The 72,089-nt window shown below is 39.6% G+C and overlaps 4 protein-coding genes and 1 non-coding gene across 5 annotated transcripts; 2 read left to right on the top strand and 3 right to left on the bottom strand.

Annotated features, from left to right (window-relative positions):
- Window positions 1–2,149: 2,149 nt before the first annotated feature.
- On the bottom strand, window positions 2,150–2,256 carry LOC141597936 (small nucleolar RNA R71). The gene has a single exon (XR_012523144.1). It is a non-coding gene; the product is annotated as a small nucleolar RNA R71 (small nucleolar RNA).
- An 18,582-nt stretch (window positions 2,257–20,838) lies between these two features.
- LOC141594090 (putative serine/threonine-protein kinase PBL7) lies at window positions 20,839–23,013 on the top strand. The gene is made up of 5 exons (XM_074414287.1): window positions 20,839–21,134; window positions 21,353–21,549; window positions 21,620–21,809; window positions 21,904–22,286; window positions 22,574–23,013. Exons 1-5 carry the CDS (start codon window positions 20,921–20,923, stop codon window positions 22,757–22,759), a joined length of 1,170 nt encoding a protein of 389 aa, XP_074270388.1. The 5' UTR covers window positions 20,839–20,920; the 3' UTR covers window positions 22,760–23,013.
- Window positions 23,014–40,502: 17,489 nt separating this feature from the next.
- On the top strand, window positions 40,503–42,408 carry LOC141594626 (putative serine/threonine-protein kinase PBL7). The gene is made up of 5 exons (XM_074414631.1): window positions 40,503–40,716; window positions 40,946–41,142; window positions 41,220–41,385; window positions 41,503–41,885; window positions 42,223–42,408. Exons 1-5 carry the CDS (start codon window positions 40,503–40,505, stop codon window positions 42,406–42,408), a joined length of 1,146 nt encoding a protein of 381 aa, XP_074270732.1.
- A 181-nt stretch (window positions 42,409–42,589) lies between these two features.
- On the bottom strand, window positions 42,590–43,992 carry LOC141594625 (uncharacterized). The gene is made up of 3 exons (XM_074414630.1): window positions 43,780–43,992; window positions 43,032–43,671; window positions 42,590–42,654 (listed from the first exon to the last, which is right to left on the bottom strand). The coding sequence occupies exons 1-3, from the start codon at window positions 43,990–43,992 to the stop codon at window positions 42,590–42,592; spliced, it is 918 nt and encodes a 305-aa protein (XP_074270731.1).
- A 57-nt stretch (window positions 43,993–44,049) lies between these two features.
- LOC141594624 (uncharacterized) lies at window positions 44,050–65,021 on the bottom strand. Its single transcript, XM_074414629.1, has 9 exons — window positions 64,632–65,021; window positions 48,541–48,630; window positions 47,924–47,976; window positions 47,625–47,803; window positions 47,409–47,489; window positions 46,528–46,707; window positions 45,989–46,126; window positions 44,674–45,891; window positions 44,050–44,537 (listed from the first exon to the last, which is right to left on the bottom strand). The coding sequence occupies exons 1-9, from the start codon at window positions 65,019–65,021 to the stop codon at window positions 44,050–44,052; spliced, it is 2,817 nt and encodes a 938-aa protein (XP_074270730.1).
- Window positions 65,022–72,089: the final 7,068 nt, after the last annotated feature.

Genomic DNA, 72,089 nt, shown 5'->3' with positions numbered 1-72,089 from the left:
CTTCAGACTCACACAACTTCTCATACATGTTGTTAAGGTCATCCCAATTACTAGTGTCATCACCTACATCTTCAAAAGCAATCGACTCATCATCATTCTCTTCATTATCTATAGACCCAACATTCAACTCTCTACTTCCAACTCTTCCAACTCAAAAAACTCGGCAAACTCAGGATCATCAGTTAGCCTTTCGTGTACCTCAACATCATCTTTTTCAGAGTTATTCTCTTCCTCTAATGATTCCCCATGAAAAATCCAACGTGTATAGGATCGACTAAATCTCCACTTTTCTAGGTGTATTTTAACGTCCGGAAAAGCCATATAGCTAATATTACCACATCTTTCACAAGGACATGTAATACTAGAAGAACCTTTCAAATTGTTCGAAACGAATTCATAAAATTCAGCTAAACCATCCTTATAGTTGCGGTCACTCATATTTGCATCAATCATCCAAGTTCGAGTCATTATTTTACATTCGTAATAATAGGCAACTAATTCAGAAAATACAATAATAGGCAAACAAATAAACGAAATTCAGGAAAGCAATTAAGCTAAATTATCAACAAATTAGATAATAACCCAAAAAATCCTATATCTATAAGCGTTGCTAAGAAACATATATATACCTGATTGATAAACACGATGAGGGAGAGAAGACGGTGACAACAGTGATGGAGATGAAGACAGAGAGACGATCAGGGAGGAATGGAGGATGATATAGTAGCAGTATTAGCTTGTGTTTGTGTTTTGTAGCGTATAGCAGAATAAAGCAATCTGTTGTTCTTAAAATTTTCATAACAGTAATAACAACGGTTATTGAGTCTACAACCGTTGTTAAAAAGTATTAACAACGGTTCTAATATAACCGTTGTGATTACTTTTCACTAATTTTGCGCCAAATTATTAACAACTGTTAAAATGTATTACAGATTCAACCGTTGTTATTAGTTTTTATATTAACAACGGTTTTTCAAGTATGACACGTTGTTAAAACCAATAACAACGGTTAACAACACAGAACCGTTGTAATTAAGTTTGGTAAAATTCGCGGCATCAATTCTACAACGTGTTTTGATGATTTTCGTGAATAAGCGTTGCTAAAGGGCCGTTGTAGTTGCCTGTATTTGTAGTAGTGAATGATGAAAGATTCCTTGTAGTTTACCTTGTCTATGGAATCGCTTTGTAAATTAAAGAGGCCGCTTCCCCCGTGCAAATTGAAAGTGCAAGAAAGTCTTACTTAGGTCCTGTTCTTTTGGACTGAAACTTATCTGATCTGAAATGAACTGAACTTATAGGATCTGAACTGAACTGAACTGAACTTATAGGATCTGAACTGAACTTATTGGATCTGAACAGAACCGAACTTATAGGATCTGAACTAAACTGAACTTATAGGATCTGAACTGAACTTATATATAGGATCTGAATTGAACTCAACTGAACTTATAGAATCTGAACTGAACTTAAATTAAGTGAGGTAAAGGATCTGAACTGAACTTATAGGATTTGAATCGAATCAATCGAACCGAACTTATAGGATCTCGAATCAACTTATAAGATCTCGAATCGAATCGAACTTATAGGATCTCGAATCGAATCGAACTTATAGGATCTCGAATCGAATCGAACCGAACTTATAGGATCTGAAATGAACTTATATTAAGTGAATTTAAGTCCAAAAGAACAGGGCCTTAGACGATCTTCAAGCTTTTGAAGAGGAGGAAGTTTCTAGTTCATCATCTCCACCACCACCACCACCATCTCCAATAAAAAAGATGGTGAAACTTTCTGATCATTCCAAGCCCACAACGGCTATGCTTCCGGCGGGTATCACTACTACCCAAATTACCGCTCCTGAGTTCGAGATCAAACCGGCTTTTATTAGCCTTGTGGAGAGGAAACAATTTGGGGGAAGTCCTTTGGAGGATCCTAACTTGCATGTTCAAAATTTTTGTGACTATTGCTCTATGATTCGACAAACGGGAGTCACTCAAGCCAAATTAGGGAAATACTTTTCCATTTCTCTTTGAAAGACAAGGCAAAACTATGGATCAATAGCCTTGATCGCACTACCATTGAAATCACCAATTGGGAAACTTTGGCTCTTGCTTTCTATCAAAAGTTTTTTCCACCGGAGAAAATTCAAACCTTGAGGAGCCAAATCACGGGATTCCGTCAACAAGCACGAGAGAGCTTGTATGAAGCTTGGGAAAGGTACAAGGAACTGCAAAGGCAATGCCCACATCATGAGTTTGGTGCTTTATTCCTAGCTATAACATTCTACAATGGATGTTGTACCGAGTCCCGAAGAATTCTTGATTCCGCCAATAATGGGCGGTTTGATCAAATTGACACCGATATTGCTCATGTCACGATTGAATCCATGGCGATTCATGATGCCCAATATGTCAATTCACGGAGTACACCAATCAAAGGTAAAGAGGAAGCTTCTGACACTACATTTTGAAAGCTCAAATGTTATTGCTCTAACAAACGTTGGAGGCTCAAAATGCGGTTTCCTATCTTCAACAACTCAATGATGTGTCCTCTACAAGCCAAATTGTTGTTTGCAAAGGTTGCGGAGGTGCGGGTCATTACACCGTTCGTTGCCAAGCTACTATTGAGGAGGTAAATGCTTTTCAAAGTTTTAGAGAAAGTTCCTTTCCATCAGGTACATTTTCAAATACTTACAACCCGAACACAAAATTTCACCCGAACTTGTCTTACAAAAGCAACAGTGTGCTTAACCCTCAACCACAACAAACTTTTGAGCCTCAACCTCAACAACAAAAAAATACCTATGTTCCACCACAACAAAGGTACAATTACCCACCGGGCTATCAAAGTCAAAACCAACAACAAAGGCCACCTCAACAAAATTTCCAACCAAACCAAGGTCCACGACCCCAAAATATCCAACAAAACAACCAAGGGGAGAGTAAACTTGAGGCCTTGGTAATGCAAATGGCTAAGACCCAAACAGAATTGTTGGCTCAAATGCAAAAGAGTGATCAAGCTCACAATTGAAACTTACAACTTTTATTTTGTATAGTTCATAGAAACATAACCATTTTTACTTTTTTGATATGATAAATTGAATTTCTCGTGAGATTTTGATAGAGGGGTTTAATTTAGGGGTGTAAACGAGCCGATCTGAGCTCGAGCTCGGGTGGGCTCGGGCTCGGCTCGAATTTTTTAGCTCGAGCTCGGACTCGGCTCAAAGCTCATCGAGCTTAAAAAATTGAAGCTCGAGCTCGGCTCGGAAAAAGCTCGAGATCGGCTCGAGTTCGAATCGAGCTCGTTTTGTCTTTATATTATTTTCACTTTCTAACTTTTTTTAATCTAACTAAATATAAATATTTTTAAATAATAAATAAGATTATAAAATTCTAAAAATTATTATAATATAATATAATTATACATGACTAAATAACATATAATTTATAATAAAATTAATATTACAAATATAAATATTGTACAAAAAAAACTATAAACGAGCCTAAACGAGCTTCCGAGCCGAGCCTTGCTGAGCTCGGGCTCGGCTCGTATTTAGCCAAGCTCGGCTCGAGTTTGAGCTCGAGCTCGTTTTGACCGAGCTCGAGCCGAGCTTTGACCGAGCCGATTCCGAGGGCTTGTCGAGCCGGCTCGGATCATTTACAGCCCTAGTTTAATTGTTGGAATATGTGTCCTCCGACAATAATGCGATCACAACTGTCGATCATGATGATCACATGTTTAAGTCTCATTTTAAAGAATACAATTGGGAAGTAATATTTTTTGTCACAATCGGTCCACACATATCGGTAATGATTGGCTGACTAGAGTTTGACATTACTGTCGTGCGACGGTGGTGATCAGTTGATCCCCTTAGGTCATACCTAAATGATAACACTCTTAATTGATTATTTAATTAATCGTATGACGATACGGGTTAATTAAATTACTTAAAATTGACGGGCGATTTTGGAAGTAATATTTACGTATCTCATTATAATTTGATTAAATAAGATACGGTCTAAGTGATCGAATTATTTTATTACTTAGATGAAATTATTGTTTAAAGAAACAATTGCATATGAATGAATTATTTATTATAAATACAAGATGTTGTGATTTATAATTGGTAAATTATTTTGGTACAAGTAATTATGAATTACTAAGTCGATTTTGTACATGACGTATTTTTATTAATGCATTGATTTTTAATATGTTAAAAATGCATAACAATTTTACATGACTTGTGACATGTGACAAATTGACAAAGATAAAATGGAATCCATTTTTTCTTAAATGGACCGAAATATGGGGTGATTTAGGATAAATATTGTGTTGATTAATTAAGTGGAAAACATAATCATTTTGCCTAAACCTAGCCATGCATACCTAGTTAATCTTGTGAAGAACACCTTGCTCATGCATTGGCCATCACCACCCCTCCCCCTACCCGGTTTTGTCATAGAGAAAAACCATGGATTTTTCTCTATAATTTACCTTATACACTACTTCAAAGATAGTGTATTATTCATTCATTCTAACATCAAAAAAAAAAATATAGATTTTTAGAGAGATAAAATTACTTCCTCTTTTCTCTTCCTCTTAACCGAAAATTAAGAGAGCAAAATAAATATTTTGGGTCAATTTTATTTAAATTAATATTGTTCTAGTATTGATAATATTAATTTTATTAAGAGGTTATCTTGGGTATTATTCCTTGGGAGGGATTCTATACTTGAATCCTTTGTTCATCCATTTTAGGAAGCTCAAGAACAAGTGAGTAGGAGAACTCATTTGTGCCCATTTATCCGATTTCTCATTGTAAGAATGACGATTTCTTCTTTATCCTTATTATTGTTTGCATGCATAAGATCAATATTTAATTTTATGACTATATTAATTCATCACATATATGAATATATATAGGTATGAGATATAGATTTCCAACAAGCGGTATCATGAGCCTTAGGTTGTTTGCATGCAAATCGGTTATAGTTTTTCCGAGTTATACGATTAACATATAAAACTTATAAATTTGTGTTTATTATGATATATCACGAAATCTATTATGCATGTTAAAGTTTCTGATCCTAAAATGTATTTAGGATATTTTGGTTAATTTATGTATTTTTATTGTTCATTTTATATAATAATGGCATTAAAAATGTGATTTTATGATAAAAATGTCATTTTCGGACTAAAATTAGCTAAACTTCGGTTTTTCCAGTGGTTTTTGGATATGTTTTCACATATATTATATTTATATTACCTGTAAATTTTCATAATTTTATGAGTTCTTATGCTCGAAATATGGATTTTTCATGATAAAATCGATTTTAAATGATAAAATAGGTTAATATGATAAATATTTCGAATCTGGTCATAGAAATTTAGTATGTTGTCACATGCAATTTTACAAGATGTTTGTAAAATAATAGGCTATAATGAAGTCTTTATGCATGCTTTATGAATTTTTGATGAAAAATAGCATAAATAATGACTTTAATTAGTATAAATTGCTAAAACATACTTCATGACTAAGGAAAAACATCACATGTTGCATTTTATTACCTATTTCAGGTCTAAAATTGAAAAGTTGATAAATATAATTTTTCTCATGTTTTTATGATTATTATTGATAAATCCGATAAACCGCAACATTGTTTTTCCCGATAAATTTTGAAATTTTTAACCTAAGTTTTTTGAACATTATGAGTGTCATGGTATTTTTCCAGAATGTTCATGAGTTTAAATTTCAAATTTTGAATTTATTTGAAATTTTTGTGATTTATTTGAAGTTTATGGCATTTTTGGTAATTTTGAGTCCATTTAATGAACAATATTAAGAAATATAAGTTAATTATTGTCATATGTTAGTGGAGACTAATTTTGAGTCCTAAGTTGGTTAGGGTAATTAACTTGTGCATAAATATGATTTTATGTAATTTATTGTGATTTTAAAAGGGTTGAATCACGCAAATTCGTAAAAACCGTTTAATATACGATATTGGCTCCTTAAAGGCGATTTAGCATAAAATTGGGCATGTTCATACATATTATAATGCTGCATTTTATTTATGATTGTCATAATTTTATTTTATGTAATTTTTGAATTATGTAATTTTTACTTAGTATGACCTTAGTTTTTAATTGGTATTGCCCGAAATGTATGGGAATATCGATTCGGTTGTAATTTTTGTGATCTCGTATCACCGTTTTGTAATTTAATAGATTTATTTTATTTTAATTACATATGTATAATAGGAAATTATGTAATTTTTTTTATTCCGGAGATCCTTGAAGACGATGCCACTTAAGAAGGCGATCCATTAAAGACGGTGTTACCTCGAGATGCGTGCCAAAACCAAAGTTCAAGGGACCAATGGAGTTGGTTTCCGAATATGTAATAGTTATTTATATTTTCTATTTTAGGAAGGCCATACCAGGATTTAATTTATGCTTTGCATTTTATTTATATGTCGCATGCATCGCTAAATCGCCATAACTAAAACATGCATTTTCATTTAATCGAGTATTTCGGCCGTGTCAATTACAATTATCGTAGTTCACCGCTTTAGTTCACTTAAAACGTGATAGATAATAAATTGACATGACCTCTCGCTAAAACAAACAATTGAGACATAGCCTTACCAAATAGTAGAAACCATGAAAACCTATTTCGCGAGGGAGTGCACTCGGCCACCCCGGGGTACAAACCTTGTTATGTAGGGGAAGTGGGTGATAAATGTCTATCCACCGAATTCATGTTGATGAGGGTTTCATCGGTTATCCCGTGCCCAAGTTAATGTGAATTTGGATCAATGGACACATTTATTTGAAATTTGGATTGACCTCAACGGAAGTATTCGTGACCGTAGTCGCATGTGTTCCGGGCTATAGATAAATATTAGAGTAATTTTATCGACCGAGAATTCTAAAAGTAGAATCGATTAAAGAGTTAGTCCACCGATTTATATTGATAAGGGTTTCATCGGCTACCCCTTGCCCAAGTTAATATGAATTTGGATCTCAGAATCATTTATCAAGTTGGGTAGAGGTCACTAGATAAATGCAATAAAACTTGTTTAAATTAAATTTTTACGAGTATTATTATTTTGAAAACGACATATGTTTTATTCCTTCTATTTTGTTTTTGTAGACCGCTTTTATTTCTCATAACAAATGGCAACTCCAAACACCAACGCCACACCTCTCGCTAATGCTTCATGGCTCCGATCCTTTATGGATCGTTGTAAACTTGAAAAGAATGGGTCAAATTTCTCCGATTGGGATGCCCAACTCAAATTAGCCGCCCAAGGTGACGACAAGCTTCGTTACCTCACCGAGGCCTCTCCACCCGAACCTAATGCTAGGTCGACCGCCACCACTAGGGAAGCATATGAGGCTTACCACAAGGAGTCCGCCGCAATGAAAAATGTGTTGATTTTTGCGATGGAGGCGGATCTCCAAAGGAGAGCCTTTAAAATGGGCACCGCTAATGAAATCTATTCCAAGCTTGTGACAATGTTTTCACAAACTCCGAGGATCATCCAATATGAGGCGGCCTCGGCATTCTTTGATCTCGACTTTAAGGAGGGCCAAAAGTTTAGCCCTCACGATGGAGCTAGTCGAGACTTTGAAGATTCAAAAAGTTGAAATCCCCAAAGAACTCATTGTATAGATATGATTCTACACTCCTTATCCAAAGTCAAGGCATTTGTTCAATTCCGGGTGAATTTTAACATGCAAGACAAGGACGTGTCTCTTGAAGAGTTGCACAAGTTACTTGTGCAAGCCGAAAGAGACATGAGATTAAATGTTAACCCACCTAAGGATGTCCTTAACATAAGCACCAAAAGCAAGGGGAAGTTCAAAAGAATGGGAAGAAGGGTAAGAAGCAAGCTCCCACTTTCACCAAGGCTAAGACTTTTGAAGCTAGCACTTCCAAGACCAAGAAGGGTCCTCTTGACAAATGTCATTATTGTAATGGTGTTGGACATTGGAAAAGGAATTGTTCCAAGTATCTTGGTGACATTAAAGCTGGAAAGATCACTCCAGTAGGTAAATGACTATCCTTTCTTTTATGTTTCTAATTCAACTATGGTATTGTGATACAAAGTTGTGATAATGTATCCCCTTTTTATTGTAAATAGGGCCTCTACCAAGCAAGGACAAGGGAAAGGAAAAACAAGCTTGATAAATCATCAAGGAGCTAGAAGTAGCTTCCATGAAGCTTGGTTTTTATTGTCTTATTTTAATTTATGTTTCGGATTTTTAGAACTATTTTGATTTCCGTGTTCGACATGGAAATGGTTGATCCTTTCTAAACAATCGTTGTATTTTGGATTATGGTGGCTTGGTTTGCAACCCAAGTCACCCGTTTTATCGTATTTTCCTTGTTCTAAAAATTCGTCTTTATATGCTTGCTCATAGAAACATATGATCATCCACTTAAAGTGATCTAATAGACAACTATAATGATGAGATTCATTATATGTCCACAAGGTTAAGGCTTGTGTATGATCAATTATGAAAAGTGATGATTGAGTTGATGAACTCTCTTAATAAAAGAATGTCAATCACCAAGTACACTTATCAAATCTAAAACAAGTAGTCAACCTATGTGATGGTCCTCCTTATACTTCAATCATTATTTGTGTCTTATAAGCTATCTTTGAATCTCTAGCGTATTTATTCTAAAGATAGAGTGGGAGAAAAATGAAGACACAAAGAAGAACACAATGCAAATTTGTGTACTTGAGTAAATGAGATCTACGAAAGATAGAATGATTGGTATACTAATCTAGGGAGTATACTTAAATAGATGAGATCTATGGTCTCGAATAGATGAGATCTACATATGACAAAAGAGACCAAGTGAAGTAATCGAAAAAACATGTTCTTAAGATAACTACATGAGGACACCAAAAGAAAGTTTTGGAAGAAAATGACTAATGAAAAGTGTCAACAAAAGATTTGGCTAGTTTATGAACAACATATGACCAAGAGTTTTCAATATTGATATTTACTTAAGAGCCTAAATGAAACTAAGTTGCATCCTTGAAAATAAATGAGATTTATGACTAAAAGCTGCAAAGAAAGATATGCCGATATCTACAAGAGCTAAGTTAACTGTTAAACACGCTAGTGTCATTACTTAACCTCATTTTGGAAATGAAATGGTTAAACCTCCTTCCGAAAAAGGGTATTTTGAGAAGGACATGTATTAAATGGAATTCACATTTAAATAATGACATTGCTATGCATCATTATAAAATGAATGAGTTAGAGATTAAAAATCTCTTTCCAAAAGTTTAAGACTGAAACCATTTCAAAATAGGTATTTTGAAAAGATATGCTGGGAACATATATGTTTTAATCTTAATAACTTGGCAAAGCAAATCGTATTTCAATTCTTGAAATGTTTCGATTGAGTAGACAATTGCGAAACATGTGGAATTTAGTGGGAGCTGGAAATTATCATGTGAAGACATGGAATTTAGTGGGAGCAATCATCTTGTAAAAAATTTATAACTCATTACTCATTGAGAATGACGAGCTAATACTATCTTTCACAAAGAAGTATTTGAGTTTTCAATTCTGGATGAAAATGGACAATGATGAATCCAATCACATCATGAGATGTTGGATAAGTATTGAGATATACACATCGAATCAACGAGAAACGTAGGTTATTCATGTCAATGAAAATGGAATTGCCATTACCAGTCATGGTCGTTCATTGAACCTAAGAATGTTTGAACACATGATTATTAGTTACTAATGTTTCCGCCATTAGAATAATCATGCACATGTCCAATAATGAGTCATATGCATAAGAGCATGATGACTCATTGGCAAGCCATAGAAGAATCGTCATGAATTCTCAAGGAGAACTAATGAGCGATTCTAGTGATGGACAGAACACTCTGTTATGTGACAAGAGGTTGCACATATTGAAGTTCGAACGCACGTAAGGATTTATGAAAATCCTAAGCTTTTCAAGCTAAAAGGAGAAATAAGAAGCTTTGAAAAATACTTAGTTGATGTAAGAAGTTACTCAAAACTAATATTGTCTAATATGCTAGGACTTATAAGAAGTGCTAGGCTAATCATCTTGACAATTGTTGCAAGACCCTACAAAACATACACCTAGTGCATTGTGAGTTGGTAGAACACTTGACCAGTGCAAGTTATATCATCCACCACAAATTCGTTGGTTATGTGATAAACAACAAGAGAGTTCTTTCAAGATAAAGAGCCCAAACCAAGGTTGGGAACCTATATGTGTACTTGGTAAAGTTCATGCTATGAAAGATAACATGAATATAAAGGAAAATGCAATAAAAGAAGTTTGAACACATGAACACTTGGTATGTTAAACTTCTATTGCAATCGACTAGTGTTTACACACTTGCGATATACATCACAAGGTTGTAATATGGTATTGACTACCCAGATGTGATGTCGACATTTGTCGTTTGAGTTATTATTAACTCACCTTATACTTTGTTACATCCAAACGGGTTGTAGAGACAATTGAACCCCGTTAAAGTGAACACGGATTAGCATTGTATTCGCCCATAGTTACTTACATGAGGTGACGTCTCGAAGTGACTAGAGTGTGATGCGATTGATGGCAAGTTCAAGTGTCATGGAGTCATGTGTGATGACTAGTCGATCACATAGGCAGACTGTTAGGAACACCTTGTCGGGCCTTATGACCGCTTATAGAGTTCTGGCAAATTTATATAGCCTGGTCGTGGCGAGACCTACTATAGTATTCTAATGAGTCGATTCTTTTGACTAAAGACTGTTCGCCTAAGATGGCATAGTTTCAGATTAACTTTGATTTGTGTTACTACGACCTTCGTAAATGGGGTCAAATGGGCATATTTTGGGTTATGATGGCTGTGGCTAGTCGAAGGGAATGAGCGCAATAAGAATTGGCCACCCCTAGTCAGGGTTATAACAATATCTCAGGGCCACTCGAGGAGTAATGAACTGAAAATGCGTGGCCACGCTCGGAATGTATCCATGGTGGATAATTCCGGTCAATCAGTTATTCTCCAGATCGAGGAAACCACTCTCGATATGATCACTTGCAAGTACGACCCGAAAGACACCTTGCATTGAGTGGGAGATAGTAATAGGACAAGAGAATTGGTGACGCACACTTGTCGAGGACAAGTGGGAGATTGTTGGAATATGTGTCCTCCGACAATAATGCGATCACAACTGTCGATCATGATGATCACATGTTTAAGTCTCATTTTAAAGAATACAATTGGGAAGTAATATATTACCGTCACAACTGGTCCACACATATCGGTATTGATTGGTTGACTAGAGTTTGACATTACTGTCGTGCGACGGTGGTGATCAGTTGATCCCCTTAGGTCATACCTAAAGGGTAACACTCTTAATTGATTATTTAATTAATCGTATGACGATACGGGTTAATTAAATTACTTAAAATTGACGGACGATTTTGGAAGTAATATTTACGTATCTCATTATAATTTGATTAAATAAGATACGGTCTAAGTGATCGAATTGTTTTATTACTTAGATGGAATTATTGTTTAAAGAAACAATTGCATATGAATGAATTATTTATTATAAATACAAGATATTGTGATTTATAATTGGTAAATTATTTTGGTACAAGTAATTATGAATTACTAAGTCGATTTTGTACATGACGTATTTTTATTAATGCGTTGATTTTTAATATGTTAAAAATGCATAACAATTTTACATGACTTGTGACATGTGACAAATTGACAAAGATAAAATAGAATCCATTTTTTCTTAAATGGACCGAAATATGGGGTGATTTAGGATAAATATTGTGTTGATTAATTAAGTGGAAAACATAATCATTTTGCCTAAACCTAGCCATGCATACCTAGTTAATCTTGTGAAGAACACCTTGCTCATGCATTGGCCATCACCACCCCTCCCCCTACCCGGTTTTGTCATAGAGAAAAACCATGGGTTTTTCTCTATAATTTACCTTATACACTACTTCAAAGATAGTGTATTATTCATTCATTCTAACATCAAAAAAAAAAAAATATTTTTAGAGAGATAAAATTACTTCCTCTTTTCTCTTCCTCTTAACCGAAAATTAAGAGAGCAAAATAAATATTTTGGGTCAATTTTATTTAAATTAATATTGTTCTAGTATTGATAATATTAATTTTATTAAGAGGTTATCTTGGGTATTATTCCTTGGAAGGGATTCTATACTTGAATCCTTTGTTCATCCATTTTAGGAAGCTCAAGAACAAGTGAGTAGGAGAACTCATTTGTGCCCATTTATCCGATTTCTCATTGTAAGAATGACGATTTCTTCTTTATCCTTATTATTGTTTGCATGCATAAGATCAATATTTAATTTTATGACTATATTATGTAAGTTAATGCCTAGTCACTCCAATTGAAACTTAAAAGTTATGGGGGTTAATATCACAATTGCACAAGTTATGGGGATTAATTTAGGACAAAAGATGTGATTAATTAGAAAAAGCTGTAAACGATTGTAACTTTGTACTTAGATTTCCGATTAGAGCGAATTTTTTGTGAATCTTTCGTCAAACTAATTAACTGAAAAATAGTGGAAAATGATCACATCAAGTGTATTTTACGAACATATCCAAAGACATAGGGTCGTGAATGAGCTGGCCCTGCTTGACAAGTCTTCAGGATTGGCTTGGTCAAAGTTGTGGCCGAGATCAATTAAAATGAAGTTAGCCCAAACTAAGCTGAACTAGAGCATACTAAGGCTTGGGTGGGAAACTTGTCATTTTTTAAAATTACTTCAATTTTTATAGGTATTTTTTTTACTAAAAAAGAGATTCTCAAATAAAGTTCGACCTCAGATTCAATCTCATATAAATCGTACGAGCTTATCCCGAGTTTTGATTGGGCTTGACTTGGCTCGGTTACATATCTATATCTAGACCTGGCAAAACAGGTCAACGGGTCGGGTTCGTGTCAGGCCAATTCGGGTCGGGTCGGGTCGGGTTTGTCACATTATCAGGTTAGGTCCTTTCGGGTCAAGCGGGACGGGTTGTTTCGGGCCGGGTCATTTTCGGTTAATAATTAAGATAAAAAAAAGGCATTTCAATTCTTTTGGGTCAATTAAAATTATGTTTTGTCGGGTCATTTTCGGGTTGGGCGGTTTCAGATCGGGTCATTTCAAATCAGTTATGGGTCCATAAAAATTTTCGGGTTTGACTCGGGTTGGGTTGATTTTGTCAGGTCTAACTGCATCCTTAGAGACACGGGATAATTAAAATAGGGGAGATATAAATTCAAAAGTAACAAAACCAAATAAACACACTCGTAACCACACTCAAAACCCTAATTCATTAAAATTTCTATCATAATCTGAAGATGGAGTATCTGAATATCATCAATTTCTGCTCTTCGTCAACATCAATTTGGTTGCGCATAACTTTCGTAATCATGTTTCTTTACTGTTATGTTCGTTTATCGAAATTTATTTGGGGTTTGCGATTTAAAATTGTTCATCAGACTTCAAATTCATCCAAAACCAGAAGAAGACCTAATCGCAAGAAGAATCGAGCTCGTAAGAAGCATATTCCTGCTAATTTTCATTTAATTTAACTTAATTTTCATTTAATTTAACTTAATTTAAAGATTTATCTGTCGCCACTGACTCGCACTCCCAACCGGATGTATCTGTTGCCAACGACTCGCACTCCCAACCGGAGGAAGACATGAATACTGAGGATGATTTATGTGTTGAGCCGCTTGTCAAATTTCCTCTTCAATCTTTGGCTGATGCAACAAAAGAATTTGACTTAGATTTGCGCATAAGTTTGGATGGTTTGGGGAGTGTTTTCAAAGGGAAGCTGAAGAATACTGAGGAGGTAACTTCCTCCAGAATTCTACAGGTTGATTTAGGCGTATCAGGTCTAGCGAGTATAATTTTATCTTTGAAGTGCAGGTGTTCATCATTAGACGACTTAATGAGGTATCATTACTGACTCCCGAAGAATTTGAGGACGAAGTTTCGCTCCTTAGTCAAGCAAACCATCAGAATCTTACAAAGTTGATTGGATATTCGATTAAATTTAAGAAAAGATTTTTGGTTTATGACTATGTGCATGGAGGTACATTAGAAAGCCATTTGTATGGTGAGTAATTATTTTTATGTTTATTTATATTCATATTCATATGTATACCAGTGTTTTAGTCCAATAGTAATTTGTATGTATCTTGTATAAATTTGCAGGCAATCCCAAATGCCTTGATTGGGAAACAAGAATGAAAATTGTCGTTGGTGTAGCTAAAGCTTTAAGATATTTGCATAACGAGATGGAGACGCCAATCCTCCACTGTTACATCCATCCATCTAATATTTGGCTTGATGAAAACTGCAATCCTAAGCTATCGGCATATGGGGTAGTTAGGTTGTATTATCCTGCTAAAAGAAACAAGTTTTCTTCGTTTATGATAGGTTCATATTACTATACGATACATGATCATAAGTTGACTAGGAAGGTAACCATTGAGGCGGATATCTATGGTTTTGGTATATTTTTGTTAGAGATAATCACCGGAAGAAAAGGGTGCATCATTAGAGAAGATGGTGTGGCAGAATACTTGATTGATTGGGTAAAGAACTTCTGGCTCTTAACTTGTTTTCCGATTGGTACTTTTGTTTTTTACATGTTACATTGTTTTTGCCCACATTGTAATATGGAATATTATTTCTGTTATGAGTGTTATGAGTACGGCTGTATGAGATTGTGGAGTAAGTCTTGTAAAGTTGTGCCTTATATTACAAGTTACAACTGTGAAACTCGAACGTTACATTTATTTTTAAATATTGTACACAGGTACAACCATATCTCAAGGACAAACAGAAGTTGCCTGAGATGGTTGATTCAAGGCTTGGAGGAAACTTTAAAGAGGAAGAATTGTACGAAGTGTGTAACATTGCTGAGATGTGCCTTAAGAAGCAGCCCTCTGACAGACCTCCCATGGCTGATTTGGTCTCAAGAACGAGTCGCCTTGTTGAATGAGAATATGATCTTGATGGATGACAATGGAAGATGCTAAATTGATGATATGTTTAACCCAAATATTGAAGGATTCCCAAGTAGTTTATCTTAGATATTGATGATTTCGTGTGAACTTCTAGTAAGTAAGTAGTTTATCTTTGTTATTGATAATTTCGTGTAAACTTGTAATGATGAAAGATTCTTGTAGTTTACTTTGGCTATGGAATGATTTTGTAAGTTCTGGGTGCTCATAATTTCCCGTATTTTGATAATAATTTATATGGATAATTTATGTTTAAATAATTATATAATGGTATTTTTAATAATAGTTGCAAATAAGACGTTAATTGAATAATAGTGTAAGTAAGCAAGTCGGGAATTGGGCTTGGCTAGTAATAAGGCCTTGGGCCGTGTGAATAAGATAAGTGGGCCGATTATATTTGGCCTAGTATTAGCATGGTAGGGAATTGTTTCGGAATTTAATAATAAAATTAATGAGGAGAATAATAATAAGTAAAGGTAATAATAATTATAATATTAATAATCCTAAATAATATTAGTGTTATAATAAAATTAGTAAAGGATATATATATAGTAATAGTAATTCGAATTATGGGAAGGCTAATATAATACTTCCTTCAATCCAATGCAAACTACCCATTCAATTTTTAAATTCAACCTTTTTAAATATTGACATCGATTATATTTAGTCAAAATTTTAAAATTTATACATAAAATTTACATATTTACGTTTGTTATAAAAACAGGTTTCGGAAAATTATAATTTCGACACAAAAAACTAATATATAAATGAAGAAAAACGTGGTCAAAGTGTCGTCTCGTAGACCGTGAAAAATCAAATGGGTAGTTTGGATTGGATTGGAGAAAGTATGTAATAATAATAATAAAAATAATATAATTTGTAATGATAATAATAATAATAGGTAATTCCTATAATAATTAGAATAAGGTAATAGTAATAATTTCCTAAATGGGCTCATATACTCTCTAAGTTTAGACTATAAATACCATGATATCTGAAAAATAAATCACAAAGAAAGAAGAAGGAGATTTAAGACCATGTACAACAACAAAAAGATCTATGCCTAAACATGATATTTTTACGCTCATCACCATACAACAAAAAAAGGTATTAATCTATTAATGACTTTTTGTAACTCTCATCCAAATGTGATGAGTTTGACAATGAGAATTGTAAGTGTTGGTAAGTATTTTTTTTTATTTTTTTTATGTGATCTTGTTGTTGAGTGGAGGTAAAGACCCATTTAAAACTAATTGTTGTTATGTAAAGTTTTTGCAAAAAAAATCATCTTATGATAAGATGAGATGGATGAGTTGAGGACCCACAAAAAACAATAAAAAGTTTTTGTTGTTGTGGATTCCCTAAGAGACGAAAGGAGCAATTAGATAAAAGGTAAAGATCGTCGTAATTTATGTTATATCGTCTTAATTATTTAAGTTAATGTTTATACACCGTATGGACCACCGTGGACAGTGTCGATGACCTTAGTAGTTGCCCTTGACCGCCGTGACTCTAGTAAGACCAACCTCTTGACCACTGTTGACCACCGTGGGTGGCGGTTTGGGCGTCTAAAATGGGGATACCGTGAGCAAGAAAGACGGGGTTTGTACCGTGTGTGGTTGTCGACGTGACCTGGGGCTTGGGTGGTTGGTTAGGTCGGCGGTAGGCGGTCCTACTGGTGGTGTTGGGTGGTGAGTCGTGGTGGTTGGTACGATGGCTGTTGTAGGGAGGTGGTTGTTTGGGTGTTTGTGTGTTAGAAGGTTAGTGTGTCGTTTCTGGGTGGTGGTGGGCTACCGTGAGGGTTGTGGCCAGTGGTGGGACCACCGTGGGTCAAGGGAGACCACGGTGGTGGACATTGGTGGTCGTCGGGTGGTGTAAGGAGGAGAGTGTGTGTATGGGTGGTTTGTGTCGGGTTTTGTGGGACTGTTTAGAGCGGTTCTTTGAGGGTGGCTGGTGGCGGTAAGGCTGGTGGTTGGGGGATGGTTGGGTGCGTCGTGGTCCAGGCAAGAGGTAGCGGGGTTGGATGTTAGCCGTGGTGGCTTGTGGTGACGGGATGGAGGGTGTTTGTGGGTGATGGTTGAACACAGTGTAAACCGTGTATGGGAAGAGTGTGGTTGGGTGTTTTGTGACGGGTTTCCTTTTGGGTTTCTCGGGTTTGTATTTGAGTCGGGTTTTTAATATCGTAAACCTTTAATAATAATAATAAATGATTAACTTGAATAATGAATATAATTTATGAATAATAATGGAAGGTAATAATTAGTAATTGATGGAAAATTATAATATTTTTGTTAGGGGACGATTTGTGAAGAAAATATAGTCGGGTTCGGATTGCTTTAATTATTTGGATCGCTTGAGCTGCTTAATTGGAATTGCTTGCCAGGTAGGGATAAATCCTACTCAACTCTTGTTCGTTAATGTTTGGTATAATGGATGATTTATATTAAATCCTACTCAACTCTTCTAATTTTAATACAATTACCTAACAAAATATTTTGGAATTAATTTTTTTTACAAATAAAAAAAAGTTGAAAAATCTGTACTATAAAAACAATAAATTGTTTGATCTTCGTAAAGTATTTTAAATTTTTTACTTTTATCTTTTTATTAATTTTTTAAAACTTTTATTTTGTATATTTCATAAAAAAACATAACCATTTTTACTTTTTTTTATATGATAAATTGAATTTCTCGTGAGATTTTGATAGATGGGTTTAATTTCAAATATTATGTAAGTTAATACCTAATCACTCCAATTGAAACTTGTTGTGGGGGTTAATATCACAACGGTATTGCTCTTTCACATACGGTTTTTACTTTTTCACATACATTTTTCTCATAATATTTCCAAACACTACCCTCATAATATCTCTCTCTTTCTCCTAAAACCTAATTAAATATCAGTCAAATTCTTCAAATTATAGATCAATACTTTATCGAACAAGTAATTACTTCGATTTATCAAAAATTTACATTAATTTGTTATGTATTACACGAAATTGCATTTTGCGTGAAAAATGAATTTAGCGAAGCTGTATTGCGGCAATACACAAAGTTGAATTTGTCGAAGCTGTAGTCAGGCAATACATGAAGTGGCATTGTACAATGTACATTAGCCAATTTTATATTTTGTGTTCAATCAAATTGTCATTCAATTGCATAAAGCGCAATTTCAACTAGTCATCATTACTTGCAAATTTGGAACCTATGGGAGTCAAATGAGAACCATGTAATTTCAGATGCTGAGTGTTGCTTCTTCTGGGCTTATATTCTTAAGAATTGCAGATTCCCCTACATTTGTTTGGTTGTCAAACAACAATATGTTCTATTTTGTCAACCCTCGAAAATTGTCATCTATTTATGATGCTTTAGGAGTGAGAAAATTATCCAAGTCTGTAAAATGCAGTATTACATTTCAGAACTCTCCGGATCAAGCTGTAGTCAGGCAATTACATGAAGTTGCATAGTAATTAGTCAATTTTATATTCAATCAGATTGTCATTCAATTGTATTTTAATTTTTTTTCCAACTAATTAATGAATTATTTCGTTCACGGGAGATTAGCGATTGATTGGGGCTCACGTAGAGAAGGCAGTGGGTCGTGCTGGGCCGGCACGCGTGCCGGCCCACCGTGTCACGCCCCAAAAATGGCCCGGCCCAGGCACGGTAATTGGGCCCACCGTGCCGTGCCGTGCTTGGCCCACACTTCCCAAACCCAGCCGCGGCCCGCCCATGGCACGGTTATTTTCGTGCTGGGCCGTGCCTGGCCCATGGGCTGGCCGTGCCTTGTTCATGGGCCGGCCCATCGTGTTATTCCCCTTTATTTTATTTTTTATTTTATTTTAAAAAAAAAAATTATTTTTATAATAATTGTATGATTTTTAGTACATTTTGTTTATTACTTCCTCCATTCCACTCATTTATATACATTTGCTTTTTACACAATATTTAAGGAAAACTATTATAATCTTCAATGGTACTCTTTTAGCCTAAAATACCTTCATCCTCAATTCCTCACCTGCTCTCTTCCTCACACACGTGACCCAACAACCCTCACCAATCACCATCTACCTCTCCTTTATATCGAAACAACCTGCTACCAACCGCCCACCAAGCGATGGCGAGGAAAGAGAGTCACCGGAGTCTTGCCGGAAAACGAGTTGGCGGCGACTGTGAGGTTTACAAGGTCTTTAAGAAGCCGATGTTAAGTGAAAATGTTCCGGTAAGGTTTTTGTTGGAGAGATTGAGGGAGATGATGGTGTTTTGGTGGCACGTGACGCAGAACCAGGTACACTGGTTGGTAGTGGGTAACTACATGGAGAGAGAGTCTTGTGGGTCAGAAGTTATAATGGATTTGATGCCTAAGAGACCTTTGTATTCCGAGAGTATCCTTCTGCCACCGTGCCACCACCGGGTCGTGCCGTGCCAGGCCCGCCGTGCCTGGTGCGTGCCGTGCCTGGGCCGTGCCGTGCCTGGGCACGATGAAATCCATTATCTGGAGTCGGAGCCCGGTGCTAGCACGAACGTGCCGTGCTCGTGCCACCTCGATTCTGGCACCGGGCCGGGCCGTGCTCGTGCCGGCTGCCGTGCCTGGCCGTGCCGAGCCCGAAGTGCCAACTCTAGGCTCACGGCTGTAGTCGTTGGTTAGGGAAAGCGGATGAGGTATGTGGTCGGTTTTTGGTAGGTGGGTCGCTGGTTGTAAGGGTGGTTGGTGGTGGTCAGGTAGGGAAATGAAGGTGATGGGAGTGGGGGAAAAGGGGCAATTGTTTTTTTAATTATTATTGATGTATAGTATAAGAGATGAGAGAAAATTGAAAATAAAAGGGGTAAAAAAGTAATTTGTGTATGTGAAAGAGTAAAATACTTTTGTGAAAGAGCAACACCCTATCACAATTACACAAAGTTATGGGGATTAATTTAGGACAAAAGATGTGATTATTAGAAAAAGCTTTAAACGATTGTAACTTTGTACTTAGATTTCCGATTAGAGCGATTTTTTTGTGAATATTTCGTCGACCTAACTGGAAAATAGTGGAAGATGATCACATTAAGTGTATTTTACGAACATATCCAGAGACGTAGGGCCGTGAATGAGCTGACCCAGCTTGACAAGTCTTCGCGACTGGCTTGATCAAAGTTGGGGTAGAGATCAGTCAAAATGAACTTGAGCCCAAACTAAGCTGAACTAGAGCATACTAAGGCTAGGGTGGGAAACTTGTCATTTTTTAAAATTACTTCAAATTTTATAGGTATTTTTTTTTAATGAAAAAGAGATTCTCAAACAAAGCTCAGCCTCAGATTAATCTCATATAAATCGTACGAGCTTATCCCGAGCTTTGATTTAAAGCTCGAATTCAAGTGAGATTGGGCTTGACTTGGCTCGATTACATACCTATATCTAGACCTGGCAAAACGGGTCAATGGATCGGGTTTGGATCAGGCCAATTCGGGTCGGGTCAGCTCTGGCTTGTCACATTATTAGGTTAGGTCGGGTCGGGTCCTTTTGGGTCAAGTGGGTCGGGTTGTTTTCGTTTAATGATTAAGATTAAAAAAAAGGCATTAAAGTTATGTTTTGTCGGGTCATTTACGGTCGGGTGATTTCAGATCAGATCATTTCGGATCCATAAAAATTCGGGTCAATACGAGCTTCGGTGTCATTCGGATGCGGCAGAGTTTGGCTCGGATTGAGTTGATTTTGCCAGGTATATATTAAGTGCATCCTTAGACACGGATAATTAAAATAGGGGAGATATAAATTCAAAAGTAACAAAACCAAATAAACACACTCGTAACCACACTCAAAACCCTAATTCATTAAAATTTCTATCATAATCTGAAGATGGAGTATCTGAATATCATCGATTTCTGCTCTTCATCAACATCAATTTGGTTGCGCATAACTTTCGTAATCATGTTTCTTTACTGTTCTGTTCGTTTATCGAAATTTATTTGGGGTTTGCGATTTAAAATTGTTCATCAGACTTCAAATTCATCCAAAACCAGAAGAAGACCTAATCGCAAGAAGAATCGAGCTCGTAAGAAGCATATTCCTGGTAATTTTCATTTAATTTAACTTAATTACTTGTTATTAAACGGTTCCAAATGATAATTCATGTTAGGCAACCCCAAAACTACACCTTGTTGTTGTTGCTATTGCTGTCCTTTAATATCACACTTGTTTGTTTCATCATTTTAAGTTTTTTTTTTTTGTATTACATACAAATGGAACTGAGATTTTATGTTTTGGTTTTGGTTTCACACCGAACAATAGATGTATCTGTCGCCCCCGACTCACACTCCCAACCGAAGGAAGACTTGAATACTGAGGATGATTTATGTGTTGAGCCGCTTGTCAAATTTCCTCTTCAATCTTTGGCTGATGCAACAAAAAAATTTGACTTAGATTTGCGCACAAGTGTGGATGGTTTGGGGAGTGTTTTCAAAGGGAAGCTGAAGAATACTGAGGAGGTACCAGAATTCTATAGGTTGATTTAGGCGTATCAGGTCTAGCGAGTATAATTTTATCTTTGAAGTGCAGGTATTGATCATTAGACGACTCAATGAGGTATCATTACTAACTCCCGAAGAATTTGAGGATGAAGTTTCGCTCCTTAGTCAAGCAAACCATCAAAATCTTACAAAGTTGATTGGATATTCGATTAAATTTTACAAAAGATTTTTGGTTTATGACTATGTGTCTGGAGGAACATTAGAAAGTCATTTGTATGGTGAGTAATTATTTTTATGTTTTTTCATATTCATATGTATTGCCAGTGTTTTAGTCCAATAGTAATTTTGTATGTATCTTGTATAAATTTGCAGGCAATCCCAAATGCCTTGATTGGGAAACAAGAATGAAAATTGTCGTTGGTGTAGCTAAAGCTTTAAGATATTTGCATAACGAGATGAAAACACCAATCCTCCACTGTTACATCCATCCATCTAATATTTGGCTTGATGAAAACTGCAATCCTAAGCTATCGGCATATGGGGTAGTTAGGTTGTATTATCCTGCTAAAAGAAACATGGTTTCTTCGTTTATGATAGGTTCATATTACTATACGATACATGATCATAGGTTGACTAGGAAGGTAACCATTGAGGCGGATATCTATGGTTTTGGTATATTTTTGTTAGAGATAATCACCGGAAGAAAAGGGTGCATCATTAGAGAAGATGGTGTGGCAGAATACTTGATTGATTGGGTAAAGAACTTCTGGCTCTTAACTTGTTTTCCGATTGGTACTTTTGTTTCTTACATGTTACACTGTTTTTGCCCACATTGTTAACACTTCCACACTTTTTTTCTACGATCTGTTTATTATCATATATAGCAAATGCATTGTGTATGTAATATGGAGTATGGCTGTATGAGATTATGGAGTAAATCTTGTAAAGTTGTGCCTATATTACAAGTTACAACTGTGAAACTCCAACGTTACATTTATTTTTCACTAAACTAGTTATTCTCTCTTTTAAATATTGTACACAGGTACAACCATATCTTAAGGACAAACAAAAGTTGGCTGAGATAGTTGATTCACGGCTTGGAGGAAACTTTAAAGAGGAAGAATTGTACGAAGTGTGTAACATTGCTGAGATGTGCCTTAAGAAGCAGCCTTCTGACAGACCTCCCATGGCTGATTTGGTCACAAGAATGAGTCACCTTGGTGAATGAGAATATGATCTTGATGGATGACAATGGAAGATGCTAAATTGATGATATGTTTAACCCAAATATTGAAGGATTCCCAAGTAGTTTATCTTAGCTATTGATGATTTCGTGTGAACTTCTTTCTAGTAACCAAGTAGTTTATCTTAGTTATTGATAATTTTGTGTAAACTTGGAATGATGAAAGATTCCCTGTAGTTTACTTTAGCTATGGAATGACTTTGTAAGTTCTGGGTGCTTATATGTAATTTCCGTCTTTTGATAATAATTTATATGGATAATTTATATTTAAATAATTAATTAATGGCATTTTTAATAATAGTTGCAAATAAGACGTTGATTGAATAATAATGTAAGTAAGCAAGTCGGGAATTAGGCTTGGCTAGTAATAAGGCCTTGGGCCGTGTGAATAAAATAAGTGGGCCGATTATATTTGGCCTAGTATTAGCATGGTAGGGAATTGTTTCGGAATTTAATAATAAAATTAATGAGGAGAATAATAATAGCTAAAGGTAATACTAATTATAATATTAATAATCCTAAATAATATTAGTGTTATAATAAAATTAGTAAAGGATATATATAGTAATTCGACTTATGGGAAGGCTAATATAATACTTCCTTCAATCCAATCCAAACTACCCATTCACTTTTTAAAGTCAACCTTGTTAAATATTGACATCGATTATATTTAGTCAAAATTTTAAAATTTATACATAAAATTTACATATTTATGTTTGTTATAAAAAGAGGTTTCGGAAAATTTAATTTCGATACAAAAAACTAATATATAATGAAGAAAAACGTGGTCAAAGTGTCGTCTCGTAGACCGTGAAAAGTCAAATGGGTAGTTTGGATTGGATTGGAGAAAGTATGTAATAATAATAATAATCCGCTGGGTTCGTTTGCTTGTTCTACCACTTTGTTTGCTCAAGACTTTCGCTCCTCGGAGTAATCATGAGTGTCGGACTGCTATTCGGCGTCAGCATCAGGAGGAGAGTATTGCCAGAGCTATCCTTGCTTGGGGGGCACCTGGGAGGGGGGGGTTTGCGGTTATTCTGAGTGTTTTGATGAGGGTCCTTCTTCATTTACTATGGATGAGGATCTGGATTTGAGTGAGCTTAACCTCCGCCAATGTCGGCGGAAGATTTCTGATGGCCATTATACTGCTGCTGTACGGGTGCTTTTTCTTCCTCTGGGGTCGCCCCCTATTCCGATGCCACTCTTGTGGCCCTGCGTGAGAAGCATCCTGTCGCCCCGCCTCCTTCATTGCCTTCTTTGTCTGGGGATCATCATCCTCTGGTTGCCTCTTTGGCGGTGGTCTTGGATATGATTCGGAGCTTCCCTCGTGGTACCTCCTGTGGAAGGGATGGTTTTCGTGCCCAGCACCTTATGGACTGTTTGAGTGGCGCTGCTGTGGCTATCTCCGATGATTTGATCACTTCTATTACTAGGGTGGTTAATCTTTTTCTTGAGGGCCGGTGTCCTCTTTCTCTGGGTGAGTACATTGCCAGCGCCCCTCTCACACCACTCGTTAAATCAAGTGGTGGAGTTCGTCCTATTGCTGTTGGTACGGTCTGGAGACGGCTTGTCTCTAAGGTTAGTGCTTCTATGGTTGGTCCGTCTTTATCTTCTTTTTTTGATGGGCTTCAGTTCGGGGTGGGTGTGTCCGGTGGAGGAGAGGCTATCTTGCATGCCTTGAACCGGCTCATTGAGGCTCAGGGGGCTCAGGTGGGGCTTTCTATGCTGCTGGTTGATTTCCAGAATGCGTTCAACCTGGTTGACCGGTCGACCATGCTTCAGGAGGTCCGCCGTCGTTGCCCGGCTCTCTCCCGTTGGATGGAGTTTTGTTATTCCATCCCGGCCCGCATTTTTTATGGGGAGCACTGCTTGTGGTCTTGTCAGGGTGTTCAGCAGGGTGATTTGTTGGGGCCTTTGCTTTTCGCGTTGGTTTTGCATCCCTTAGTTTGCAAGATCCGGGACACTTTTGACCTCACTTTGCAGGCATGGTATTTAGATGATGGCACCATCGTGAGTGATACTATGGAGGTGGGGAATGTTTTGGACTTGATTAGGGTGGATGGCCCTCGTTTTGGATTACATCTTAATGTCTCCAAGACGGAGGTCTTTTGGCCTGTTGAGGATCCACGGAGTCGGCTTCTTGGGGTTTTCCCCACTTCTATTTCTCGGCCATTGCACGGTGTTACAGTTTTGGGAGGACCTGTCAGTACTTGTCCTGGTTTTAGCAGTGAGATTGTGGCGACGAGAGTGACTAAGACCATTGAGCTAATGGACTTGGTTGCGAGGATTGAGGACCCGCAATGTGAGTTGCTTCTTCTTCGAGCTTGTACTGGTATTTCTAAGCTCTACTTCTCCCTTCGTCGGCTCTCCTAGTGTTTTGGGTGGTCTCCATCTTCCTTTTGATGCCGCTCTTCGTTCTAGCTTGGAACGTAGTGTCACCGCGTCAGGGCCGGGTTTTGGGGATTGGCAGTGGCGCCTTGCTACATTCCCTTTTCATCTTGGTGGTCTAGGTGTCTATGCGGCGGGAGATATTTTATTTTATGCTTTTATTACGTCCTGCTTGCAGTCTGCTGGTTTGCAGGCTAAGCTCCTCGGCCCTTCTGGTATTGTAGTTGCTGGCCCTGCTTTTGATGATGCCGCGCAGGTGTTTACTTCGACTACAAGTTCTGGTATATTAGGTCACCCTAGTGAAATTGCTGCCCCCAAACTTATGAAGAAATTGGCAGACATTTATTTCACGACGGTTGCTACTGCCTCAGAGTCTGTTTTCTCTTTGACACCTCGCCAGCTTGCTTTATGGCAGTCTCAACAGGGTTCTCACTCCTCTGATTGGTTACGTGCGGTTCCTATCTCAGGGTTGGGGCAGACTATGAACGGGAGGACTTACCGTAGTGTGCTGGGGTATCGTCCGGGTGTTCCGTTATTCACGGTATCTAGGCCCCGTCCCGCTTGCTCTCGGGTTTTTTTGCGGATGTTTTTGGGGACACGCTGTTTCTGTCTTTGTGCTCGCGGGCGTTAAACATCGGCATAACCTTGTTCGGGACACTCTTTTCGACATCTCGCTATAGATCCGGTATTTCTCATGGGGAAGGAGGTTGATATCAGTTTGGTTGATGGGCATGGTGGCTCTCTTCGTCCTGCGGATTTATTGCTTTATTCTTGGGACAGGGGGCGTGATGTGTGCGTCGACCTGACAGTTTATTCACCTTTGACTCAGACTGCGTTGGCAGATTTTGTGCCGGGCCGGGTTATCGCCGATCTTTGCTCAAATGAAAGTGTGCTAAGTATGGGGATTTGTGCGCGGTAGCGGGTTATGGTTTCCTACCTTTCTCTTTCTCTTCACTTGGGGAGCTGGGTTCGGATGCTGTTGCCTTGCTCAAGCGGATCCAGAAATTCTCGGTATCTCAGGATGCGGGGACTCGGGTGGCCGCTTACATTTTTACTAGACTTAGCTTTGCTATTGCTAAGGGTGTGGGAGCCCAAATTGTCTCTCGGCTCCCCACCAGTTTCATGTAAACTTTTTTTTTATTTTAATGAAAGCTGCGCGCATCCCTTTATAATATATATAAAAAAATAATAATAATAATAATAATAATAATAATAACAATAATTAGAGAGAGAGGGGAGAGGGCGATTTCACGATTCCTCAAACGTTCTCTGGTGATCCTTGACTGCCGGTCCTTTCTCCGTCACCACCTCTGCCGTCTCTCGCCGGCCATCCCTTCGTCGGTGTTTGTCGTTTGTCTTGGTGTCGGTCGGCTGTTTAGGGTAGTTTGTGGAATTAGGGCATCGTTTCTTTGTTTAGGGCTTCGTGTTTTTGGGGTTTTCTTCCACCGTCGGCTGCCAACAACCACCGCACGTCGACCATTAGACCTCACGTCGCCGGTCAGGGGCCGTTGTTGTGGGTTGTTCAGACGGTGGTCATTTGTTGTGAAGGGATCGTGCGGTGTATCGTCTTTCAGGGGTAACGGTCGCCTGTTTTGCGGCCTTTGTCGACCTGCGTCGTCACCAGTGGCCATCAGACCTCACGTCGCCGGTCATTTTGGTGGTGGCTGACGGCACTGCACTGGGTTTCCTTCCACCGATGAGTTTTTTTTAGTTTCTTATCGTTTTTCTTTCTCCTGCTTCCTTTCGTGCTGCTTGTTTTTTTTGCTGCGGTGGTCCGGTGTTCCTGCCAGTGACCGGCCACTGCCACTGCCTTGGGTGTGTGGGTTCTGGTTGTAGTGGGTGTTGCGGTTTGTGTGGTGTGGAGTTTCAGGTTGTGTGGGTGTTGGACCGTTTCATCAGCTACGGTTGGTTTATTGGTGGTCCTCGGCTGTTCAACGCCGTTGTGTCCAAGGAAGGGTGTTGGGTGTTTTGTTGTCCTTTCATGCCTGAGCTAGTACGGTACCATTGTTCTTTTTCGAGTCTTCATGCTTGTCGGGATGGTTTTGGTAAGAGCCTTACTAAGGCAGCTTGGCAGAAACATTTTCAGGACCGACATTGCCAGAATGGTGCGTTGGAACTTACGCGTCAGACTCTTACTGATAGTTTGGCGGTTTATTCCAATGCCGAGAGTGTTTTGAGACGGATAGGGCTCTGGTTGTGTGGGGTGTGTTTTATGACCCGTACCACTCGTGCTAGATGTCGACATAGTCGGGGTGATATTGTGCTGTCTCCGGAGCGTGTTGATGGCCTCTACAGTTTTCACATTTATGGTATTCCGAGACCTTTGGCTCCCTCTACTTCGGTTTATTCTGATGATGGTGTTGAGCTTGTTCAGTGGTCTATATCTTCCCTTGATCGTTTATTGTCTTTGGGCCTCCGCACCGTCAAATCTATTCCTCCTAAGTGTCGTCTTGGGTTTGCTCGGGCTTTGAAAGGAGCTCTGGATGGTGTGGCTGATTCCCCTAGTGATCTCTCCCGCTGGATTCGGTTGCTTGTTTTACCGCTGTGTCTGCTTAAGACTTTCTCTCCTCGGAGTAATGTTGAGTGTAGGACGGCAATTCGGCGCCAGCGTCAGGAGGAGAATATTGCTAGGGCTATCCTTGCTTGGGGGGTTCCTGGGGGAGGTTTGCAGCTGTTGCAGGAGTGTTTTGATGAGGGTCCTTCTTTGTTTAGTGTGGAGGAGGATCTGGATTTGGGTGACCATAACCTCCGTCAGTGTCAGCGGAAGATTTCTGATGGTCACTATACTGCTGCTGTTCGGGTGCTTTCTTCCTCTGGGGTCGCCCCCTACTTCGATGCCACTCTTGTGGCCCTGCGTGATAAGCATCCTGTTGCCCCACCTTCTTCTTTGCCTCCTTTGTCTGGGGATCATCACCATCTGGTTGCCTCTGAGTCAGTGGTTTTGGATATGATCCGGAGTTTCCCTCGTGGTACTTCTTGTGGGAGGGATGGTTTGCGTGCCCAGCACCTTATGGATTGTTTGAGTGGCGCTGTTGTGGCTATTTCTGATGAGTTGGTCACTTCTATTACTAGGGTGGTTAATCTCTTTCTTGAGGGTCGGTGCCCTCTTGCTTTGGGAGAGTACATTGCCAGCGCCCCTCTCACGCCGCTTGTGAAGCCAGGTGGTGGGGTACGTCCTATTGCTGTTGGTACAGTCTGGAGATGGCTTGTCTCTAAGGTTGGTGCTTTTATGGTGGGTCCGTCTTTGCCCTCTTATTTTGCTGGTTTACAGTTTGGGGTGGGTGTGTCCGGTGGAGGAGAGGCTATCTTGCATGCCTTGAACCGGCTCATTGAGGCTCGTGGTGCTGAGGTGAGGCTTTCCATGTTACTGGTTGATTTCCAGAATGCTTTCAACCTTGTTGATCGTACGACCATGCTTCAGGAAGTCCGCCGACGTTGCCCGGTTCTCTCCCGTTGGGTGGAGTTTTCTTGTTCCAGCCCTGCCCGTCTTTTTTATGGGGAGCAATGCTTGTGGTCTTGTCAGGGAGTCCAGCAGGGTGATCCTCTGGGACCGTTGCTTTTCGCGTTGGTTTTGCATCCCTTGGTATGCAAAATACGGGACACTTTTGACCTCTCTATGCAGGCATGGTACTTGGATGATGGCACCATTGTGGGGGATACTTTGGAGGTGGGGAAGGTCTTGGATTTGATTATGGCGGATGGCCCCCGTTTTGGACTACACCTTAATGTCTCCAAGACGGAGGTCTTTTGGCCTGTTGAGGATCCTCGAGTCGGCTCCCGGGGTTTTCCCCCTCCATTGCTCGACCCGCGATGGGTGTTACGATTTTGGGTGGACCACAAGATTTGCCCTGGTTTTAGCAGTGAGGTTGTGGCGAGGAGAGTAACTAAGACCATTGAGCTAATGGACTTGGTTGCGAGGATTGAGGACCCGCAATGTGAGTTGCTTCTACTTCGAGCTTGTACTGGTATTTCTAAGCTCTATTTCTCCCTTCGTACTTGCTCCCCTAGTGTTTTTGGGTCCGTCCATCTTCCTTTTGATCTTGCTCTTCGTTCCGACTTGAACGCATCGTCACCGCGTCTGGCCCGGGTTTTGGGGATTGGCAGTGGCGCCTTGCTACTTTCCCTTTTCATCTTGGTGGTCTTGGTGTCTATGCAGCGGGGGATGTTTTACATTATGCTTTTATTGCGTCCCGTTTGCGGTCCTGGCGATTTGCGAGCTAAGCTCCTCGGACCCTCCGGTATTGTAGTCATTGGCCCCGCTTTTGATGATGCCGCGAGAGGTTTTACCGCGATTACGAGCTCGTATCTCGGGTAACCCTAGTGAAATTGCTGCCCCCAAACTTATGAAGAAATTGGCGGACATTTATTTCGCGACGGTTATTCTTTGCCTCGTGTCTCTGTTTTCTCTTTGACACCCCGCTAGCTTGCTTTGTGGCAGTCTCGGCAGGGTTCCCACTCCTCTGATTGGTTGCGTGCGGTTCCTATCTCGGGGTTGGGTCAGACTATGAACGGGAGGACGTACCGTAGTGTGCTTGGGTATCGTCTGGGTGTTCCGTTATTCACGGTCTCTAGGCCTTGTCCACTTGCTCTCGGATTTTGCTTTGATGAAGTTTTTGGGGACCACGCTGTTTCTTGTCTTTATGTGTGGGCGTTAAACATCGGAATAACCACGTCCGTGACACTCTTTTCGACATCCGCTATAGATCCGTATTTACTGCGGAAAGGAGGTTGATGTTGGTTTGGTTGACGGGCATGGGGGTTCTCTTCGTTCTGCGGATTTGCTGCTTTATTCTTGGGACAGGGGGCGTGATGTGTGCGTTGACTTGACCGGGTCCTCTCCTTTGACTCAGACTGGGATGACGAATTTTGTGCCTGGCCCGGTTGTTGCTGATGCTGCTCTGCGGAAGTGTGCTAAGTATGGGGATTTGTGCGCGGCAGCGGGTTATGGTTTCCTTCCATTCTCTTTCTCATCACTTGGGGAGTTGGGTTCGGATGCTGTTGCCTTACTCAAGCGGATCCATAAATTCTCGGTATCTCAGGATGCGGGGGCTCGGGTGGCCGCTTACATTTTTACTAGACTTAGCTTTGCTGTTGCTAAGGGTGTGGGAGCCCAGCTTGTTTCTCGGCTCCCCACCAATTTCATGTAAACTTTTGTTTTTCATTTAATGAAAACTGCGCGCATCATTCTCATAAAATAATAATATTAATAATAATAATAATATAATTTGTAATGATAATAATAATAATAATAATAATAATAGGTAATTTCTATAATAATTAGAATAAGGTAATAGTAATAGTTTCCTAATTGGCCTTATATACTCTCTAAGTTTAGACTATAAATACTATGATATCTGAAAAATAAATCACAAAGAAAGAAGAAGAAGATTTAAGAGACGAAAGGAGCAATTAGATAAAAGGTAAAGATCGTCGTATTTTATGTTATATCGTCTTAATTATTTAAGTTAACGTTTATACACCGTATGGACCACCGTGGACAGTGCCGATGACTTTAGTATTTGCCCTTGACCGTCATGACTCTAGTAAGACCAACCTTGACCACTGTTGACCACCGTGGGTGGCGGTTTGGGCGTCTAAAATGGGGATATCGTGAGCAAGAAAGACGGGGTTTGTACCGTGTCTGGTTGTCGACGTGACTTGGGGCTTGGGTGGTTGGTTAGGTTGGCGGTAGACGGTCCTACTGGTGGTGTTGGTTGTTGAGTCGTGGTGGTTGATACGATGGCTGTCGTGGGAGGTGGTTGTTTGGGTGTTTGTGTGTTAGAAGGTTAGTCTGTCATTTCTGGGTGGTTGCGGGCTACCGTGAGGGGTCGTGGCCAGTGGTGGAACCACCGTGGGTCAAGGGAGACCACGGTGGTGGACATTGGTGGTCGTCGGGTGGGGTAAGAAGGAGAGTGTGTGTATGGGTTGTTTGTGTCGGGTTTTATGGGACTGTTTAGAGCGGTTCTTTCAGGGTGGCTGGTGGCGGTAAGGCTGGTGGTTGGGGGATGGTTGGGTGTGTCGTGGTGCAGACAAGAAGTAGCGGGGCTGGGTGGTAGCCGTGGTGGCTTGTGGTGACGGGATGGAGGGTGTTTGTGGGTGATGGTTGAACACAGTGTAAACCGTGTATGAGAAGAGTGTGGTTGGGTGTTTTGTGACGGGTTTCCTTTTAGGTTTTTCGGGTTTGTATTTGAGTCGGGTTTTTATTATCGTAAACCTTTAATAATAATAATAAATGATTAACTTGAATAATGAATATAATTTATAAATAATAATGCAAGCTAATAATTAGTAATTGATGGAAAATTATAATATTTATGTTAGGTGACGATTTGTGAAGAAATTATAGTCAGGTTCGGATTGCTTTAATTATTTGGATCGCTTGAGCTGCTTAATTGGAATTGCTTGCCAGGTAGGGATAAATCCTACTCAACTCTCGTTCGTTAATGTTTGGTATAACGGATGATTTATATTAAAGGGGAATTGATCATATATGAATTGTGTTGGTTGATATTATTGTAATTGTTGGAATGGAGAATTATATTGCATTGTGTTGGTTGATATTATCGTATTTGTTGGAATGGAGAATTATATTGCATTGTGTTGGTTGCTATTAATAATTATGATGAGGTGAATTAATTGTTATCGCTAATTGTGAATGTGGAAATTGTGAAAAGTTGTGTGACAGTCAGATGTACGTTGTTGAAGGAGTTTGTACTCTGGGGTGATGATAATATGTACGTTGTGAGGAAGGGATACTATTACATAATTGCGGTACGTTGTTAAGGGAAGGGTATCAAAGCAAAGTGAGCACGTTGTTAAGGGAGGTGTGCTAAGTAATGGAAAGGAGTACGTTGTCAGGGAGTTGTGCTATGTAAATGGAAATTGAATTGCCTATCGTATATTCTTGTTGTCAGTGTTTATTCTTACTCAACCTCAGGGTTGACCGTGTATTCGTGAACACCTATGATAAACCATAATGGGGAGCAGATTTGACAGGTACTAAAGATTAGCTGACTTGGGAGTTATGGGATGTACTATAAAAATCTTTTATTCCGCCTTGCTACTTTCCCTTTTCATCTTGGTGGTCTTGGTGTCTATGCAGCGGGGGATGTTTTACATTATGCTTTTATTGCGTCCCGTTTGCAGTCTGCTGATTTGCAGGCTAAGCTCCTCGGACCCTCTGGTATTGTAGCTGCTGGCCCTGCTTTTGATGATGCCGCGAGAGGTTTTACTGCGATTACGAGCTCTCGTATCTTAGGTAACCCTAGTGAAATTGCGCCCCCAAACTTATGAAGAAATTGCGACATTTATTTCGCGACGGTTCTTTCTGCTGCCTCGAGTCTGTTTTCTCTTTGACACCTCGCCAGCTTGCTTTGTGGCAGTCTCAGCAGGGTTCCCACTCCTCTGATTGGTTGCGTGCGGTTCCTATCTCGGGGTTGGGTCAGACTATGAACGGGAGGACGTACCGTAGTGTGCTTGGGTATCGTCTGGGTGTTCCGTTATTCACGGTCTCTAGGCCCTGTCCAGCTTGCTCTCGGGATTTTGCTGATGATGTTTTTGGGGACCACGCTGTTTCTTGTACTGGTACTGTGGGCGTTAAACATCGGCATAACCACGTCCGTGACACTCTTTTCGACATCTGCTATAGATCTGGTATTTCTACGGGAAAGGAGGTTGATGTTGGTTTGGTTGACGGGCATGGGGGTTCTCTTCGTCCTGCGGATTTGCTGCTTTATTCTTGGGACAGGGGGCGTGATGTGTGCGTTGACTTGACCGGGTCCTCTCCTTTAACTTTGACCGGGATGACTAATTTTGTGCCTGGCCCGGTTGTTGCTGATGCTGCTCTGCGGAAGTGTGCTAAGTATGGGGATTTGTGCGCGGCAGCGGGTTATGGTTTCCTTCCATTCTCTTTCTCATCACTTGGGAGTTGGGTTCGGATCTTTGTTGCCTTGCTCAAGCGGATCCATAAATTCTCGGTATCTCAGGATGCGGGGGCTCGGGTGGCCGCTTACATTTTTACTAGACTTAGCTTTGCTGTTGCTAAGGGTGTGGGAGCCCAGCTTGTTTCTCGGCTCCCCACCAATTTCATGTAAACTTTTGTTTTTCATTTAATGAAAGTTGCGCGCATCATTCTCATAAAAATAATAATAATAATAATAATAATAATATAATTTGTAATGATAATAATAATAATAATAGGTAATTCCTATAATAATTAGAATAAGGTAAAAGTAATAGTTTCCTAATTGGCCTTATATACTCTCTAAGTTTAGACTATAAATACCATGATATCTGAAAAATAAATCACAAAGAAAGAAGAAGAAGATTTAAGAGACGAAAGGAGTAATTAGATAAAAGGTAAAGATCGTCGTATTTTATGTTATATCGTCTTAATTATTTAAGTTAACGTTTATACACCGTATGGACCACCGTGGACAGTGCCGATGACTTTAGTATTTGCCCTTGACCGTCATGACTCTAGTAAGACCAACCTTGACCACTGTTGACCACCGTGGGTGGCGGTTTGGGCGTCTAAAATGGTGATATCGTGAGCAAGAAAGACGGGGTTTGTACCGTGTGTGGTTGTCGACGTGACTTGGGGCTTGGGTGGTTGGTTAGGTTGGCGGTAAACGGTCCTACTGGTGGTGTTGGTTGTTGAGTCGTGGTGGTTGATACGATGGATGTCGTGGGAGGTGGTTGTTTGGGTGTTTGTGTGTTAGAAGGTTAGTCTGTCATTTCTGGGTGGTTGCGGGCTACCGTGAGGGGTCGTGGCCAGTGGTGGAACCACCGTGGGTCAAGGGAGACCACGGTGGTGGACATTGGTGGTCGTCGGGTGGTGTAAGAAGGAGAGTGTGTGTATGGGTTGTTTGTGTCGGGTTTTATGGGACTGTTTAGAGCGGTTCTTTCAGGGTGGCTGGTGGCGGTAAGGCTGGTGGTTGGGGGATGGTTGGGTGTGTCGTGGTGCAGACAAGAAGTAGCGGGGCTGGGTGGTAGCCGTGGTGGCTTGTGGTGACGGGATGGAGGGTGTTTGTGGGTGATGGTTGAACACAGTGTAAACCGTGTATGAGAAGAGTGTGGTTGGGTGTTTTGTGACGGGTTTCCTTTTAGGTTTTTCGGGTTTGTATTTGAGTCGGGTTTTTATTATCGTAAACCTTTAATAATAATAATAAATGATTAACTTGAATAATGAATATAATTTATAAATAATAATGCAAGCTAATAATTAGTAATTGATGGAAAATTATAATATTTATGTTAGGTGACGATTTGTGAAGAAATTATAGTCAGGTTCGGATTGCTTTAATTATTTGGATCGCTTGAGCTGCTTAATTGGAATTGCTTGCCAGGTAGGGATAAATCCTACTCAACTCTCGTTCGTTAATGTTTGGTATAACGGATGATTTATATTAAAGGGGAATTGATCATATATGAATTGTGTTGGTTGATATTATTGTAATTGTTGGAATGGAGAATTATATTGCATTGTGTTGGTTGATATTATCGTATTTTTTGGAATGGAGAATTATATTGCATTGTGTTGGTTGATATTAATAATTATGATGAGGTGAATTAATTGTTATCGCTAATTGTGAATGTGGAAATTGTGAAAAGTTGTGTGACAGTCAGATGTACGTTGTTGAAGGAGTTTGTACTCTGGGGTGATGATAATATGTACGTTGTGAGGAAGGGATACTATTACATAATTGCGGTACGTTGTTAAGGGAAGGGTATCAAAGCAAAGTGAGCACGTTGTTAAGGGAGGTGTGCTAAGTAATGGAAAGGAGTACGTTGTCAGGGAGTTGTGCTATGTAAATGGAAATTGAATTGCCTATCGTATATTCTTGTTGTCAGTGTTTATTCCTACTCAACCTCAGGGTTGACCGTGTATTCGTGAACACCTATGATAAACCATAATGGGGAGCAGATTTGACAGGTACTAAAGATTAGCTGACTTGGGAGTTATGGGATGTGTGAGGACTTGGCCAGTCTACCTAAAAGTCTAGACCACATAGATTCTTTAATCACTTATTTATTTCCGTTGCGAGTTGTATCTTATTTTATATTAAGCTTTAATTGGTTAAGTTGTAATAAACATGTAATCGCGCTAAGTTTTAATTTAAATTACTTTGGTGAGTTGGACTTTGTTATTCTCTGACTCGGGTAAACGAGATGGTAACAGTCTTATTTATTTGGGAATGTCTCGCTAAAAGCCTCTGAATAAATGGGGGTGTTACATTATATGATCTAGTTATGGAGATTGGTTTGATCTCATTGTGGAGAATCTGGTGGGAGAAACCTAAAAACGATTTCCTTAAGCAAAATTTTGACGGTTCGAGAATAGAAGGCAATAACGCTGTTTTAGGATACTGTATAAGAGATCATAATGGTAAAATCGTTATGTTAGCAGCAAAAAAGTGCCGGATCTAATAGTATTCTTATTGCGCAAGCTCTCGCTTTAAAAGAAGGTGTTTTACCCGCTAAACACTTAGGAATCTCAAAATTAATTGTGGAGGGGGATAATTTATGTGTTATTAACTCACCTCGTAGTCTTTGGCAAAATACTTGGGAAATTTCTAGTATTATCAAGGATTTGAAAATAGACCTTCATTTGTGCGATGAATTAATAATTAAACACTGCTTTCGTGAAGCTAACAGGGTTGCTGACTTCATGGCTTCTATTGGACATTCATGTCCAACTCTTTCGAGGTGGTTTGAAAGCCTGTGACTTCAACTTACCGCACTCATTCGAAAGGATGAGATAGATTGGATCTACCCTAGCCGATCAACCTACATAAACTAACAACTCAAAGAAAAAAAATACATAAACTAAAGAAACACGCTCACACGCACCAATACACTATCGAGGAACCAGGAACGTGATGTAATATCTGACGTGTTTAAAAATTTCAAACTTTCTTTACTATTCCACGCACCCTATTAATTAGCAACGAATTAGACGGCGGAAGAAGAGAAAGTAATAGTAGTAACAACACATGTAATAAAAGTAACACTAGGAACAATGGAGAGAGTATGAAAAATTAATTACAAATTCGATTTTAGGAAAATATCGATTTATTTAATACGAGTTTGACAAAACTAACAGGTTAACCGTAACCAAAAAAGTAGTGAACGTAATAGTATTAAAAGGGTATGTAGTAAAAATAATAATATTAACAGCAGAAAGGAGTGGTAAACGTGTCTCATAATTTGTTGATTAATTTTAGATCTTATCATAATTTTAAGATATAAATTATAAATGTATGTGTTAACCAAATTTAGCGAATCATATTTCATAAACAATAAAATTTAGGGTTATTTGACGGGAATAATCCAAACTACGTATCCTTTTCTCATATTAATCCATACCATACTTTAACTCAGAATAATCTTACATATACACTCATTTTTCTCATAATACACCAAGTAACCGACTACTTATTAATCAAGTCACAGTTTAAAAAAACCACAAAAAAAAAAGCCAAGAACACTAAACTTCATCCTCTTCATCTTTCTGTCCTCAAAATCAAAGATCACCAAACCCCATAAACCACAGCCACTCTCCACTACCGCGTATCTCCATGTTCTATTCTCAACCCTGAAAAGTTTTATTTGGTATTTATTTACTTTGAGATTCAATTGAAAAACCCATATTCATAGAATAAGCCCTAGTTTTTTGGGTTAGAAAGAGTATAATTTTTGGGATTCCTTTATACTACAAATATGGTATTGTTGTTAATTTAGAAATATGATGTGATTTGGTATAAGAGAAACTATTTTGTTTTTATTTGAAATTTAGGGTTGAAGATGAAGAATAGAACAAGGAAACCATTAAGGGGGTGTTTGGTTCAAACACAAAAGGTATGAGGTATGGGTTTGGAATGAGCCAAACTTATACCAAGTGTTTGTTTGGCAAATTTGGGGGTTTCATACCCATACCTCAAACCCATGAGGTATGAGTTTCTCATACCCAAGGAGAGGGGTGGGTATGAGATTGATACCCATGGGTATCAAACTATAATTAAACAAAAATGTAAAAATAAATATTGTGACATATTGTAAATGAAATATTTTATATAATTATTTGATTAAATCTTTATTTTCATGATTTTATATGTTAAAATTATTATTTAAAGTATTACTCCCTCCCAGTCACTATAATGTTCCCTCTTTCCCAAAACGGATTATTCAAGTAATGTTCCCCTTTCTATTTTTAGAAACTTTTACTCTTATTTTATTCATTCCTCTCTCCTATCACCAAACCCCACACAACTCTTTTACTCCTATTTTATTACTTTCCTTTATGTTTTGGCCCCACAATTCTTTATTTAACTACTAATAATTCATCCCTCTCTCCTATCACCAACCCCACACAACTCTTTTACTCCTATTTTAATACTTTTCCTTAAGTATCGTGCCATTATCAAAGGGGAACATTATGACGACTGGGAGGGAGTATATTTTACATATTTCAACTTTAGCTTAGTTTCAAACCCATACCGCATACAATTGAAACAAACACAAGGTATGAGGAATGGAGTTCCAACCCCATACCACCCAGGTATGATTCCTGATTCCAAACCCATACTCATGCGCGAAACAAACGCCCCCTAATTGTACCCAACGATGGAAACAGAAAAACAATGGAAACAGAAGGAAGATGACAAAGTAAATAAATACCAAATCATAATTTTTGTTCATCGGATTCCTTAGAAAAACTAGATCGGAAAATAATAGTTTCTCTTATATGAAAAAACAACGAGTTATGGCTAACTTTCCTCTGATTTTGGATACCACTATCCTCATGTTTCCATTGTTTTTCTTGTTTCAAGTTGACTACGACATCAATTGGGTACAAAGTACAAACTGAGGATATATGGAAGAGTGAAATGGCTCAAAGTTTCCTGCTCATGGTTATTCTGGGTTGAGAATAAAACATGGAGAAGATGATGAAGAATGGGACTCATATCAATTTGACCCTTTACTCAGAAATTGAACAAGTTTAATATAATCTAAATGAGTGTATAGTTCAGATTATTCTGAGTTAGTGGTATGGATTAATATGAGAAGACGAGACATATTTTGGATTATTCTTATCAATTAACCCTAAAATTTAAATGGTAAATAAAGGTAGCCATGGCCTAGCCGGGAACCAAACCTAGTTTTTTAGTAAAAGTACAATTATGCCACCCGGTGGCGCCATCTAATTTCCTTTTTTTGAAATGTTGAAAAATAGAAATATTAGATTTTTTTTACCCTTATTATATTTTTTTGTCTTGAAAATCTTTTATTCCGCCTTATAATTTTAATACAATTACCTAAAAAAGTATTTTGGAATTAATTTTTTTTTTTACAAATAAAAAAAAGTTGAAAAATATGTACTATAAAAACAATAAATTGTTTGATCTTCCTAAAGTATTTTAATTTTTTTTACTTTTATCTTTTTATTAATTTTTTAAAACTTTTATTTTGAATATTTCATAAAAAACATAACCATTTTTACTTTTTCTTTATATGATAAATTGAATTTCTCGGGAGATTTTGATAGATGGGTTTAATTTCAAATAGAGTTATGCTCATTCATGGACATGATTTACTCAATCGTAGACATGAATGACCATTATACCCTTATTATTTTTAATCATCACAAATTAATCAATTCAACACCGTCCAACAAACCACCAGCCATCCCCCACCGCCGTCACCCCTGCACAACTAAACCACCAGACCACCCCGCCCACTCCTCTCCTGGACCACCGTAACAGCCACACAACCATATTACTGGACCACCCCCTACACGGGACAACTTTTGCACCCGTCTTTGCACATGACATTAGTTATAACTAGTAGACAATTAATGCATAACCATGGTGATCAAATGTTCAATGCACTTTAATCAATGTCCTAATTTCTTTGATTGATCTCTTATTAACACGAATAAAACTAATCCCATGTGCAAAGATTTGTCAACGATTCAATTTGTGGGCTTTATTTCTGAATTGAAGGAAAATTCAAGTGCATTAGAGGCCAACGTCCATAATTTCATCAAACCCTAATTTGACTAATTTCATCAAATCCCTAGTTCATTAGTTTAAATTAATTTATTCTCCCTAATTTGATACTTCTATAGTATAATTAATAAATTTAATAGATTAGAATTATAGTAATTTGACGGATTTAATTAATTTGTGAGGACGAAAATTAGGGAGAATTTGTTAGTTTGTGTTTTGGGGGAAGGGTAAGGTATGGAAAGTTAATGACAAAAAGTCCATAGAAGAATAATGTTTGTCCATGAATGAACAACTACGTTTCAAATATCATGTAAGTTAATACCTAATCACTCCAATTGAAACTTAAAAGTTGTGGGGGGTAAATATCACAATTGCACAAAGTTATGGGGATTTATTTAAGACAAAAGACGTGATTATTAGAAAAAGCTTTAAACGATTGTAACTTTGTACTTAGATTTCCGATTAGAGCGATATTTTTGTGAATCTTTCGTCGAACTAACTGAAAAATAGTGGAAGATGATCACATTAAGTGTATTTTACGAACGTATCCAGAGACGTAGGGCCGTGAATGAGTTGGCCCAGCTTGACAAGTCTACGTGACTGGCTTGATCAAAGTTGGGGTCGAGATCAGTCAAAATGAACTTGAACCCAAACTAAGCCGAACTAGAGCATACTAAGGCTAGGGTGGGGAACTTGTCACTTTTTTAAAATTACTTCAAATTTTATAGGTAATTTTTTTTACTGAAAAAGAGATTCTCAAACAAAACACAACCTCAAATTAATCTCATATATAAATCGTACGAGCTTATCCCGAGCTTTGATTTCAAGTCGAATTCAAGTGATATTGGGCTTGACTTGGCCTGATTACAAACCTATATCTAGACCTGGCAAAAGGGGTCAATGGATCGGGTTTGGGTGAGGCCAATTCGGGTCGGGTCAGCTCAGGTTTGTCACATTATCAGGTTAAGTCGGGTCGGGTTCTTTTGGGTCAAGTGGGTCGGGTTGTTTCGGGCCGGGTCATTTTCGGTTAACGATTAAGATTAAAAAAAAGGCACTTTAATATTTTTGGGGTCAATTAGAGTTAGGTTTTGTCGGGTCATTTTACGGTCGTGTGGTTTCAGATCAGGTCATTTCGGATCCATAAAAATTCGGGTCAATTCGAGCATCGGTGTCATTCCGCATTCGGATGCAGCAGGTATAATAAGTGCATCCTTAGACGCGCGATAATTAAAATAGGGGAGATATAAATTCAAAAGTAACAAAACCAAATAAACACACTCGTAACCACACTCAAAACCCTAATTCATTAAAATTTCTATCATAATCTGAAGATGGAGTATCTGAATATCATCGATTTCTGCTCTTCATCAACATCAATTTGGTTGCGCATAACTTTCGTAATCATGTTTTTTTACTGTTCTGTTCGTTTATCGAAATTTATTTGGGGTTTGCGATTTAAAATTGTTCATCAGACTACAAATTCATCCAAAACCAGAAGAAGACCTAATCGCAAGAAGAATCGAGCTCGTAAGAAGCATATTCCTGGTAATTTTCATTTAATTTAACTTAATTACTTGTTATTGAACGGTTTCAAATGATAATTCATGTTACGCAACCCCAAAACTACACCTTGTTGTTGTTGTTGTTGTTGTTGTCCTTTAATATCATTTAATTAATTTTATTCACACTTGTTTGTTTCATCATTTTAAGTTTTTTTTTTGTATTACATACAAATGGAACTGAGATTTATGTTTTGGTTTTGGTTTCACAATAGATTTATCTGTCGCCACTGACTCGCACTCCCAACCGGAGGAAGACTTGAATACTGAGAATGATTTATGTGTTGAGCCGCTTGTCAAATTTCCTCTTCAATCTTTGGCTGATGCAACAAAAAAATTTGACTTAGATTTGCGCACAAGTGTGGATGGTTTGGGGAGTGTTTTCAAAGGGAAGCTGAAGAATACTGAGGAGGTAACTTCCTCCAGAATTCTATAGGTTGATTTAGGCGTATCAGGTCTAGCGAGTATAATTTTATCTTTGAAGTGCAGGTGTTCATCATTAGACGACTTAATGAGGTATCATTAGTGACTCCCGAAGAATTTGAGGACGAAGTTTCGCTCCTTAGTCAAGCAAACCATCAAAATCTTACAAAGTTGATTGGATATTCGATTAAATTTAAGAAAAGATTTTTAGTTTATGACTATGTTTCTGGAGGCACATTAGAAAGTCATTTGTAAGGTGAGTAATTATTTTTATGTTTATTTATATTCATATGTATACCAGTGTTTTAGTCCAATAGTAATTTTGTATGTATTTTGGATAAATTTGTAGGGAATTCCAAATGCCTTGATTGGAAAACAAGAATAATAATTGTCATTGGTGTAGCTAAAGCTTTAAGATATTTGCATAACGAGATGGAGACACCAATCCTTCACTGTTACATCCATCCATCTAATATTTGGCTTGATGAAAACGGCAATCCTAAGCTATCAACATATGGGGTAGTTAGATTGTATTATCCGGCTAAAAGAAACAAGTTTTCTGTCTTTATGAAAGGTTCGTATTACTATACGCAACATGATCATAGGTTGACTGGGAAGGTAACCATTGAGGCGGATATCTATGGTTTTGGTATATTTTTGTTAGAGATAATCACCGGAAGAAAAGGGTACATCATTAGAGAAGATGGTGTGGCAGAATACTTGATTGATTGGGTAAAGAACTTCTGGCTCTTAACTTGTTTTCCGATTGGTACTTTTGTTTCTTACATGTTACACTGTTTTTGCCCACATTGTTAACACTTTCACGCTTTTTTATTTATTTTTTTTTTTTTTGCTACGATCTGTTTATTATCATATATAGCAAATGCATTGTGTGTGTAATATGGAGTATTATTTCTGTTATGAGTGTTATGAGTATGGCTGTACGAGATTATGGAGTAAGTCTTGTAAAGTTGTGCCTATATTACAAGTTACAACTGTGAAACTCGAACGTTACATTTATTTTTCACTAAATAAACTAGTTATTCTCTTTTTTAAATATTGTACACAGGTACAACCATATCTCAAGGACAAACAGAAGTTGGCTGAGATGGTTGATTCAAGGCTTGGAGGAAACTTTAAAGAGGAAGAATTGTACGAAGTGTGTAACATTGCTGAGATGTGCATTACGAAGCAGCCCTCTGACAGACCTCCCATGGCGGATTTGGTCACAAGAATGAGTCGCCTTGTTGAATGAGAATATGATCTTGATGGAAGACAATGGAAGATGCTAAATTGATGATATGTTTAACCCAAATATTGAAGGATTCCCAAGTAGTTTATCTTAGATATTGATGATTTCGTGTGAACTTCTAGTAAGTAAGTAGTTTATCTTGGTTACTAGTTTTATGCCCGTGCAAATTGCACGGGGTTGTCGTTTAGGGTTGAGAAGTAGGGTTGTTAATAGGGGATGCTCTTTCATGGTAGTATTGATTTCGGAAATCTAGAAATGCAGAAAAAAAGGTCACAAAATTATAAGAGTTAACAAATGTAGACAAATTTGAAATAAATAAGTACAACAAAAAGTTGTTATGGGGTACAATCATAAGTTGATTGAACTATAGCTTTTCAAAAACTTCTTTATACACTACGTTATTTGTTCTATTGGATACGCGTTTATCATCATCGCAAATCAGAATCTTCAATCCCTTTTTGCTTGTGACTCTTGAAATAGCGACATAGAGCTGACCGTGCGTAAACACCGACCTTGGAAGATAAAGCCCAACATGTGCTAGTTACTGTCCTTGGCTCTTATTTATTGTCATTGCAAAACACACCGCAACAGGAATTGTCTTCTGTCAAACTAGACCGAGAACTTACTGGAATCGGATGGAGTAAGTGTAATACGGGCAATATGCACTTTATCGCCCTTATGAATACCCGATAAAATTGTTGCTCTAATCACACGTGATCCCAAATCTGTCACTATCAGTCGAGTGCCGTTGCACATTCCGTGAGATTGGTCGATGTTTCGAAGAAGCATTACTATAGCACCAACCTTCAGCTTTAATTCATGATTTGGAAGCCCCGAGCACTTAATAGAGTTAAGAAATTTTGTGGAGTATAAATCACGGACCGCAATATTACTCTCATCTCTACTAACCTCGTCTGAGCTGAAGTAAATTTTCTCTGTCCCGCCTATTCGAGATAATACGTAGTCATTAACCAAATCAATGATCTCATGTGTAGGTGCAACGATGGCCCTCTCCTGGAGATATTCGGGATTCGATAGTTGATTCTCGAGGGATGGATAAATGGCATCTATAATCGACGCGATGGGATCTCCAGTGTGCTGAATAAAAATGTCATTCGGCAACTCTAATTCAACTTCCCCATCATTCGGATCTCCAGCTACCCCGTCTCCAACTTTTAGTATCCATTCTGAAAACTCCTTTATCTGAGCAAGTTCTGAACATGAATCTCCGCCTCGAAGGCGCATGTTTTTTGTCAATTTCAACACCTTGTATGAATAAACAAATATGTAATTTATGAGGCCATATAAAGTAAAGTAAATTTTTAAACGTTACATATGGAATAGTTAATTCAAAACATGCATTTTTTTTCGTACCTTGCAAGTAGACCACAAATTTGAAGCACATAATAACGCATTCACGATTTCCGATCTGCTGCCTTTAGGAATAACGGGAAGTATTTGTCGAAAATCACCTCCAAATACGATAACCTTACCACCAAATGGTTGATTGATATCTCCGTCGTTCGAAAAACGCATCACATCTCTTAAACTCCTGTCAACAGCCTCGAAAGCATATATGTGCGTCATTGGTGCTTCGTCCCATATAATGAGCTTTGTCCTAATTAAGAGTTCAGCGAAATCACTTCATGGTTTAATCCTTGAACACATAGAATTTTCAACTACATTGAGTGGGATACTAAGTCTCGAATGAGCAGTTATTCCACCGGGAAGTAAGGTAGCCACAATGCCACTTGATGCTACAGGACGCACAATCTGGCCTCTACTTCTCAATGTCCCACATAAGGTTCGCCAAATAAAAGTTTTACCCGTCCCTCCATATCCATATACAAAGAAAACACCTCCGCGATTATTACGGACTGCGTCCATTATCTCATTGTAGACGGTCATTTGCTCGTTAGTCATGGAAGATAAAAGGTGCACATGTTCTTCCCCTAAAGAAACTCTGTCATATGATAGCTCGTCGGATACTAACGTGTTCACGGGATTAGGTGTGGATGATTCAGGGAAAGGCATGTCTTCAAACCTACGTAAGCTACTGCCGTTGCTTTGAAGACATGCTTCAATATCTAGCAACGCATAATTCTTAAGTTCATCCTCCGTTAATCGCAGCGCTGTGAATTTAATAGGTGCACACCATTTTAAAAGTATATTAAGAAATTATTACACGGCAGTGCTTAAATAAAGGGGGAGTTACTATAATATTATATGAATTTACAGTAATAACAAAATGCTCATTTAACAACTAACCTTGGTTTTGAAGCGCATTACGTTGTTGATATAGGATGTCATCTGAAAGATGCTTCCAAGTTTTCTCCCACACTTTACGTGACATCGCTATAGTAGCAGACAACAATAAAGTGACAAAGAGGTTTCTTAAATAAGACCCGGAACCCCAACGACTTGCTTCCTTTATAGCGTCAATGTACTCCTTATCATCTCCAAGCAGCCCACGCGCATAACATGCACCTCTAAACGTAGGATGCAAAACATCATCAAACCACCTTAAATCCTCATAAGATTTAGGACCCTTGACGAAGTTTAATAGGGTTCTCATATAATATAGTTCACCACAATTAGGGGAAACATTATGCAATCTTCCAAGAGAAAAACCACTTTTTCTAGGATGCCAAGCACGTTCTTCTTGTTTGCACACAAATTTCGTCGGGAACTGGCTATATAATAGTTTTTGTGCCTCCTCGCTAGATTTATTACAATCCATCCAAGCCAAGAACTTTGTCCTACCGATTGTGGGATTATCGATGACTACATCAATAGGGTATTCGTCGTTAAAAACAACGCTTTGCTCATCAGGAAGGTGAAAGCGCAATCTTTCAACAGGAGGAGTCCTATAATGGATTTCAAAGCCGAAGATTCTCCACACAGCTTCGCATGCTGAGATATAACGACAATCATAGAACTTCTGTATCTCATCTATTTGGCCGGGATTCTCCTCGTTTCGATGACGATAAGAAGATTGCATTGTGGCTCGATCAGGCCCCTTATTTATGTACTTGAACAAATACTTGATTGATCGAGCTTGATTACACCATTCGACATTTATGTGGGCACGATATTTTAACAATAATTGCGCATTATATGAAACTACCCACTCATTGTCAAGTTTGCATCCACTCTTCACCATGGTAAATCCCTTATCCCTCCTCTTATATACAGGATACCCGTCGTTGTCAACCGTTGTGCTTTCGATGCACCTCTTCGGAAAGTTTCTCGAACACTTAGATGCAACCATACACGGGCAAGTAGGGAAGTCTTTCCCACATGGACCATGTATCATATTATCCTTCACAATAGCATATAACAAAGGGTTTTCATCAGGATCGGGTATCTCGGCACTAATAATTTTCTCTACATTTGCGGCCACCGGGAATTTGTCATCACGATGTAGAAATATTAGAATATGAGCATGTGGCAACCCACGTTTTTGAAATTCATTAGTGTACGTGCCTGAACGATTAGCCAAAACAATCTTAGGTTTTTTATTCGTACGACATTAGGAAAAAACATGAATGGTAGTACTCGAAAGATTTATGTGTAACCTCACCTCCAATGACTCGTCCGAATATGTGACGATCTTTCAAGTCTTTCATTAATTTCGCCAGTTTCATCTTGAAAACACGACTAAGAATATCAGGTCGATCCTCCGGCCTCAATCCTCTTTTAGAGACAAATCTCATTATTTCTGTCCATTTTGGATTACATGTAAATGTAATGAACAAATATGGATACCCATACCACTTGCAAATGGTCATAGTATCTTCGAAATTACCTATAGTGTACCCATCTAATTGCAAAACCGACAAAGACATGAAAATACGACTCCCGGCAGAGGATGGTTTGGTTTCTCCACGGTCAACCGCATTCACAAGATTTTTATACGTTTTCGCACGAAGCAACGGTTGATTATGACGAAGAAATGACAACCTCTGCTACTCAACCATCATATAACCATCGACAATAAATTGTTGAAGTAATTAGCAGCTAACAAAAGAATTGGAGATTGAAGGAACGAAGATCTATCCTGAAGATGAAATGCAAGCCACTCTCTCATTGTTACTTGATTCCGTGGTTTTTTTTTCTTACTTCTGTTGAGAGAAGCTTCGCTGTGTAGGATTCCCAGCCTCCAACCGTCTTCGCCATGGGGAAACAACAAAGGATACTGGAGCGCTAAATATAAAGGGTGCAACTTGGATATACGCTGCAGTTCACTACTTTCCTTCTCAATAATAATATCCCTCTTTTCCACGGCATTTCCAATGTCTCCTTAAATAAGAACGACAACCTCAGAAGCTGTAGGATAGTTATATTTTCTCCCATCAGTTTCTCGTCTTGAAATAAGTCGAATAGAGACATCTCTTTCTATATCATCTGTTAATTTATCTCTCGCCATTATGAATCTCATAGCTAATATATTTTCGTCATCGATCATTCTTTGCAACAAACAAATTAGGTCATCGTTAAACCGTTCCGGATTATTTGGGCTGCAAAATATAAAACAATAATTACTCCGCAGGAAGGTTCTCATGAGGTGCAGTCTCGTATATTGTATTAAATTAGCAATAACATATAATTTGCATGTATACCTATGAGCATTCTTATGGTTTTGAACTTCTTCTTCTGTGTCATATATGTAAAGCTGACAAAACTTTGGAGTATTTCGATCCGGCGGCAACAAACTCCCGATGCGGTGGACGTTTTGGCCACTCATCCTAAAAGTATATGGTCCTCGACCCTGATTTACATAATTATCGATCTTTCCTCCCATTGACGTGAACGAAAACATCATATAGTAAGCTCGAATATTATCAATAAAGTTGTTGCTTAGAGGATGTCGCCGACTTAAAAGATCCAACAACAATTGAGGTGGTTGTTTAAGAAGAGGAAGAGTAATTTTGCCATCAGAACAACAAAATGAGAATGTAGGATGTAATGTATTCCTATCCTTACGTACTCGTTCTAAGTACCACAACATTGCACCGCATTTGTTACATGAAACGTCGGGGTCTCCAATATCCCAATATCCCAATATCCTTCAAGCTCTAAATCTAAAAATTAAAAAATTAATTAATTTTGAAAAAAAAAATGGGACGATATTTATGATTTATAAACGATTAGTGTAACAATAATAATAAATAATATGAAATTTTAAGAATTTAAACTTTCTTCATTAGCTCCCTTACTTGATGGATCATCATATTCTTCGCTTAAATTTCTAACCAAATCACTCACCAATCTAGCCACAGGATCGAGAGCTTGTTGACCTGAACAGCTTGGTCGGAAACTGGTACCTAAAAAATCAACAACAACATTGACAAACACTTTGACAATACCACATACATATTCAAGAACTAAAGCATCCCTTCAATTAAATAACATAAATAATATAAGAATTTAAACCTTCTTGTGGATTAACCCAACTCGATGAACTTTCGTTGGTTGGACTTAAGTCTCTGATCAACTCATTGACTAATCTTGTTACACAATCAGGTTCTTTTTTACTCGTACAACTTGGTCGAGAACTACTGCTGCTACCTACAAAATATGACATCAAACATTACATTAACATAAACGTACCTAATTGTTGAAAAATATTCCAAAATCGTTAAGCATAACTTAAATAACCCGCGGCTGTACAACTTGACGGTGTAATCGGGGTATCGAATGAACCATTCCCAAATTTCTTATTGCCATGTAATTCTTTTCTGTTAACTCTTGCCATCTTTGAACATAATGACGCAGGTAAGTTGTTATCATTTTCCGTAGATGGTGTAGAGGGGATAACTGGCCGGGTTGTCAATGTTGTTCGACATGCCCTTTTGTTACTATGGTTTGAGTCGCTACCTTCTCCTCTGACACGGGTGACTTAAAAGAAGACGGGATTATATAACATGAGACTAAATTAAAATGGGAAAATTTTAATTTTTAAATTTTTAAATAAATATGTAAAATTACTTAGAAAATTACCATTTATTATTGAAAAGTAGTAAATCATATTGAACTAAATGTACAAAAATACAAATGAAAATTAAAGCATATTATTTGAAATTGCGCCACTAAATAACAAAAGTAATCTACTATTAAGGTAAAATAAATTACCATTGGTGATATCGGACAATGGAACACGATTACCATATCTTGAATCTTGCGTTGTAGAATTAGATACAGGTTCAGACCGATTGTTATTAGCTACATGTATGGACCCAAATGAATCAGAAACACAATAGACCCAAATAAATGACCCACAACTAAACTAATATGCGGCCCACAGTTTCAGCCAACATTTGCCCAAATAAACGGACTCAGTTAAAAAAAACAATTCCGGCCCAAAACACATGACCTAAACCTATCCTATATACTATAAATAAAAGTCGACAAACAAACCCTAAAATTATTACACAAATTTCAGTCACTCATTCTCACTCTAAACTCTCACTGCCGCTCTCACTACCTCTCTCACTATACTCCTCTCTCATCTCAACTCTTTCCGTCTTCCTCTATAATTCCGATCATCATTTCCGTTAGCGGATCATTGTTATAGGCGTATTTTATTGAGCTTAGCATCAAATTTTTAATAGTTCTTATAATAACATGTTTAATATAACAAAGTCGCCGGATCTAAGGCGATTTGTTTAAATTTTTGCGTTTTTAAGTGCTTAAAGTTCCTTCTTTGTTAATAATGGTGTTAATCCATTTGATTAAATAGAAAAAGTAGTCATTTTTTTGGAGAAATGCATATGTATTATTCTCTAAAAATGTGATTTTCATTCATTTTTTCGGGGTTTTAAATCAAGTATTTAATTATTTTTTTGAAGTAGTAATTTTTTTCTAGACTGTTTGTAGTACTCCGTATTTATGAGTCTTTGGGTACTCTATCGAGTAGGCCTTACTCTGTCAAGTAAGGGTAAGTTGCGTTTTAGAAAAGTTTCTGACCTGTTGGGTACTCGATCGAGTAACTAGGATACTCGATCGAGTAAGGGGGTACTCGATCGAGTACCTTAGATACTCGATCGAGTAGCCGGTTTACAGGGAGTTTTTCTCGGATTTTGTTAATTATGCGATTAAGATATATAATCTTTCCGTCATCATTCTAAACACTTTTACAAAAACCTAATTTACCGTTAAAGAGAGAAAGCAAGTACGTTCTTAATCCTAATCGCATCGTTAGCAAATCCCGGAGTTTGGAAGGTCAGTTCTCATCGTTGGTTATACCGTTGAGATCCTTGCGTCGAGGGTAAGATCTATGTACTCTTTTTGTTGTCTTTCCTTTGATTTGGTTAAACCCTAATATAGGGATTTGGGGGTTTTTGAGTAGTATGTGATTTGGTAGCATTTGTATGTTGTATGATAGGAGGAGGTTTCGTAGAGGAAGCTTTTTGATACAGTTGTAGAGACCGTCTGATAATTGTGCTTTCCAGGTAGGATTTCCTACTCAGTATTAGTCCCATAATGGGATGATTGTTGATGTGTTGAGATTGATTGTTTGATATAGTAATTATATTATGACGGCTGTGATTGTGATTGTGATTGTCTGTCTATGGCTCTCGAGATGCGTTCTCGGCTGAGTGGGGTCACTTGCGGGAGTGGCTTCACGCCCTAGTTTCGCCCTTCGTGGAACCCGCTACGGAAGGAGATGTGCACATTAATGAACAGGGAATTCGCTCATTGTAAAGAGCGGGGATTTGGTGGGTACGGCTGTGGTCCCCCACTGGCAGGGCTGGTCCAGTGGACAGTCGATGATTGAGATTGTTTGGATTGGAGTGATTGTGTGTATATGACGGTTAAGCTGTCTGTTTATCTTATTGTGGATATATATTGAATTGTGTGATTAGTACTGACCCCGGTTGTTGTTTTGTAAACCTACGGTGATCCATTCGGGGATGGTGAGCAGATATTGAGCAGGTATGAGATGAGTACTGGGATAGCTGGGATTGCCACGATACGGTGATAGAAGTCTTCCGCTGTAGCTTAGTAGTTTCTTTACATTTCAGTTAGAACAGTAAACAGTCAGTTTGAGAACATGTATTATACTTTTGGTTTTGGTTTCGAGGATTGTAACCCTTCACTAAGTATTTCTATATAAACGTTGTTTATTTATTGTTTATTTGATTATCATTGCCTCGGGTAACCGAGATGGTAATATCTTCATACCTGAGTGGTCCTGGTAAGGCACTTGGAATATGAGGGTGTTACAAATGGTATCAGAGCAACGATCCTGAAACCTGTAACCAATGAACCTAATGAACATAGGGAGTTAATTAAAATGAACCCGGGGTAAAGGTTGTAGGAGCTAATGCAAAGGCTTGGGAGACGTCCTAAAGTCGCGAACTCGCCCTACAATTTTGAACCGGTCACATGGGGGGTGTATGTCAAGTCGTATGTGTTGTTTGTCAACTTGTGTGTGGATGTGATGAAGTATGCAGTAACTGTTGGATGTTTGCAGTAGAAAGTTGAGAATATGAAAGAAAGGTTGATGATATATGTAGAACTGTTGTTGGAATGAGAAGCATGATGGATGTTTACAATGTGGCGTTTAATTATATGATATAATGATTTCGTAGATCGTATGAAAAGATGCATAGCATTATATGCTTAGTTATGAAATAATGTTGGTTTTATAAAGTTTTTAGCATGTTAGCATATGATATAGCATGCGGGTAGCGTTTCTGAGTTAGCATGACTCGATCGAGTGAGACTGACTTGATCGGGTGAGTTTTTGACGATTTTGAGTCCAGAATCGTGTTTTTGGGCACTCGATCGAGTACCTTGGGCACTCGATCGAGTAGGGGGTCACTCAATCGATTAGCCTGGCTACTCGGTCGAGTATGTTAGATGTCAGAAGGTCTGTTTGGGGTCTGGAGTCGGGGCACTCGATCGAGTATAGTTGGCACTCGATCGAGTAGCCTGTTACTCGATCGAGTAGGTTTAGGCACTCGATCGAGTAGGGTCTGGGCAGCTTGTTTTCGTGTTTTCAGGTTTTGGTACGTATGTTTATATCCACCCCTTTTCTGGTATAGTTTCAAGATGCCGCCCAAGAAGAATGCTTTGTATGCGAGAGCTGAGCTTATGAATACAGATGATATCGTTAAGATGTTGGAGCATCAGGACGCTCTTACTGAGGCGTTAAAGAATGTGGGAAAGGATAAGGATAAAGATAAGGAGAAGGAGGTTGATCACTCTAAGATCAGCCTCTACATAGCAAGGTTTAACCCGAAAGAGTACAAGGGGGTTGGGGAGCCTAACCTTCTTGATAGCTGGCTGAGAGAGATGGAGAACATATTAGAATTGGTTCACTGTCCTGATGAGATGAGAGTGGAACAGGCTGCGTTTTATCTGAGGGAGGCAGCTGGCAAGTGGTGGGATACGGTGAAAGTGAGTGCTAAGGAGATATATACGAGCCAAGGTTTACCCGCTATACCTTGGGAAGAGTTTCGTAGGGCTGTGAGAAAAGAGTTATTACCGGAGCATGTGAGGAGTAAGCTGAGAGAAGAGTTTGACAGTTTTAAGATGACCGCTGAGATGTCTGTGGCTGAGTACTACAGGCAGTTCAATGACAAGTCTAGGTATGCTGAGGATATGGGTTTGAGTGAGGAGAATTTGGCGCTGAGGTTTGAGAGGGGGCTGACCACAAAGATCATGGACAAGTTACCCGTGGGAGTCCTTACTGATGTTAAGGAAGCGTATGAGAGGGATGGGAGAGCTGAGAGGTTGGTGGAGATGGCTCAGGAGAGGTTGGGTGGCGAGAAAAGAAAGTCTGAGAGCGAGGGTGGTGGCCAATCTAATCACAAGAAAGGCAACCACAATCAGTCTAGAGGGTTTTCTTCTGGGTCAGGGTTCAGTGCTGGGGCTTCCTTTGGGCGTGGCCGTGGAAGTGTTAGTGGTAGTTGGGGAGTGACCTGCTATAGTTGTGGTGGTGTGGGTCACAAGAGACATGAGTGCACAAGTGCACCGGGAACTTTCCAGAGACCTGCGCAGAGCTACGCGAGCAATAGACCGGCTGGGTCGTGGGCAAACCGGGGAAGTCAGAGCTACCAGGGTGGAGGCAACCGCAACGGCGGTAATTCTTATCAGAAAACACCGACGAACAACAACAACAATCAAGGGTCGGGTGCTAAGCTGACCACATCAGCTAGTACTGTCCAGGGAGGTGGACAGAAGACCAGTGGAAAGCTGTTCACGATGGAGAAGAAAACAGCTGAAGATGATGCGCACGTTATCACTGGTACTTTTCTTGTTAACGGTATTCATACCTTTGTTTTGTTTGATTTGGGGGCTTCTCAGTCGTTTGTATCTTCGAGTTATGTTAAACGGTTGGGTTTGAGAGTATATGAGTCAGTTAGTGAGAAAGTTTTTATACCTTCAGGCGAGTCTGTATCTTGTGGGAGGTTATATAGAGATGTATCTATGATAGTTGGGTGATGCGTGTCGTTCAACACCAAAAATAAATGCCAACAAGCCTATACTATAAATAGCTAAGGAAGTCGGGTCGAATCCACAGGGAGACTTTTCTATTAACTGTAGTCTAATCTGTCGGTCACAAACTGGGGGTTTTGAATTTGATGTTCTAACTACTAAAGTTTAAGGGGAAGAGAAATTAAGGGTAAAAGAGAAATTAAGGAGAAAAAGTAAATAAACTATCAGATAAAGAGAGATATGCCAGGATTTCGGTACGCCGTGTTCTACACACTATCGGAATAACTAGGTCCGTAAGTTTATTAGTAGGAAGAGCTAGGTTATCTCCTTTCGGTCTCAAACCCGACTATACCTTTCGGTCTAAAGTCGCCCTAAGGTCATCCTATTTGACTTTCGCCCTCATAGGAGTCAATTATCAGAACTAAGCAAGTCTACCCTTCCAATCTTTCGATCCAGGTCGGGGGTTAACTAAACAGACGGTCTCCTGCGTGCACTCATTTAACCGAACTACAAATAAATTGCTTAGACCTGATTCCTACCGCATAACTACCTTAGTAGTCGTCCTAACATGCTTCTAACACGGTTTCCCTCATCCCGGCATATAAAGGGATTAGCTACGCATGCTAATTATATTAACTAACACAACTAATAACGAAATGCTAACGGAAAACATGATGTAAAAATAGTATAAAGCAATGACGAGATTAGGGCAGGAATTAATAATGAAACTAAAAGAGCAAATGTAAAACATAAACAAGAGAAGAGATTGAAGGGAAGAATTATACTATATTAGCAAATCCGGCGTAAAGAACAACCAAATCCAAGATCGTAAAATTCCAAGTAATGAACAGTAAAAAGCAGTAAAATGTATGTGGAAAAATGAATGATAGGTCAAAGATAATGACCTAGCAACTCGTCTAATAGTTTTTATAACAAAACTCACGAGTTGTTTTATTAACCTACGGGCTTTAATAGCCCACGTAAAGGATTTCCTCTCGATCGAGAAGTTAAGGCTCTCGATCGAGCACAGGACATCTCGATCGAGCACAGGTCAGCTCGATCGAGGGCTTGAAAATTCGATCGAGCACAGGACAGCTCGATCGAAGGCTTGTGTTCCTCTGTGTTCTCTATCGACAGCCAAATGTGGTCGATCGAGATCTTCAGTCACTTCTCAGCTTCCGTAGTAGTTCTGACTTGCTTAATTTGGTTAACTTTTGTCTTCACGCTTTCCCATGCATGAGTCCTTCGTCCTCTTTTCCGTCCATCTTCCAGAGATGTTATCTCGAGGCCACTAAGGGTTGGTTTCCGCTACAAATATGCAAAATAGCAATAAAAGCACAAAGTAGCCTATTCGGGGTATAAAGTTACATAATATCACTCAAATACATAAAAATGCGTGCCAAAAGAGACCGTAAAAGTCTATATAATATGCACGCATCAAACTTCCCCAAATCAAACCTTTGCTTGTCCCCAAGCAAACTAAATCCAACTAAGGACCTAATGGAAAAGAGTAATTTTCAGAGCTAACTACTAGTCAATGCCAAACCGCTTTAATGCACAAAATCAACTACTGCTAAGCTCAAAGTAAGTGAACAAATTTATGCATATCATGGAATTATATTGGATGTTCGACCTTGCAAGACTCATAAATTTGGACTCTCCCGGTTCACTCTTCTCTCAGCAAAGCAAATGGTAAGTAAGAATATGTGTGCAGAGAAAGAAGAAATTGCAGACTCTCACCTAGACTGCGACCAACACAACATGTAATGCTAACTAACATGAGTAATGATTCAATCACCGTACACACGCAAAACCACCGTTCAAGGAGTATCACGTGCCGAACAATTGCATAATATGGATATGTGAGGCTCAATTGGTAAGAAGGGCAAAACAAATATGGAAATGTGAAGGTAAAATAGCCGAGCTAGAACCTAATCAAGACCATAATAAAATACATCCCACTCTTCCAATCATAAAAATAACTCAATGCCTTATAATTTGGCATATACAACACAAGAATCCATAAAGAAAGTACCTCGTAAAGTATAAATAAGCACGAGAGGTAAAGAATATATTTTTTTTCTTTCTTTCCAGCCATTTTTCTCTTCTCTTTTTTTTTTCTTTTTCACGATTTTTTTTTCTTTTTTTTTTCTTTTTGGTGGCTGACACAGGATGAACCCTCTCGATCAAGGAATGATGCCACTCGATCGAGAGGTTCCAACTCCAATCCACTCGATCGACCACATGGACATGTCGATCGAGGACTATTAGGACCATCAATGGCTCGATCGACCATATAAGCTCTCGATCGAGCACCAACTTCAGCGTACTCCAACATTTCTCATCAATACTGTAACACCCCCATACTCCAAGTGCCTTACCAGGACCACTCAGGTATAAGGATACTACTATCTCGGTTGCCCGAGGTACTGAATATCATAAGACAATAAAGAAACGTACTTTTAAAGTAATTATAGATTAAGCGATTACATGTTATAACCGAAACTAATAAAAGGAATTACAAGGTTCTCATACGGTCTACAGCTAAAACTATCAAAGCTACTAGACTTCGTCTGACACAGCGGAAGACTTCTAACTGCCACGTGATGACTCATCTCAGCTATCCCATACGCGTCATATCACACCTGCTCAATAACTGCTCACCACCCCCGAATGGATCACCACAGTTTTTAAAACATTTAAACGGGGTCAGTACTAATCACACAATTCAATACATATATCAACAATAAGATAAACAGACAAATTAACATCACACACACACACACCACCAACCAATTCCCATCATCTCAATCTTGACATCCCCTTTGGACCCGACCACGCCGATGGGGGGACCGCAGCCGTTCCCACCTAAGCCCCGCTCATCATACCGAGCGATAACCCTGTCCATTAATGTGCACATCCCCTTCCGTGGCGGGTTCCACGAAGGGCGAAACTAGGGCGTGAAGTCACTCCCGCAAGTGACCCCACTCAGCCGAGAACGCATCTCGAGAACCATCAACAACAATCACAACCACAAACACAGTACAATCATTATATCAAACAACCAAATACAACACATCACCAATATCCCATTATGGGACTAATACTTTGAGTAGGAAATCCTACAGGAAAGCACAACATCGAGACGGTATCAACGATTGTATCAAAAGTCTCTTCTACGAACCCTCCTCCTATCATATAACACATAGAGGCTACACATCACAAACTACACACAAAACCCCAATCTCTAAATTAGGGTTTAACCAAACTTAACAAAACATTATAAAAATTATATTAAAAGCTTACCCTCGACGCAGGGAACTCAACGATACCAACAACGACACGAACCGACCGTCGAACTCCGGAATTGCTAAGGATGCGATTAGGAAGATGAACTGGTTGCTTTCTCTCTTAAACGGGGTTTTAGGTTTTGTAAAAGTGATTTAAAACAATGACGACGAAGCTTAAATACCTTAATCGCATAATTAACAAAACCCGAGAAAACTCCCAAAACCGACACTCGATCGAGTACCCAAGGTACTCGATCGAGTACCCCTTACTCGATCGAGTACCCCACTACTCGATCGAGTACCCAACAGTCGAAACTATTTTATCTCGCAACTTACCCTTACTCGACAGAGTAAGGGCTACTCGATAGAGTACCCCAAGACTTATAAATACGGAGTATTACGGTCTTCCCTCCTTAAAAGGAACTTCGTCCCCGAAGTTCAACCCATACATAAAAACAACCATACGGACTCGACCAAGACACAACAACTTAGCTAAGGACTCAAGAACTCGACCGAACATAGAACATGAACTCTTAACACCCACTCCACCAACTATGTTTACTTCCACAACATGACTCACTATACCGTATCTACCACATATATATCTCTCACGATACCAACTCCATACATAACCAACTACCATCCTCTAATGTTGCTAGCTCCATAATATCATCAACTATCAAATCCAATACCAAGACACTCATAGACATCAAACGGGATGTTACATTCTACCACCCTTAAAAGGAACTTCGTCCTCGAAGTTTACTCACACTCGTAACCTCATCATCCAACTCACAATACTAGCGAAATATTCTCACACTCCTAAACATCACGCTACTACAAGCACGGTCATGACCTTTAATAAAATCACCCACAACACGAATCGATCTTTTATTCTACATTAAGACTCAACTTCCGAATATATTACCATATGTACAACCATCAAAATCTGTTTTATCGCATCCTACTCCTCTTAAGACAAATGTTACGTCCTCGTAACTCACTAATACCAAACCATATCTATATCTCATTACCCTCTGTACCACCACATGTCAAAGATGACCGTCTATAAACCAAACACTCACCATTCTTATATCCAAGGCTCCCATACATAAACATTTCCCATTCCTCAACTCATTCGGCAGCGCACCTAACCTATACCATAAACTCGTAGCAAATCACCATACCCACTCTTCATTATTACTGCCAAACAACATACCTCTCTACGTAAGGCACTTATCTCCCAGAAGCATAACTCACGGTCCGCACTCGTTACGTACACGCACACTAGATCCTCAAGTTCTTTCTTTCATTACCGCAAAATTCATACACAACTTAACATGACACTAATTTCCCCAACACCCTACACTCACTGTCTCAACAAAAGATTATGAACTACCTGCCGCTTTCAGCTCATTACAACACATGTTCCACGAATCATTTTCCATTACCATGTCTACCGATGTCTCATCTGAAAACAAGATCAAAATTACCGTAACAACCTCTCACAACCGTGTCCCATCAACAGATTATCACTATCCCATGACAACAACGAAACATATACAACTCTATTTCACATCATACTCTACCTCATTCCCAACTTAACCTAGTAAAGAAAACATGAATAAGCAAGACAACTGTCTATCAAAGACAAACCGACACTCGCAGAGCAATATCAAACAAAACAACAATCTATGTATAATCGGTATGTACTTTCAAAACCCGAATCATAATCATCCCGCCTACTCCACCACAACCGGTGACGGCATCACAACACCGCCACACCAACACCACACCGTAGTGCGAAAATACCCGCATCACGACACTATGTACCGTGCCCTGATCACCACCCGAGGCACCACAACCACACCGATAGACATCACAACTGCGCATACAATTCCCATAAATACGACTTAGCATAACTTCTCAGACAAGAAAAAAAAAAAAAAAAAAAAAAAAAAAAAAAAAAAAAAACTTACTCAAATCCACTTTATTAAATCACCACGCAACATATTATATGGATAAACAGATAAGCATCTCATGAACATCCTCTCTGCCATTTCCCGGAATACACATGTGTTATCAATACACATAAAATTATAACTAGCCATGTCAAATCAATCAAATTATTACCTTTTTGGATATCATTCAATTAAATTACCGTGTCCAACATATATATTACTGAAACATTCATAAAACAATTTTATAATTATCATACCATACCACTTTTTGTGAGGTCAGAACCTCACACAAACATTTACACATATCATAGACCCGTAATCACAACCAACTAGTCAATCCTGACCACGTAAGTCACCACTCGAAAAAGGTTACCTGCCGCCCGAGTTTAACTCATATGCCCCTCATAACATATTCCCCCATTCGCACAACCATCACTTCCTGCCAAATATAATCACACCTTCACCATTCAACTAATAGCGTCCGCCTCATCTAACCACATCTTATACCCTCTCACAATCATACACAACAATCAGGTCCCTACCAAATCCACCTCTTTAGAATTGCTACCTTTCTAATATTCCATCACTCATAGCCATTAGTGATTACACCACAATGCCACCGCTGCTCGTATATCAAATCTCTTACACTCATATCAAAATAACATGGTTTTTCTACCATTTTTGGTTAACATTGCAAATAACGAACATCAAACCCATCCACAAAATTACCTCAACATTATTCCCAATGCTATCTTATTTGTATTGTCATCCAACTCTCCACCAAATATCTCGTATCGTGCCAATACCCCACCAACTTCTTACTCCCTTAATTCCTCGAAACTCATTACCAATCATGTTGCCCTGAAACTCCTATATAACCTTTAGCTAACATCCTCGTGATACCATCACATATTTCGATGATTTCTTATCTTTATATCACATAGCTCAGGTGAACATTGTCCTCGACTTTACTTTTATCCTTCTTTTCTCTTTACACTCAATAATACCAATTAATAGTTCAACTCCTTATTCCTTCTAGCTAACTCTTTAGAAATCAAGGTTACCCCTCCGTTGCTCCAAAACTTAATTCCATTATTTTCTACCGACATCATCTCACTCTTTCTTACCATGGATCTTCTCTTATTATGCTATCACTCATACTTGCCACTAATCTATCCATAGAACCAACGTTTAATGTTCAAACAATTGCATCCCCCTTTTTACATCTCTAGAAGTCGAAATTCATTTAATACCGTTAATTACCCAAGGAAATCACACAGTAGTTTCATCTTTTAATAAACCAAACCTCCCAAACTCACTCATTGTCTACAAATACACCTCGCGACATGTCTCCACAAAGTTCACTATATATTACTCTTCTCAACCCCCTTTAAACGAACTTTCACTACATAAATCCATAACCCACACGACTCCTAACCATTTCCCTCCTTAACTCTTTACACATCTCAAGCTGCCACTATCCACATTCTTACTTTCAATCTTTTCATTCTCACGTTCATTATATTCACATCATCCCTTGTCTATATTCACTTATTTTTACATTACTCAACACACAATCATATCACTCATCCCGTCTCGCAAAACGTGCGCCATGCCTCAATAAACTATACCAATCTTCCTTTTCTTTTTCCACCATCTATCATAATCACATATAACTCATGTCCTCCCCACCGAACTCATACTCATCATAGTGCCACTCTTTACATCATAAGATTGGGTAACTTACGCTTCAGGACCAACACATACGTAAAACAATGCATAAAGAAGTAATACAACACCTTTGAATTAAACATAATATGCAACGAATGTCAAAAGACAAACATATGACCCGAAACACGCATATGACCTGCACAGACCCCACTCGATCGAGTACCAGAACCTACTCGATCGAGTTGAGGCTACTCGATCGAGTGCTCAACATGCTCGATCGAGTGCCCCGACTCCAGAACCCAAACAGACCTTCTGATCTCTGACTTACTCGACCGAGTAGCCCGACTACTCGATCGAGTGACCCCATACTCGATCGAGTGCCCGAGGTACTCGATCGAGTGCCCAAAAACACGATTCTGGTCAAAATAACGACAAGTACCCACTCGATCGAATCAAACCCACTCGATCGAGTCATGCAGACTCGTGAATACTACCCGAATGTTATCTCACATACCCTAACGTACTATGCATTCATTATTATTTCAACATTATGATTACAACTACGCATTCAAATCTGCGCGACTCCTCATACAATTAACAAAATAATCTACTTCGTGTTATCAAGTGCCACGTTATAAACAACCATCATGCTTTTCATCCAATTCGTTATATAAAACACATATCATTGAACCTCTATTCTTCATGTTACCACTTACCAAAAGTCAAACATTACCATCTATCATGCTCATTTAACATTCAACTTTCAATCATGTATTACCCGCATGTTTTAAATTTTCATAACTTTTCATAACACAAACCACACCCATACACTACAAATCCTATTTCCATGTTGCTAATACAACAACATTACAAATCCACTTCATCACACATCATCATATACGAACTACTTTCTTTTTCTACCATATCATTCATCATTCTCATATACTTTTCCAACGATTCCAACCAACATGTCAACCAACTATCATGCAACATGCTTTCAACAAACCATATACAGCACAATTAACATACACGTCGCACATATACACACGGACTCCACGTTCCCATACCATGTGGATCGCTTCGATATCATGGGGCCAAGATTTTGAAGTGAGGGCGCCTACTCACCCAAAACCTAGCATCAGCTAGGGCTCCCATTACACATACACCAGGTTCATTTTATTAGACTCCCTATGTTCATTATGTTCATTTGTTACAGTTCCAAAATCGTCGCTCGATACCATTTGTAACACCCCCATACTCCAAGTGCCTTACCAGGACCACTCGGTATAAGGATACTACCATCTCGGTTGCCCGAGTACTTGAATATCATAAGACAATAAAGAAACGTACTTTTAAAGTAATTATAGATTAAGCGATTACATGTTATAACCGAAACTAATAAAAGGAATTACAAGGTTCTCATACGGTCTACAGCTAAAACTATCAAAGCAACTAGACTTCGTCGACACAAATGAAGACTTCTAACGCCACGTGATGACTCATCCCAGCTATCCCATACGCATCATATCACACCTGCTCAATAACTGCTCACCACCCCCGAATGGATCACCACAGTTTTTAAAACATTTAAACGGGGTCAGTACTAATCACACAATTCAATACATATATCAACAATAAGATAAACAGACAGCTTAACTGTCACACACACACACCACCAACCAATTCCCATCATCTCAATCTCGATCGTCCACTTTGGACCCGCCACACGAGAGGGACCGCAGCCGTTCCCACCTAAGCCCCGCTCATCATACCGAGCGATAACCCTGTCCATTAATGTGCACATCCCCTTCCGTGGCGGGTTCCACGAAGGGCGAAACTAGGGCGTGAAGTCACTCCCGCAAGTGACCCCACTCAGCCGAGAACGCATCTCGAGAACCATCAACAACAATCACAACCACAAACACAGTACAATCATTATATCAAACAACCAAATACAACACATCACCAATATCCCATTATGGGACTAATACTGAGTAGGAAATCCTACCTGGAAAGCACAACAGTCAGACGGTATCAACAGCTGTATCAAAAGTCTCTTCTACGAACCCTCCTCCTATCATATAACACATAGAGGCTACACATCACAAACTACACACAAAACCCCCAATCTCTAAATTAGGGTTTAACCAAACTTAACAAAACATTATAAAAATTATATTAAAAGCTTACCCTCGACGCAAGGAACTCAACGATACCAACAACGACACGAACTGACCGTCTGAACTCCGGGAATTGCTAAGGATGCGATTAGGAAGATGAACTGGTTGCTTTCTCTCTTAAACGGGGTTTTAGGTTTTGTAAAAGTGATTTAAAACAATGACGGCGAAGCTTAAATACCTTAATCTCATAATTAACAAAACCCGAGAAAACTCCCCGTAAAACCGGACACTCGATCGAGTACCCAAGGTACTCGATCGAGTACCCCCTTACTCGATCGAGTACCCCAGCTACTCGATCGAGTACCCAATAGGTCAGAAACTATTTTATCTCGCAACTTACCCTTACTCGACAGAGTAAGGGCTACTCGATAGAGTACCCCAAGACTTATAAATACGGAGTATTACAAATACTCACTCCAACAGTACAAAACGAGCCATAAACTGTACAAATACAACAATTTCCTCTACTACTACCTAGCTCGGCATAATGGTAGGCTAAGTATGGGATGTAGTTAAGGGCAACTGGCAGATATGGCTTAATGTGGAGTTAATGGGGCAAAACGAGAAAAGGGGAGGTGCAATAGTTCTCAAAACACGTGATACCGACCACAAACCCATGCGTGCAGGCAAAAAGAAATCAAAACTCATATACATGCAATACAATGAAATGTGGGGAGTAACTACTCTCAATTCCTATGAAAACTGGTCATGAATGTCACCAGTTATGGCTCTATATCTCAGAATATATAAGTAGTTTGCCAAAATTACGAGTCAAGTCTAATAATCCGTAGTAAATTCCACAACAAAATTTGAGAAATCACTTTTAATTCTTGCTAAGCAGCTGTGAAAAGGCAAGGAATGGCATATTTGACCAATAGCGCAATGTCATCATTAAAGAACTCCAATCCGACTCAACTATATGCAAAATTAAACGTGATATTTTTGATTTTTTTTACGAAATATTCATTTTTTTTTTTTGGATATTTGTATGAAAAGCAAAAGCATAAAGCAGTAAACGTGAATGCAAAACAAAATGCAAATGCAGACGCAAAAGGATGCATATACCCTCCCCAAACCAAAACAGACAATGTCCTCATTGTCTTCACAACTAACTAACAGCAGCAAAATGGGAGACGGGGTACGCAAACCTAATACATGCTCCTAAAATACAATAAATAAATACAAAGATGGAAAAATAAAGGAAGACGGTACTCACAAGACGGCTTCCCCAAACCAGCAACAAACTAGGGGAACCTCTAATTGTCATCTCCAGCTACATCCTCCGCACCTGGCGTAAATGGGGGGTCCCTTTCCTCCTCTCTGGCGGATCGTCGTGCCGCCTGCTCAGCCTGCAACCGCAACTCTCGGGCTACCGATGTCTCCTCCGCCTCGTCCTCTGAGTCAGAAGGGAGTGGAGGGTACCCACCCTCTGGGTATCGGTAGAAAGAGGGATGCGGCCACCCCTCTGGAATCGGTCGCCGTGCTCGGATGTGGAACTCGTAGATCGGGAAGTAGGCAAGAGCCTGATCCCGTCTCATCTCCGAAAGGTACCTGCACATATCCCGAAGCAAGGCATCACGACGCCCTTGGTCCATGACCTCGGGCGCCACTAAAGCAGGAGGGCAAACAAAATTGGCCGGCATGGCCGATCCAGAAGGAGTGGGGGTAGGTGAAGGCGTGGGCATGGGCGTGGGGCCAGCCTGAGCCTGAGTCTGAGCCTGAGAGCAAGAAGGGGCTCCGGCCTCCCGCTTCCTCTTCTTGGAAGAGGAGGAAGTAGGGGTGAAGGTAAGGTGGTAGGTGGGTGGAGGCGGCCTCGCTCCCTCAGCAGCAGTCGGGAGCGGTAAGAGTGGAGGAAGGGTAGGGCACGGCAAGGTAACAGACGTGGAACCACAAATCTTCCACGTCCTCGCGCCCTTCTTCTTTGGGAACCAGGCAAAGTCAACCATGGCAGCCAAGTCAAGGTAAGCCTGCTTATGAGGCGCAGTAAGTCCAGGCTCAGAGGGGTAAAGATGGCGGGCTATCCTAGTCCCTAGCCCGCCGCAGACAACAGAGGTCTTGACCTTCTTCCCAATTCCGTTCCAATGCTGAGCTACCAAATAAGCAATGTTTAGAACAAACGGGGTACCGTAGTCAATGTTGAGGTACCCCGCGAGAATTGCTAGCTTAGTGTTGGTCACGTTATTGGGCTCAGGTCGCCCAAAAATGGTCTCTCCCATAAGTCGCAGGAAGTAACGGGGAGCAGGTAAGTGTACGTGGGCTCCTCTACGCGCGGGGTAAGGGGTGTGAGAAAGTGCAGCCCAAAGCGGCTGAAGGATATCCCGAGGCGGCTCGATGGGGCCGTCACTAACGAGGCCTAGAACCTCCCCAAACCTGGCCAAAGTCCAATGGTGCGACTCATTGCGGAGTCAGAAGTGAATGCAAGGACTAGAGTGGTTGGAAGCGTAAGAGTCGGTGTCAAAAGAGTAGGAGCTGAAAAACTCGTATGTAGGGATACGAATAGCAGCTTCCTGCAAGGTAATCAGACCCGACATACCCGTCCCATTCAACAAACTACAGACCTCCTCATAAATTCCTAAGGTCTCAAGGTCAGTCCGTGCAATGAAACGGGTAGAGGAGAGAGAGCAACGAAGTAAAGCGGATAACCGAGTTCGGTGATCCGAGGAAGCGAAACGTACCGTGGGCAACTCCGGTAAAGGAGTAAGAGCGGCCTCTCTCGTAACAACAGCCCCAGAAGAGCTGGAAGTAATGGCTAGCTGGCTAGCCGGCTGACTCGGCCTAGGCGGCAGTATACCAGGTTGCGGAAATCGAGGCGTGGCTCCTCGACCCAGCATAGAAAAGGGCCTGGCAGGAGCAGAGGCAGCAGGTGTCACCTCTCCCACAGCCTTGGCTTGTGTGCCCTCGGTGGCGGCTGTGGGTTTCTCCGTCACTTTGGAGTAAAACAAGCGGAGTCTGCGGTGAGTGGTAACCACCGGAGTAACGATACCAACAGAAGGAGCAGCCGTCTGAGCACTAGCAGCGGTCTCAGGTACGGTCTCAGTGACGGGGATTTCTTTACTGGAATCCATAACTACAATAGCATCAAGACTAATAATTAAAATACAATTTCAATTTGGAAAATTCGACCTAAACAACCACATAAACCCTAAATCACGAAAAGGGAATGGGGATTGCAATTAATTGAATGAGAAGAGTAAGGTCGAACTTACTTGATGCTAGAATACCCACAAAGCTCAATTAATCAAAACAATAAGCACAAATTCGAAAAATTCGAATTGATAAACCCTAAAAACCCGAAAATTCTAATTAATCGAAAAAGATGGAGTTTGGGAGAGGGCTTTTGATTAATTTGGGATGGTAATTATATGGGTAAATTATTGTAGAAGGATTTTGGGCAAGAAAAGCCAATTTTGCAAGGTAATTAAGCAATTGAAAGATGCAGGAATGAAGAAATTGGGGTCGAGTAAAATAAAGAAGACGATCGAGAAAGAACTCCCTTTATATACCCGTGGAGCTTCTCGATCGAGATTCAGGTCTCTCGATCGAGAGCTTTAGCTCTCAGATCCTCTCGATCGAGTTAATTCATACCTCTCGATCGAGAGGTGGCTGTCCCTTGACCTTCCTCTTACACGATCGAGATTGGATTCCCTCGATCGAGATCTTTTCCTTCTCAAATCCCCTCGATCGAGATCTGACTCCCTCGATCGAGCTCTTTTCCTGCTAGCACGCATATTAATGTATCATCTTTTGAGTGCGGCTTCCTGTACCTGCAAAATTGATAGTAAAAATATCCCAAAATGCCAGCAGATTGTCTACAGTCCACAATTGTTTTCTACGCTAAAATTGTCTATAGTCTAAGTGTCTAACGCAATTAAAGAAGTTTTAAAAACAATAAAAGAAATTCAAAAATCTATTGTCTATTACAATTTGCACAGGGTTGCAAACCCGGCTAATGCTCAATTAAGTCTTTCAGGCCTCTGCTAGGCCTCTGGCTAACGGAGTTACCCTCAGCTGCGGTAACTTCCAACTTTCTTCTCCAAACGTAAGTACCACTTTCCGACGAATGTCCCAACTTGATTTCTTCCGCAAGAATGCGTGTCACATTGCCACCATCACCCTCTCCCATTCCAACATTGGAGCTCATTTTGCCTTGGTCGAGCGCCAAAGCTCCCCATCCAGGTCCTGTACAAGTAACAACAATAGCACTATCCTCCTTATCGCTCTCATTCCGAGGCGGAGGTGTAAGTGTAGCAGGTAGAGTAACAACACGTGGGGGCCTAACATCAACAACGGGGATGGAAGGTGACTCGATCATGGGTGGCGTAACAACACCAACCGCAGGAATAGCATGACACTCCAAAACACGCATAGAACCCCTATGAGTAGCGGGTTTAGCGAAAACCAATTCCTCACCACCGACATTAAACGTAAGAGTGCGCATCCCGACATCTATAACCGCTTGCGCAGTGTGCAAAAACGGTCTTCCCAAAATAATTGGGGTGTGATTATATTCGGGTATGTCTAGCACGACAAAATCAACAGGAATAAGAAATCTTCCTATTTGCACAGGAATATCTTGCAGCACTCCTAAAGGTCGTGACAAGGTCCGATCAGCTATCTGGACCGTCATATTAGTGCAATGGAATTTAGTGAATCCTAATCGTTTGGCTAGAGACAAGGGTAACACGCTAACACTTGCTCCTAAAGCACACAATGCATTATCGATTAATTGAACTCCAATGTGACACGGTATCGAAAAACTACCAAGGTCAGCAAGCTTAGGTGGGGTCCTATTTTGGAGGTGTGCAGAACACCCCTCCGTCAGGGCTACTGTCTCAACATCATCTATGGTCCTTTTACGCGTTAATACTTCTCGCATAAATTTTAAGTATGAAGGTACCTTTTTCAGCAGCTCGATAAACGGAACACTTACGTTCAACCCTCGCACAAGTTCACCGAAACGAGCGAATTCAGGCTCCGTCTTCTTGACCCTCTTCAAGCGCCCTGGATAGGGAGCATCTTCAATAGGAGCTCCGTTATGCGTGTCACGAATCAAAGCGTTATTAATCATACGCTTGCTCATTGGCCTCGATCGACCACTTTCCTCATTAGCATCTCTCGATCGATCATAACTTTCACTCGATCGAGAGACTTCATCAGCAACAGTGCTCGATCGAGTAATAACAGCCTCTCGACCGAGCTCTATTTCTCCATTTCCTCTCGATCGAGGAACAATAACCTCTCGATCGAGAGCTGTCATACTATCAGCAGCAGTAGCATTGGAATTCGTGCCAGAAACGTCAGCACCAGCAATATCAGCATCAGAATAAGTCAGTCCGCTCCTTAATGTTATCATATTCAGCGTTTCTTTCCTCTTTTCAATTTGAGAAGGCAGTTGTCCGGGTTGCCTCGTGGATTGATTTGCGGCGACTTGAGCTATTTGGGACTCAAGCAATTTGATAGTAGCATTGGTTGCTTGGTCCGACCTACTCACTTGTGTAGCGAGAGCTTGAATCATGGATTTCAGCTCTCCTACTTCTGAAATTCCTCCAGATGAAGAACTCCCTTGCTGCGGATTTGGAAATTGCAGTGGCTTTTGATAACTTTGCTTATGCGGTGGCACATAAGCTTGTTGCTGCGGTGGGGGAGTAGGATTAAGGACATTTTGACTCGACCATCGCAAATTTGGATGGATATAACCCGAATTATACCCTTGACGGTACTGCTGGAAAGAAAAGACTTGCTCCCTATCAGCAAAACAGTCAATAGCAACGTGCCCCAGCTCACCGCATCTTTCACAAAGACTCGTATCGTCTTTCTTCAGCATGTGAACCGTTTGTTGACTCTCTGGAGACTGCATCTGCAATCGGTCAAACCTAGCATTAATCTTATCGAACTTAGCATCCATATCTTCACATTCGATATTAGCTATCGTCCGTGTACCACTCCGCGGATTCCCATATTCTGCGGTGTGATTAGCCATTTCCTCAATAAGCTTCCAGCCCTTATCATCATCAACCTCGCGCTGGAATCTCCCATTGGCTGCAGCATCTAAAATAGCTCTATGATCATCATACAACCCATTATAAAATTGGTTGCACAAAAACCACTGTTGGAATCCATGATGGGGTACCGATCTCCGTGATACCTGCTGCCTCTCTATCCAAGTCCGTCAACCATTCCCTCGCATTATCGGTCAGAGAAAAAGGAAAGAGAACTTCCTTTATCTTGTCTTGGGTCACTCCCTTGGATGTAGGGATGGACGAACAATAATCAGCAAATCTTTCCATATGTTTCCTAGGATCCTCGCCCGGGACCCCCCCGATACAAATTCCGTTCGACCAAATTGATGTAGGATGGCCGAATGTCAAAGGTATTGCCGTCCTCATCGGTGGACAACTTGAACCCCTTCGGAATATAGTCGTGATGGCTCCGAATGACTTGCGATATTAGTCATTTTGACTGGAATAATAGTCTCACGAATAGAAGTTTCCTCGATAACCGAACTGTCAGAAGTACTCAAGACTTCCTCCCGACGAACTCTTTCTAACTCCCTTTTTCTGCGTAAAAAGGATCTTTCGGGTTCAGGATCAGCCTCAACTAATTCACCCCTACGAGACCTGCGCATACACAGCTAAAAGGAAGTAAATAAGAACAGCCTTAAGGAACTAAAATTCCTTAAGACAAGACAGAAATAAACAATACAAATAATAAAAATTCCCTCTCCGGCAACGGCGCCAAAATTTGATGCGTGTCGTTCAACACCAAATTTAAATGCCAACAAGCCTATACTATAAATAGCTAGGGAAGTCGGGTCGAATCCACAGGGAGACTTTTCTATTAACTGTAGTCTAATCTGTCGGTCACAAACTGGGGGTTTTGAATTTGATGTTCTAACTACTAAAGTTTAAGGGGAAGAGAAAATAAGGGTAAAAGAGAAATTAAGGAGAAAAAGTAAATAAACTATCAGATAAAAAGAGATATGCCAGGATTTCGGTACGCCGTGTTCTACACACTATCGGAATAACTAGGTCGGTAAGTTTATTAGTAGGAAGAGCTAGGTTATCTCCTTTCGGTCTCAAACCCGACTATACCTTTCGGTCTAAAGTCGCCCTAAGGTCATCCTATTTGACTTTCGCCCTCATAGGAGTCAATTATCAGAACTAAGCAAGTCTACCCTTCCAATCTTTCGATCCAGGTCGGGGGTTAACTAAACAGACGGTCTCCTGCGTGCACTCATTTAACCGAACTACAAATAAATTGCTTAGACCTGATTCCTACCGCATAACTACCTTAGTAGTCGTCCTGACATGCTTCTAACACGGTTTCCCTCATCCCGGCATATAAAAGGATTAGCTACGCATGCTAATTATATTAACTAACACAACTAATAACGAAATGCTAACGGAAAACATGATGTAAAAATAGTATAAAGCAATGACGAGATTAGGGCAGGAATTAATAATGAAACTAAAAGAGCAAATGTAAAACATAAACAAGAGAAGAGATTGAAGGGAATAATTATACTATATTAGCAAATCCGGCGTAAAGAACAACCAAATCCAAGATCGTAAAATTCCAAGTAATGAACAGTAAAAAGCAGTAAAATGTATGTGGAAAAATGAATGATAGGGCAAAGATAATGACCTAGCAACTCGTCTAATAGTTTTTATAACAAAACTCACGAGTTGTTTTATTAACCTACGGGCTTTAATAGCCCACGTAAAGGATTTCCTCTCGATCGAGAAGTTAAGGCTCTCGATCGAGCACAGGACATCTCGATCGAGCACAGGTCAGCTCGATCGAGGGCTTGACAATTCGATCGAGCACAGGACAGCTCGATCGAAGGCTTGTATTCCTCTGTGTTCTCGATCGGCAGCCAAATGTGGTCGATCGAGATCTTCAGTCACTTCTCAGCTTCCGTAGTAGTTCTGACTTGCTTAATTTGGTTAACTTTCGTCTTCACGCTTTCCCATGCATGAGTCCTTCGTCCTCTTTTCCGTCCATCTTCCAGAGATGTTATCTCGAGGCCACTAAGGGTTGGTTTCCGCTACAAATCTGCAAAATAGCAATAAAAGCACAAAGTAGCCTATTCGGGGTATAAAGTGACATAATATCACTCAAATACATAAAAATACGTGCCAAAAGAGACCGTAAAAGTCTATATAATATGCACGCATCATTGGGCAAGTTGATTTACCTGTAGACTTGCTAGAGTTTCCTTTTGACGGTTTTGAAATGATAGTTGGGATGGATTGGCTGGGAAAGTATAAAGCTAAGATAGACTGTTATCAAAAGAGAGTGTCTTTAAGAGGTCCTAAGGGTGTTAGTGTGTCTTATCGTGGATTTCTGGTCAAACCCAAGGTTAAGTTAATTGCAGCTGTTACCTTGAAGTCTTATCTAAGGAAGGGATGTCCTTTGATCTTGTGCCATGTGAGAGATGACCGGATAGAGAGTCCGACAGTTGACCAGATACCAGTGGTGGGGAAGTTTGAGGATGTGTTTCCGGAGGAGATTCCAGGGTTGCCACCGAGGAGAGAGATAGATTTCACAGTTGAGTTGAAACCGGGAACGGGGCCAATCTCTAAGGCACCGTACAGGATGGGCCCTAAGGAGATGGAGGAGCTTAGGAAGCAGTTAGATGATTTGATAGAGAGGGGATACATTAGACCAAGTGTATCGCCGTGGGGTGCACCAGTTCTTTTTGTGAAGAAGAAAGATGGGAGTTTGAGGTTGTGCATAGACTATAGGGAGCTGAACCGAGTGACAGTGAAGAACAAGTATCCTTTGCCAAGGATAGATGATTTGTTTGATCAGTTGAGTGGTGCATCAGTCTTTTCCAAGATCGATTTGAGGTCGGGGTACCATCAGGTGAAGATTAGAGAAGTGGACATACCGAAAACAGCTTTCACGTCGAGGTATGGCCACTATGAGTATGTAGTGATGCCGTTTGGGTTATCTAATGCACCGGCAGTATTTATGGATTTGATGAATAGGATCTTCAGACAGTTTTTGGATAAGTTTGTAGTGGTGTTTATCGATGACATCTTAGTCTACTCCAAGACTAAGGAGGAGCATGAGGAGTATCTGAGGATTGTGTTGCAGACTTTGAGGGAACATGAGTTATATGCTAAGTTATCCAAGTGTGAGTTCTGGTTAGAGAAAGTTGCTTTTCTGGGGCATGTGATATCTAAGGATGGGGTAGCTGTGGATCCGGCAAAGATTGAGGCAGTGACAAAGTGGGAAGCACCAAAGAATGTTCTTTGAGATCGAAGTTTCTTGGGTTTAGTGGATACTACGACGACGGTTCGTGAAAGATTTCTCCAAGATAGCTAAACCTATGACAGCGTTGATGAGAAAAGAGAACAGGTTTCGTTGGGATGAGAGTTGTGAGACGGCGTTCCAAACATTAAAGGAGCGTTTGACCACAGCTCCCATCTTAGCATTACCTGATAGGATTGAGAACTTTGAGGTTTATACAGATGCCTCAAAGAATGGGTTGGGATGTGTGTTGATGCAGAACGGTAAGGTGATTGCTTATGCTTCTAGGCAATTGAAGCCTTATGAGGAGAACTACCCTACCCATGATCTGGAGTTGGGTGCGGTGGTGTTTGCTCTCAAGATTTGGAGACATTGCCTTTATGGAGCAATCTTTAAGGTATTTTCTGATCACAAGAGTCTCAAGTATATTTTCACTCAAAAGGAGTTGAACATGAGACAGAGGAGGTGGATGGAGCTGATTGGCGATTATGACATGGAAATTATCTACCATGAAGGGAAGGCCAATGTAGTTGCTGATGCTTTGAGTAGGAAGAGTGTACATTCTTTGTGTACAACTCTATCTTTGATGAGGCTGAGAGATGAGGTAGCGAGGTTTGGGATTCATATGATGCAGAAAGGAGATGCCATAGGTGATATGACAGTGCAGCTTGAGTTTTATGATGATATTCGAGGTAAACAGGCTTTAGATCCTAAGATGGTTGAGTGGAGAGCTAGAGTGGAGAAAGGGACAGTGTCTCGATTCTCTATTCACACAGATGGTAGTTTGAGATATGACGGTAGGTGGTGTGTCCCTAATGATGAGGAGTTGAAAAAGACTATCATGACAGAGGCATATAATACACCATATTCAGTTC

This window comes from Silene latifolia, chromosome 8, assembly GCF_048544455.1.
Source record: "Silene latifolia isolate original U9 population chromosome 8, ASM4854445v1, whole genome shotgun sequence".
Taxonomy (NCBI): Eukaryota; Viridiplantae; Streptophyta; class Magnoliopsida; order Caryophyllales; family Caryophyllaceae; genus Silene; species Silene latifolia.
This window is presented reverse-complemented; position numbering and strand designations above follow the sequence as displayed.

Coding starts and splice junctions, on each gene's coding strand:
- LOC141594090 (XM_074414287.1), top strand. CDS start 20,921: ATGGAGTATCTGAATATCATCGATTTCTGCTCTTCATCAACATCAATT. Junction 21,550..21,619: donor AGCTGAAGAATACTGAGGAG/GTACCAGAATTC, acceptor TTTGAAGTGCAG/GTATTGATCATTAGACGACT. Junction 21,810..21,903: donor ATTAGAAAGTCATTTGTATG/GTGAGTAATTAT, acceptor ATAAATTTGCAG/GCAATCCCAAATGCCTTGAT.
- LOC141594626 (XM_074414631.1), top strand. CDS start 40,503: ATGGAGTATCTGAATATCATCGATTTCTGCTCTTCATCAACATCAATT. Junction 40,717..40,945: donor TCGTAAGAAGCATATTCCTG/GTAATTTTCATT, acceptor GTTTCACAATAG/ATTTATCTGTCGCCACTGAC. Junction 41,386..41,502: donor TTATGACTATGTTTCTGGAG/GCACATTAGAAA, acceptor ATAAATTTGTAG/GGAATTCCAAATGCCTTGAT.
- LOC141594625 (XM_074414630.1), bottom strand. CDS start 43,992: ATGACGCACATATATGCTTTCGAGGCTGTTGACAGGAGTTTAAGAGAT. Junction 43,672..43,779: donor ATTTGTGGTCTACTTGCAAG/GTACGAAAAAAA, acceptor TATTCATACAAG/GTGTTGAAATTGACAAAAAA. Junction 42,655..43,031: donor ACTTACTCCATCCGATTCCA/GTAAGTTCTCGG, acceptor CTGCATTTCTAG/ATTTCCGAAATCAATACTAC.
- LOC141594624 (XM_074414629.1), bottom strand. CDS start 65,021: ATGGATTCCAGTAAAGAAATCCCCGTCACTGAGACCGTACCTGAGACC. Junction 47,490..47,624: donor AGAATATGATGATCCATCAA/GTAAGGGAGCTA, acceptor TTTAATTTTTAG/ATTTAGAGCTTGAAGGATAT. Junction 46,708..47,408: donor AAATGCGGTGCAATGTTGTG/GTACTTAGAACG, acceptor TTCTTATTTAAG/GAGACATTGGAAATGCCGTG.